Source organism: Dipodomys ordii, unplaced genomic scaffold (assembly GCF_000151885.1).
Source record: "Dipodomys ordii isolate 6190 unplaced genomic scaffold, Dord_2.0 Scaffold36, whole genome shotgun sequence".
Lineage (NCBI taxonomy): Eukaryota > Metazoa > Chordata > Mammalia > Rodentia > Heteromyidae > Dipodomys > Dipodomys ordii.
Genome location: NW_012267252.1, coordinates 6,894,950 through 6,965,054, shown reverse-complemented (window position 1 = coordinate 6,965,054; position 70,105 = coordinate 6,894,950). Strand labels below are relative to the sequence as shown.

General features: G+C 51.3%; 2 protein-coding genes across 5 annotated transcripts in view; one reads left to right on the top strand and one right to left on the bottom strand.

Moving 5' to 3' along the window:
- Nucleotides 1-16,435, top strand: part of Sh3pxd2a (SH3 and PX domains 2A) — a 190,681-nt gene extending 174,246 nt beyond the window's left edge. For all 3 annotated transcript variants that reach the window (XM_013017676.1, XM_013017675.1, XM_013017677.1), the window contains 5 exons: nucleotides 4,466-4,583; nucleotides 8,490-8,824; nucleotides 9,584-9,633; nucleotides 11,982-12,101; nucleotides 14,467-16,435. In XM_013017676.1, the coding sequence (XP_012873130.1) occupies nucleotides 4,466-4,583; nucleotides 8,490-8,824; nucleotides 9,584-9,633; nucleotides 11,982-12,101; nucleotides 14,467-16,422 (2,579 nt within the window). In that variant the 3' untranslated portion in view covers nucleotides 16,423-16,435. The remainder of the gene's footprint in view (nucleotides 1-4,465; nucleotides 4,584-8,489; nucleotides 8,825-9,583; nucleotides 9,634-11,981; nucleotides 12,102-14,466) is intronic.
- Nucleotides 16,436-25,892: 9,457 nt separating this feature from the next.
- On the bottom strand, nucleotides 25,893-63,081 carry Neurl1 (neuralized E3 ubiquitin protein ligase 1). 2 transcript variants are annotated; one of them, XM_013017879.1, is made up of 6 exons: nucleotides 62,991-63,081; nucleotides 45,739-45,980; nucleotides 45,100-45,421; nucleotides 30,579-31,283; nucleotides 27,193-27,339; nucleotides 25,893-26,756 (listed from the first exon to the last, which is right to left on the bottom strand). In XM_013017879.1, the coding sequence occupies exons 1-6, from the start codon at nucleotides 63,022-63,024 to the stop codon at nucleotides 26,524-26,526; spliced, it is 1,683 nt and encodes a 560-aa protein (XP_012873333.1). In that variant the 5' UTR covers nucleotides 63,025-63,081; the 3' UTR covers nucleotides 25,893-26,523. The 2 variants fall into 2 exon arrangements, with proteins under 2 accessions (XP_012873333.1, XP_012873334.1); XM_013017880.1 differs by lacking the exon at nucleotides 62,991-63,081 and adding an exon at nucleotides 58,849-58,927.
- Between the last annotated feature and the right edge of the window lie 7,024 nt (nucleotides 63,082-70,105).

The following is a 70,105-nucleotide window of genomic DNA, read 5'->3' as shown; positions in this document are numbered from 1 at the left end:
TGATGCGCCCACCGCTCCTCCCCCACAGCTGCCCCTTGTTTCTCACTAACACCTCCTCTGCGCTCTGCTGTCTGTCTGCTGTGGGCATTGCAGCTGGGAGTGGGAAGGGGCCTGGCTCCTGAGTCTCGGGGTGCTACCAGGGGTGGCTGTCTCTCTAGCTCGCTATTTTCCTGGGAATGGGGGTCATGAGACTTATGACATGATATGGGTCCCCCATCAAGGTGAGTTCTAAAGAGAAGGATCAGGGGGAGGAGGGAGTCTCTGGGTCTCTAAGAAAGGCTATACCTGTCCTAAGCATTGCAAAGTTAAGGCCCAAGGGTCAGTCAGTCCCTGCAAGACCCTCCACTCCCCTGCCCTTTATTGCCTCCTTCCACTGAGAAAGACTCACTGAGCCAAAGCCATCCTGCCAGCTTCTTGGGGGTTGAGTAGAAAGAGGACTAGCCTGCGTCCCTCCTTCAACCAGGAAAAGCTTGGAAGCCAGAGCCAGCCTGGCACCAGGGTACAGCCCCAGCCAGCGCTGAAGAAGATAAGGCCTCTGGGATTTCAGGAGGGACCCGATCAAGAGGATTCCAGGGAGGTACCTGGCCTGCCTGTGGGCTGATGAGGGAGCTGAGACATTTTCTGATTCACAGCATTTTGGCCTAGATCTTTCCCAAAGTCCAGGAATTTGGGAAATGAGGGAGAGCAGAATGGGTCTCTGGATGCAACCATGAGCATCTGCAGATTCCCCTACCCAGCCAGTGGGTGGCCAGTTTCTCTTACCCCATAATGTGAGCCTCTCACAGTGACAGCACAGCTGGAAGCAGCTCCTCGCCACTCCTCACCCCTGAGCGGGGAAGGGGCGCAGTGAGCGCTGGGCTTGCTGGGATTCAGGGGTGCCCCGGGACTCACACCCCCATCCTCCGTTGTTTCCCAGTGACACTGAGAGCATGTTTTAGTGTCTGTTCCAAGCTCAAGGCAACACAAGGTCTGAATCTTGGGTGGCCACAGCCCAGAGCTGGCGCGGAGTCAGCCTCCGGCTCAGCTCAGAGCTCGGAGCATGAGCAGCCCAATGTGGGCTTGAACCCTGGAGACTGAAGCAGGGCAGAGCTGGGCTGTAGAAACAACAGAGACTGAATGTAAAGCAGAAGCCAACCTAAAGCCAGGAGGGAGGGGACAGGTCTACTGGGAGGCTGTTAGGACAGGAGTTTGGCCTGCTGCACATACCATCACATTGCTGAGCCCAACACACGAGCACACGGATCCCCGCTGTGTGAGGTCCACACCTGGGCACCTCTGGCACACCACAGGTGTAATGGGAACTGCGGTACCAGTCTCCCCCCAGCTGTGTCTCCGCAGTCCTGTGCACACAGCCACTGACAGACACACGTCTGTAATTCCAGTTACGTCATCATACGTAGATAGCCCCCAAGTGTTACATACACAGTCACGGATGCCTTATATATGTAACAATGGCTCATTGTATATACTCGTCTGCAGCAGCACCCACAGTGTGTATACAAATAACCCTTCATACCACGTACACATAGGCTGTGTATTCAGATCCACAATTATACATGTAGACACAACTCAATACATAATTGTCCAGTCACTCATATTTAAGCAAATATAAGCACATACCTTATACTCTCTCTCCCCCCCCCCCAACTCTCTGTCAAAGACACCTAAGCAACACAATTTCCCAGCCTCAGTCCTATGGGCTATCTTAAATCAGGAGCCAAGAAAAACTTGCAGAGAGCTGGCTGGGAGACAGTGCGTGCTCTGGGAGCAGTAGAGCGGGTCACAGAGTAACTAGACCAGAGAAGGCAGTGCTTCCCCGGGCCTTCCCTCCCGAGCCCTCAGCCAGCCAAGCAAAGGCCTCTCCTCGTGGAGGGGAGTGTTTCAGGGAGTTGCGGGGGCCAGGAGGGGAGCCTCAGAGACTGCTGACAGAGGGGAAAGTGCTTGGAAAGAGGAGGCTTCTGTGGTTTGGAAACTGCAGGGTTTCCAGCCCCTGCCTCCAAAACCAGAACGGCCTGTCCATCTCTCCCAGTCTGCTGGCCACTTGGCCAGCCCTCCCCAGCCCAGGGATGCCACCATCACTGCATGGCAGATCATGGCTCCAGACTCTACACATCCCTAAAGGCCTGACTAGATTCTGAGCACACGGCAAGCCTCCTCTTACCTGTTTCCTAAGCAGTGTCTCTGACTCCTGCAGACTCTAGCCAACCATAGGAGGCCGTTTCCATCCTTCTGGGCGTTCCCTTGTGTGGCCACTCCCCTGGCAGTGAAGTTGGTGGCAGTAGAGGGCTTGTCTCTGCTTGTTCCGCAGCTCACCTGTGAGTTGGGAGGACTGAGACCCATGCATCCTCTAGGATACATGGCTGAGCCATCTAGGGCAGAAAACCACCTGCTCAAAGGGGCAAGAAGGAAGTGTTGGTTTGACTTCCTGGCCTCCCCTGAATTCTCCTGTGGAACCTCACAGTGGCCAAGGCAGAATGAGCTCCCATGGCACTGGGGGGGGGGGGAGACGTTGGAAATGCAGCCACTCAGCCCCCAGAACAGGGCCCTTAGTAGGATCAGCTCAGCTTTTACAGTCAGAATCAATATCTGTTCCCACTTCTGGGAGGTTAGGCAAAGCAAGAGCCGACTCAGTCTGCCAGATACTCTCTAAGAGGCTGCTATGGCAAGTGGTGGCTTTGCGAGGCTGCGCCCACGCTGGATGGTCAGGGCCCAGTTGTAGGCCGTGGGGCAGGGCGAGACTCCTGACCTCCCTCAAGAAAGGCTGTCCTTCTTCTCTGCAAAGGCAACCTTGCCTAGAAAAACTATCATGATGGCTTCCTGCTCAAACCACAGGGTTTTAAAAATAGCCCAACTGAACAAAGGCAAAATGTGGACCTCAGGCCTTGGATTCTCCAGGCTTGGCGCAGCCTCTCTGGCCACCTCCTGGGCCAGGATTTACCGTGGCCCACTGGAAAATGGAGCAGGACCAGAAGCAGGCAGGAGAACGTGGAACTTCTCCAGGGCCCAAGTCAGAATTGGCTAGGTAGCGTTCTCAGGCAGCCTTGGCAGCAGTCCTGGGCTGGGCCAGAGTGGAATCTGAAGGCCCTACAAGCAGAACCCTCTCTGGTGGATGCTGAGAAAGGCCAGCGTGGGAGAGATGCTTCCCGCCCAGCTTCCCGTGCTGAGGATGGGTGCATCCCGTGGCCCATCCATTTTGTCCCTACAGCATGGCAGGACAGCCCCTTGGGAGCTGATATCTCAGCCCAGCTCAGGGCTACACACAGGACCCCGATAATCCAGGGGAGGATGAACAGAGGACCCTCCACAGCAGGGATTTGGGGTGGCAGCCGTCTCCCTGCCCCCCTATACACAGCTGCCAAAGGCCCAAGCAGCCTGGGTCCAGCTGAGCAGTCCAGGGGTGGCTTTCACAGCTGGGAGTCCAGGAGCAGGGCCAGCTTCTTGCTATTTTGAGCTCCTAGAAAGCCTCTCGCTCAGTTCCCCGCTCAGCCCTGCCTGGCCCTGCCTTCCTCCTCGCTAATGGAGTACACAGCTTTTACTGCTGCGTGCCCACACGTCACAGCCTCAGGAGAGCCCCTCGGCTGGAGGTGACCGCAGAGTTCAGGGTGGCTCTCCTGGGAGTGTTCCTAGATCACTGGGTGTACCCCCTCTGTCTCAGCTTGTCCCAGCCTCCTCATGCCTGCGGTGAGCTCTTCCAGAAGTTTCCCAAGATACTTTTAGGTGACTGTGACCAAGAAGACCCAAAGTCACCCACAGAGGGTAGCAGCTCTGCAGGGGGCGGAGCTGCACTGTCACGTGCCTGGCGAGCCCCCGGAGGGCCCCCAGGCAGCAGGGCTGCTGGCAGCTCCACACTCACTTGGCCACAGCTCCTTTGCCTTAACAGACTACACAACCACTCTTGCATGGCTGTGTTCTCTGGGACACTAGAGAAAATTATGTGATGCTCCGTTAATGGTCAGGGATTTAGGGAAGGCCTCACCAAGAAGGTGCTGCTGGAAGCATCTGGAAGTCAAGAGGTTGAGGCAGGGACAGGGCTCAGAGAGCACATATGGGCACCAGATGGAAGCCTGGCATGTTTCAAGAAGGACTAGACTTTCAGGGGAAACCTGGCATTGGTCTCAACTTCATGCCCCATGAGAGGCAGGCTCCTCCCGGCCCTGCCTTCAGTTCAGGGAGCTCCTGGGACCCCCAGCAGCATGGCTAGAAGAGTTGACGTTGTGCTGTCCAAAGCTTCACCAGCAGCCTGGATCCCTGCTGGCTTTGGCATACACTTGGGAGTGAGTGTCAGTAATCCAACCCCATGACCTTTCCACTGCCACCCAAGTCCTGGTCTTTCCCTTCTTTTCCCTATGATGCCAGAGCAGACCCAGGGCACCTTGAGCTAGGGCAGGCCCAGGCAGGAGGGGACGCCCTCCTGCACCCTAACCCTAAATAATCTTGCTTTCTTGCTTTCCCACCCACCTCACAGAGGAGAAGTACGTCACCGTGCAGCCCTACACCAGTCAGAGCAAGGATGAGATTGGTTTTGAGAAGGGCGTCACCGTGGAGGTGATCCAGAAGAACCTGGAGGGCTGGTGGTACATCAGGTAGGAGCCCACGTGCGGCTGCAGGATGCTTCTCTCCCAACCTCGCCCTCCCAGGCTCTGGGCAGCTTCCTGTGTGTGGAGCAGCCATGGTCCCGGGTAGAAGGAAGTTTCCCATGGCAGCCATGCCCCAGCTCTCTGTGGCTGAAAAGCAGAACCTGAGCCCCGGCCTGTGAGGCCCAGGAACCCCGCTCAGCTCAGCTCAGCCCGCAGACACTGGTGCAGCCCTTCCCACACAGCTGCCAAGTGTGCAACAACATCTGAATCTGGTTTTCTGCGTCCGGCCTTGGCTGTCTAGCCTGCTGCACAGCAAGGGTAGCCTGGGGTGTTGGTGTCCAGCAGGAAGCCTCTGCTGCCCACGACTCAGCACTCTGGCCCCAGACATGGGCCTTTGGCATGTGTGTTGTCCCTGGCAGCTGGGGCCATTACACTCTGCAGGGCTGGAGTGGAAGTGGGGCCCCTTCCTCCCAGGGCCCAATCACAGTTCCCAGCTGAGGAGCCCACCCGGGGTATGGGTAGGGAAGTAGAGTAAACCAACATGTGGCCATCACTCACTGTAGCCAAATAAGACCCAGCCTCGCTGCCCTGCAGGAGACCAGCTCCCAGGAAGAGCTGCTGGTTCCTTTGTAGCAGCTCAGCCAGGGAGACTTCTCTCTTTGTGGTCTCTGGGGGCAACCACCTGAGCCTACCAAACCTGACACTCCAGGATGAGGTGCAGGCCAGGGTGTCCACTCTGCTTGGTTCCCGGGTTGTAGGCAGTGTCACCGCTCATACAGCCACTGCCCAAAATGCAGTGGAACATCGTGTAAGAGGTCAGTCTCTGCTGAGAGTTGGGGTGAAGGTCACTGGACCTCACTGATAGCACCTCAGTCCCCCCATTGTCCTCACCCAGTGCCTGTGAGTCAGGAAGACCTGAGATGTCCCTGGTGAGATGAGCCTGTATGTCTGGACATGAGTTGTTCAAAGTCACTGCCCCAAGACTTTCACGTTCTCTAAGCAATGCAAACTAGAACTGGCCCCCAGGACCCACCAGCTATCAGCCTGGGCTAGAAAGGCCAGGATCCAAACATCTTGGCAGGCAGGCAGCCTAAGTCATCCACCTAGAAATGATCTGCAAGCTTGCTTTTTGTTTTCATTTCTTAAGTTTTTGTAAAATGACCAACAAAGTTACTCAGGACTACTTCCTAGTCAGCTATTGTCACCATAGCTTAGTCTTTTTAACTAGCAGGTGATTGAACAGAGAAAACCCCGATGAAACAGTTCCACCTTAAGAAGGCTGCCAGACGCTTTCACATATGCTGTTTCCCAGCTTTGCAGGCTCCATGTTGATCCTCGTTTTCTGTATTTCTTCTCTTCGCCCAGTTCTTTATGTATGCACACTCTCTGTTTTTCTGTCTCCTCTCTCTGTCTCTGTCTTCTCTCACCTTTTCCGATTTGCTTCCCTCTGGAGTTGATTCAGCTTCAGAGCTGGGTAGCAGCTGTGTGCGGTAGACCCAGACACACATAGCCACTCCTGGTGCCCTTACATTTCTCTACCTGGAACCTAGCTCTGTCCATGTAACTCGGAGCCTGGAGCCTAATTTAATCCATATCATGTGAAGGAACACAGAGGCTGTGAAAGGCACTTGCGCTATAAAAAGGTCTAACCATCATCCTGAGGACCTTCTCCCCACTTCTTCCACTTTACATGGACACCAGGAAGGGCCAGGCTCTGGACTAAGTGCTGCCACAGCTCGTTCTGGTGCTTGTTTTGCTATTCTGAGTCTTAGCTCTTGGGTATTTTGTTTTGTTAGTTACTTCTGTCCACTCTTGAAATTTTGTGTTTCTATGTGCACCCATGACTTCCAGAAGCCATCTGTGAATCTGCCTTCCAAGCCAAGATAGGAGAGCCTGGACAACCGGTGTGCACATTCCTGTGATATGAGTACAAGGGGCCAGCTCCTACCTGAGTTGCCCAGCAAAGCTCAACTCTGTGTAGATGAATGAACAGACTAGCTTTCCTGTTCCTTCTCTCCCACCATGTGCTCTCGAGATCAAGGTCACATCAGGCAGGGGGAAAGAGCCATTCCAAAGAGCCAGATGTTGCCCCCAGAAAGCAGATAGGGATATGGAAACAGACTTTGAGACACTGGCTACAATTGCTGGACAAAAAGCAAGCTCTTGCTGGGCACTGGTGGCTCACACCTATAATCCTAGCTACTCTGAGGATCGCAGCTCAAAGCCAGCCCCAGCAGGAAAATCCATGAGTCTCTTATCTCTAATTAATACCACCACCATCGCCCCCACCAGAAAGCAGTAGAGTGCTCACTTTCAGCTGAAGAGCTCAGCTCAGGGACAGCATCCCCACCCAGAGTTCAAGCCCCACAACCAACCAAAAAAAAAAGCAAGCTCTCAGTGGATGTAAGGAAACACTCAGCTCCAAGGGGAAGAAGAGGGGAAATTTTGGTGGGTTTTGTTTGTTTTGTATTTTGTCAGTTGTGGGGCTTGAATTCAGGGCCTGGGCATGCTCTATCATTTTGAGCCACAGCCCCCATTTCCAGTTTTCTGGTGGTTACATGGAGATGAGTCCACAGACTTTCCTGCCTGGGCTTGGCTTTGAACCACAATCTTCAGCTCTCAGCCTCCTGAGTAGATAGGATTACAGGCGTGAGCCACTGAGAATCTTGTTTTAAGAAGTCATTGAGGGCTAGGAAGGTGGCTCAGTGATAGAGTGTTTGCCTTGCATGTGTGAAGCCCTGGGTTCTATTCCTTAGCACCACATAAATAGAAAAGGCCAGAAGTGGCGCTGTGGCTCAGGGGTAGAGCACTATTCTTGAGCTGAAGAGCTGAGGAACAGCGCCTAGGCCCAGAGTTCAGGCCCCACAACTGACCAAAAAAAAAAAAAAAAGAAGTCATTTAATCACCACAAATGAAGTCAGTCCTATCATTTGCCTTCAGTGTTTTGTTTTTTTAATGTGTTTTGTTTTTTGTGTTGACCATTACCAGTGGTTTTAATTTGATCTAGTCATGTGCTTTTCTAGGCTTTTCATCTATGGTTTCTGTTTTTGGAGTCCCACTCAAGAAAGCCTTTTCAACCTCCAAAGTTATTATAAATATTCACAACTAATTTTTATTTTGCTAGATGGTTTAAGGCCAAGTCTTGCTTGGTTTTCCTTACTGGATAATCAGCTGTCTTTATACCACTGAATAATTTTTACCCTGCTGATTTAACAATGTTACCTTTAAGCCAGTTTGTGTGGATTTTCTGTATGAACTGGATCCATCTGCTGTCCCTACAGTGTTACTAGCCCATTCTCTAGTCGGTCAGCCTTCCTTACAGACATCTCCTTGTTGGTTTGGTCCTTCTGTATGCAGCTTAGCAACTCTTAATGTTATCCATGCATTGTGGAGAAGATGAGAGAGACAGAGACAGAGACAGACAAAGGAGGGAGGGAGGAAAAGGTTGAATAAGCTCCAAGGAAGGAACTATAGACTAGAATGCACTTTCCCTCTCTCCCATCCTATAGGACATGTATCTATATAACACCACATTCACCCCCTCTTCATTTCTTGTCTCTAGAACTACCTTGATGTGTTGTAAAGTGATCATGGTAAAGTTGACTTTTTGGGCAACCCCAAGTCTGAGAAATCTAATCTCAAGGTCTCATGTTTTTGCAGAGAAGGAAAGCCCATACCAAGAGAGATGAGGCTTGGTAAAAGTAGCCAGCGGGAAGGCAGTGGTGTCTGAATGTCTTTCCCATCAAACCTCAGCTTTGATTCTCTCTGGAGCAGTGGGCTTGCCACATTTCTAGCAGAGCATGGTAGAGAAGGCTGGGCTAGGTCTGGCCAGATGAGTAGCAGGGTTTTGGAGTGGAGGATGAAATCCAGGCATCAGCCCTCTAATGATGGTGTGGCCTATTCTTTCCACAGATACCTAGGCAAAGAGGGCTGGGCACCAGCATCCTACCTAAAGAAGGCCAAAGATGACCTACCTACCCGGAAGAAGAATCTGGCAGGCCCAGTGGAGATCATCGGCAACATCATGGAGATCAGCAATCTACTGAATAAGAAGACGTCTGGGGACAAAGAGGCTCCGTCCGAAGGGGAAGGCTCCGAGGCACCTATCACCAAGAAGGAAATCAGCCTGCCCATCCTCTGCAACGCCTCTAACGGCAGCGCCCTGGGTATCCCCGAGAGGACTGTGTCCAAGCTGGCCCAGGGCTCCCCAGCAGTGGCAAGAATCGCCCCACAGAGGGCCCAGATCAGTAAGCCACACCTCCGTTTCTGGCTTTTCACTGGCTAACTGGAAATAAGAGTTTCCTGGATTGGTCTGCCTGAGCTGGCATTGAAACTCAGTCTCAGCCTCCTGAGCAGCTAAGATTATCGGCATGAGCCACTGGCACCCGGCTGCCAGCCTTTGTTGTAATCTGGAAGAAAGTTGCTTTTCAGTTTAGCTCTGAGCTCTCTTGGGCAATCATTGGTGACATTTTTATTGGCCACCCTCTGTTGCTTGGCTGTTTGTTCATTTCTAAGGACTTGGTGATGAGCATGAAATAGACATTGTTACTATTCCTGTGATGAATCTACGTGCCCTTAACCGGGCATGATGATGCAAATCTGTAATACCAGCTCATCAGGAGGCAGAGATAGGAGGGTGGAAAGTTCCAGGTCAGCCCAGGCAAAAGATAGCAGAAACTCCCAAAAACAAATACAACTGGGCAAGATCACTCAAGATCCTAGCTACTTGGGAGGCGAAGAGATTGCAGTTCAAGGCCAGCCTTGCCCTCTCCCCCCAATAACAAAAAAGGCTTGGTTCCTACCTTGGCAAACAGAAGGCCCCAAGTTCAAATCCCAGTATAACCAAAAAAAGATGAAAGGGCTAGAGTTCTGGCTGAACTAATGAGCATTTATGTGATGCATGTGGGACAAAAACATAGAGTTGGGGGCACACCCGGGAAAAGCAGCTATAGGCACTGTTGCCATTGCCTGGCTGACAGACCTCTTGTCTCATCTCTCCTACCCAGGCTCCCCAAACCTCAGGACGAGACCTCCACCACGCCGAGAATCCAGCCTGGTAAGGGTCAAACTTTCTCCCTTTTGGTCCTCCTCTGGGTGGCTCTGTAGCTGTACGGACAGATGCGCTGGCTGTCTTACAGCAGAGCTGGTTGGCCCAGAGGTTTTCCAGAGCCCTGCTGGGATTTCCAGCTTTGCAGGGTTGGGGGCAGGGAGGGAGGCCTGCAGATCCCAGGCTTTCTGGGGCCTGGCTGGACAGTTTATAATCGGAAACACACTGCACTCCAAAGCTAAATAAATCCACCCAGCCACTGCACTGGCAGACGTAAACATTTAGACTGGCCAGCAAGAGCATCCCGCCAGGGCATTGCCAGGGGCAGGAAATGGGGCTGCTGACCATATTGGTCCAGAAGCCTGTAAGCTTTGCCTTGCTTTTGGAATGCTGATGGATGTGGGAGACACCAGAGCCTGGGAGAACAATGGGGAGACCGACAAGCAGCCTCCAGGGATGGAGCACACTGCAGGGACTGGCTCCCACTAAAACTTAGAGACTGCTGACATGATGCAGTCTCTGGCTTTTGTGGGCAGGGCATTGTCAGGACTAGCATCTCGCAGACAGACCATTGCAGCAGCTAGGGTTGGGGGGGCAGCTGCCCTGACGGCAAGCAGAGAGTCCCGAACCTCTTACCAGGGGCAGTGGGAGGCAGTGGAAAAATGGGAGCTTCAACCTGTCATATAGGGTTCATATTCCTTAAGAGCAGAGAGACCCTGAGCAAGTCACCTGCTCCCTAGAGTCCTTTCCTTACTCATAAGAGAGGGACAGTAGGCGCCATCACCTAGGGGCTCTTGCAAAGAGAAGATGGGCTGACATATGCAGGATTCCACTGGATTCCAGCTGGATTCTACTTCCTGTGTGTACTCCAGACCACTGGGCAGCATTGCCTGTCGTGCTGGACCCAATGGCACACAGAAGCCGCCTTATGTCAGCGGCACAGTGCTATGATCAGTGGCATCTGCCTTCCATCTGCCTTCAAACATGAGGGGTTTGAATATTGGGTCTTCTCTGGCTACATGGCCTTCCTCTCTCTCTCTCTCTCTCTCTTTCTCTTTTTCTCTTCCCCCTCTCTCCCTCTTCTCCTTCAGCTGAACAATTACATTTTCTCTCTTTCTCCAAGCCCTGGCTCATCATTTTTAGGCAGACTCGATTTGGGCAAGCACAGGGTCATTCCTTCCACACCATACAAAGGCCTGCTGAGACTAGGCTGCTGTTTCTGGTTAGACCTCGCCGAACCCCACCTGCCCAGAGTGCCAGCCTTATCCTTTCAATCCATTCACACACACAGCTGCAGAGTAAGGCATAGCCAGGGAAAATTGACAGACTCACACCAAAGCCCCAAGACAGCTCATTTGACAGGCAGGATGAGGGCCATTGGGGGAAGAATGGGGATTTCAGAATGTCGGACTCAGGCTTCTGTTTCTTGAGCTCTGCCCGTGTCCTTTCCTGGGTCAGAAACCATATGCCTTATCTCAGTATATTCTTTTTTTTAACATTTTTAAAAATTATTACTATCTTTAAGTAGTTATACAAAGAAGTTCCCATTCTACAAAACAGTATATGAATACAAGGTGTCTCTCAGTATATTCTTAACGATCCTGTTCTTAGCTCCATTTTATAGATTTGGCAACTGAGTAGTCAAGGGCCTCACCCAGGGTCACATAGCTAGTGAATTTGCAAAGACACAAATCCAGCAGTCCTTGGGGTCTTTCTGCCACACCACACCACAGCTCCTCCTCATTTTTCAGTTGCTTTATCATAACCTCATTATGTGAGGAAGGAACTAACTAAGAACTCCGTAGCCAGAGTAGAGGCAGGTGGAAGCTAGAAGGAAGCTCAGCTCTACCAGGGCAGGTGTTCTATTTGGTTTACTATTGAATGCTGATGCCTTTGAGAACAGAGTCTGGCGCCCAGTAGACACACAGCAAATGCTATTCATTTCAGCCCATGGCCCAACGGTAGACTCTCTGTGTTGTGTGCCAGAGTATAAGAGGCAGTTAAAAGTTTCATTGTGTTCTACTTGCATGAAGAAATGGGGAGCACTGGGTTTTATTCGGGGCCTGCCTGATCATTAAGACTATCAGGATGACCCAATATTTCTCACCTTATGCCCACAGTCTCCCCATAGTACCACTTTACCCCCCAAAAACAATGGGCTGCCTTGCCCAGCCTCTGCTGCCCACCTGCAGCCCCTAACATGTGGGAGATAGACCCCTGTCAAGCCAGCTGGTGTCCTGCTGTCCAGCTGGTGTCAGCAGCCACACACATCTCCGGGGGCCGGAATGGTACCATTCCTTGGCCTTGTTCCATCCTGATAAGCTGGGTTTTGCCACTGTATTCTCTCTCCACCTCAGGGGTTCCAGCTGCCGAAGCCACCAGAGCCCCCTTCTGTTGAGGTGGAGTACTACACCATTGCCGAATTCCAGTCCTGCATTTCTGATGGGATCAGCTTTCGTGGTGGACAGAAGGCAGAGGTAAGCCTCAGGCCGAGATACAAAGGGTATTACTATACTAATCTCGGTCAGGGACCTGCATTTCTTACCTTATGCTCTACAGGTCAGGCAGGACTTCCATGCTGCACTCAGTTTGGGACACGTAGTGGAATTTCCTAAAGTGTATGTAGGGGCTGGGAATAAAACGCCTGGAAACAATGCCACTGTGGGCATTGAGCTTAGAGGACAGTGGGTGAAACAAAATCCCACCCAGTTCATTTTGGTGGCAGTGTCCACAAGGGGGCAGCCTAAGCTGGATCACCGGGGTCCCTAGAGGGCAAGTGTCCTCACTCACAATTGCCACATGGGCCAGGACACCACCCACCCAACAACCAGAAGTGCCAGTGTTGGAAGTGTCAGAGCTAGTAGGGACCCCGGGCTGGCCAATGCACATCACAGGATCTTTGGCTTCGGTTGTGATTTACCTTCCCCACCATGCTCTGTGTATTTCTACAAAAAAGGTGGGGGATAAACAGACCCCAAGGGACCCCTCCCAAATGACATATCATTCACGCAGCTCTTCCTGGACCCCCAGTAGATACTGGGATCCAGACAGAACCAAGGCTTACATGTATTGTTATTCCCTATACATGCGTGCCTATGATGGTCAACTTCTAAGCTAGGTACCATGAGAGGTTAACAACAACTAGTAAAGTAGAACAATTAGAACAACATACCATGACAAACGTTATTTAAAAGTTATGAACTGTTTATTTCTAGAAGCTTGAATTGTTTATTTATAGAGGCTTCCAGTTGATATATATATATATATATATATATATATATATATATATTATGTATGTATGTATATCCTGCAATTGACCTTGAGTGACTTAAGCCACTGAAGCAAACTTTGGGAGGAGGTGACTGTATTTTGTGTCTCTTGGTACTGAGCATGGTAAAACAGGAGACAGAGAAGAAAGGTGGCTGGATTATCTTGAATGACGCTGTAATTGTGGCATTACATCCACAGAATACTCACTGAGACTCAAATCATTCTCCCCACAGAACTTAGGTTTCTGTGAAGCAGGTGGGAGTTCATAGTGTTGAAGACCTGAGATGGGCACAGGAAAGGTGGAATATAGGAACAGGAAGAAGAAAATATGGGAGCTATAGAGGCCTGGTCTCAAGAACAGTGTGTGTGTGTGTGTGTGTGTGTGTGCGCGTGTGTGCGTGCGTGCGTGCGTGCGTGCGTGCGCGCGCGCGTACGTGTATACTGGTACTGGGGCTTGAACTCAATTTCTCATTTGGCTTTTTCATTCAAGGTTGGCTCTCTACCACTTGAGCCACATCTCCCCTTCTGGCTTTTTGCTGATTAATGAGAGGTAGAATCTCACAGATTTTCTTTCTGTCTGGGCTGGTTCTGAATGGTAGCATCAGATCCCAGCCTCCTGAGTAGTCAGGATTACAGGAATGAGCCACTTGTACCCAGCTAAGAGCAGCTTCCTTTGCCAATCTCCTGTCCTTCTTTCCCCTTGTCCTCAGTGCCAAAGTTTTATTTTATTTTTTATTTTTTTGCTGATCCTGGGGCTTGAACTCAGGGCCTGGGCTCTGTCCCTGAGCCTGTCTGTGCTCAAGGCTGGTGCTCTAGCTCTTGAGCCATAGCGCCACTTCCGGCTTTTTCTGTTTATATAGTACTAAGGAATCAAACCCAGGGCTTCATGCATGCTAGCAAGCCCTCTACCACTGAGCCACCTTCCTAGCCCCAATGCCAAAGTTTTAAAGCTTCTGCTCCTTAGAGCAGACCTCTTCCTCAAAGAATGTCTCCAAATCCTAAATTATCTTCCCTTGATGTTCCTTAGTCCAAATCAACCCCTACTCAACCAGTCACCATACGTTACCACCTTGGATTAGTTTATACTAGCCTAGGAAACACTATACTGAAGGCCTGTCTTCTGACAGGAAACCATTCAACCCAAAGAACTCTCTTCAGCTAATGAAATTTCTTTCACTGGGATTCCATAGGCAGGGGCTGTCATCTGCCTTTCCCATTTTCAGGAACCTTTGTGGGGGACCCTGGGGGAGGGCAGGGGCGATGGAATGGCGGTTCCACATATATCTAGACCTTGGTGAGTTGGATTTCATAGGATATGGGAACAGTGCCATAACTTGGGGAGGGTTGGGCACGGCAGAGGAGACCGGCTTGCCTGGCATGTTGACACAGACTAGAAGCAGAGGAGAGGTGCCAGGAGAGTGGGAGCAAGCAAGAAATGCTACTGGGTCTTGAGCTACGTTCTCAAGGGCTCAGTTTGTTGTTCTGTAAGATGGAGATGGATGTGGCTTATAGCCAACGTAGGAAGCTGTAGCCCAGGACAACCCTCTGGATGGTCTGCTCTCTTCCCCCCAGGTGATTGACAAGAACTCCGGTGGCTGGTGGTATGTGCAGATCGGTGAGAAGGAGGGCTGGGCCCCTGCGTCCTACATCGATAAGCGCAAGAAGCCCAACCTGAACCGCCGCACCAGCACTCTCACCCGGCCCAAGGTGCCGCCGCCCGCACCCCCCAGCAAGCCCAAAGAGGTGGACGAGGGCTGCGCAGGGGCCGGGGACAGCCAGGCCTCCCCGCTGAAGCTCAGGTATGAGGAGCCCGAGTATGACATCCCTGCTTTTGGCTTTGACTCGGAGCCGGAGCTGAGTGAGGAACCTGCAGAAGATAGAGGTGCGGGGGACAGGCGGCCTTCCCAGCCTCGCAGGCCCTCCCCAGCCTCTTCCCTGCAGCGAGCCTGCTTCAGGGTGGGTGGGTCTTCTGAGGACGTGGCCCTGGAGGAGGAGACCATCTACGAGAACGAGGGCTTCCGGCCATGCGCAGAAGACGCCCTGTCAGCCAGAGGCTCCTCCGGAGACAGCGACTCCCCTGGGGGCTCCTCACTGTCCCTTGCCAGGAAAAACTCCCCCAAGTCCGGCTCCAACTCCCCCAAGTCGTCATCACTTCTAAAACTCAAGGTAGAGAAGAATGCCCAGGCAGAGCTGGGGAAAAACCACTCCTCAGCCTCCTCCTCCTCCATCACCATCAACACCACCTGCTCCTCTTCCTCCTCCTCCTCCTCCTCCTCCCTGTCCAAGAACAGTGGTGACCTGAAGCCCCGCTCCGCCTCGGATGCGAGCATCCGCGGTACCCCCAAGATCGGGGCCAAGAAAGAGGCGGAGGTGAGGGCTGGGCCCACCCCCTGTGCCCGCACCAAGCCCTCCATCCGGCCCAAGCCGCTGCTCAACCGTGCCGAGTCCCAGAGCCAAGAGAAGATGGACATCAGCACTTTAAGGCGTCAGCTGAGACCCACGGGCCAGCTCCGGGGGGGCCTGAAGGGCTCCAAGAGTGAGGATTCAGAGCTGCCCCCCCAGACGGCGTCTGAGGGGCCCAGGAGAGGCTCGGCCGATGTGATCCCGCTCCCGGCCCCCACGCCCCCCGGCCCCCCGAGGAAGGAGTGGGAAGGGCAGGCAGCGGCCTACGTGACGTGCAGCGCGTACCAGAAGGTCCAGGACTCGGAGATCAGCTTCCCGGCCGGTGCCGAGGTCCAGGTGCTGGAGAAGCTGGAGAGCGGGTGGTGGTACGTGAAGTTTGGGGAGCTGGAGGGCTGGGCCCCTTCCCACTATCTGATGCCCGACGAGAGCCAGCAGCCCAGCCCTTCCGGCAAAGAGCAGGCGGAGCCGGCAAAGAGCAAGCAGAGCCAGGGCAAGTCCGACAGCCTGGAAAGCGCCGAGAAGCGGGTGCAGGCGCTGAACACGGTGAACCAGAGCAAGAGGGCCACGCCGCCCATCCCCTCCAAGCCCCCCGGCGGCTTCGGCAAGACAGGCACCGCCGCCGTGAAGATGCGGAACGGGGTGCGGCAGGTGGCCGTCCGGCCCCAGTCTGTGTTCGTGTCCCCGCCACCCAAGGACAACAACCTGTCCTGTGCCCTCCGGAGGAACGAGTCGCTCACCGCCAGCGACGGCCGCGGTGTCCGCCGCAACTCCTCGTTCAGCACGGCGCGCTCCGCCGCCGCCGAGGCCAGGGGCCGCCTGGCCGAGCGCGCTGCCAGCCAGGGCTCCGACTCCCCGCTGCTGTCCGCGCAGCGCAACTGCATCCCCGTGTCCCCCGTGCGCCCCAAGCCCATCGAGAAGTCCCAGTTCATCCACAATAACCTCAAGGACATGTACGTCTCCATCGCAGACTACGAGGGCGACGAGGAGACGGCAGGCTTCCAGGAAGGGGTATCCATGGAGGTGCTGGAGAGGAACCCCAACGGCTGGTGGTACTGCCAGATCCTGGATGAGGTGAAGCCCTTCAAAGGCTGGGTACCCTCCAACTACCTGGAGAAGAAGAACTGACTGGGAGCGTGGCGTCCTTCCAGCCACCACCAAACCAATAGTGGCACACATACACACATACACTCGGGGAGGGACAAAATGGGAGGTGGGGAGGGAGGGAGGACAGCATTGAGCCCTGCAGCATCGGCACCCTCAAAGGTGCCCCCAGCGGCTCCTCACCTGGAAGGGAGGCAACGCTGGAAGAAGGCGTTAGGAGGGGAGTCCTAGGCCTGGAACCCACCGTACACCTTGGTGTAGCCTTCACAGGTAGACTGCATGGTCATTTGAGACGAGGCCACGCAGGGAGCCCCAATCACGCCTTTGCTCCAAATCTGGAATATCACGTCATGGGGGAGGAAGGGTCTGCAGTGTTCTGACCCCTACTTGGCTGTTGTAGTGACTGGCTTCATGCCACTGCAGCTAGCCCTTGATTCTCATTAATAGATGTTAGTGATTGAGCTGGCTTCCGGAGACCACCATAGCCTTCCACGGGTGGACACATCACCCACCCCTGGCACTGAGGCTGGGCAGCGTCTCTGTGAGCTCAGTCCCTCCCTGAGCCAGGCCACTTCCATGTGTGTTGGAGGAAAAGTAATTCCCAGGTGCCAAGTGCCACCGTTCACCACCACCATCGCTACCCTGGCCTTGAGAACAAGGGTGCCTGCCTTCCTGGGGCAGCCGGGGGGTGGGGGGGAGGGGGTTCATCATTTGCACATGACTGCCCGGTATTTCCAGCAGTGGTGAGTGGTCCCTTGGCATATTTGGGGACAGGTTTATTGGTTTGGGGGTTCTTTATTTTCGTTCGGGAGACTGAGGTGGTCAGTCTCACATGGGAAAGGGGGGGGGGGGGGGCTTTTCTGTTGTAGTCTATGGAAGGCTATTTTGTTTGGGTCTGGGTTTCATATTCTTGCCCTTCCATAAACCGAGTCGTTTTTGTTTGGTGTCCACTGTTTGGACAGTGTCCAAGCCCGGTGCTTGCCAAAGGCTTCGGGGGCTGGGGATGACCAGGCCCCAGGCTTGGCAAAACATTTTAACTGTCTGGTTCCTGCCCAACATTGATGAGGTTAAAGAACCCTCCCCAAGAGGGAGGGAAGGTGTTGTAAGCAGCCAGACCTTAGAGAGGCCACTCCCGGGCTGCGGGGTGACCCTCCGCTCTCTGTATGTTCACCCCCACTGTACGGGGCTGAAAGCAAGCCTTAGGTAGGACCTGCCGAAAGCAGTTACGGCCCCACCCAGGGCCAGACTGGAGCAGATACCACCATCAGCCCTCTGAACCTACTGGCAATGCCACAGGTGCCTGAGAAGATGGAGGGCCTGTGGTGCAGAAACAGCCTGGTCTTCTCCAGGGGCTGTGCCCCAGTGAAGAGAGAAGCGAGAACACCAAGTCCCCTGCCACCCTCTGTCAACCTCAGGCTGTGTTGCCCATGGTTGGCATTTCAGAGGGGACCCTCCAGAAAGAAGGCCTTCAGCCTCCTCAAGGACTCAACTTTTGCTGGGAGTGGATTTCCGCACGTGCCTTTAATTTCAGACAGAGCAGGCCTCACAGCGGCCAGCTGACCAACCAAGCTGCCAGAACCGCTGGACTAAGGCGTCTGCTTTCCACCAAGGAGGACAGGCCTCCTCCTTCCCACGCAGGTCAGCCAGGACCCAGTGTCTTGGTGCCATCCACCCCCCACCCCTGTCCTTTACCATACACCAGTGCCTGGCAGCTATGGCAAACTGCACGTGTTCTTTGTCAAAGGGCCATGGTGAGATTGTTTGGTTTCTTTTCGTTGTTGTTTATGCATTTGACTTAGAAATTGAAATTAGTTATTTTCTTCTGCTGGACAGTATTAAATAGAGCAGGATATTGTGTTAATCTGCTAGATTGCAGTACTAATGGTAGTGTAGTGTCTTCATATTAATATTATTTGTACTTATTTGAACAATAATGATAAAGAAGTGGTTCATTATTTTTAATTAATGCACTTTAAATACGGTGGAATGCAAAGAAACCCAGAGAACCGAGTGCATTACTTAAAGATGCAGTATATACTTTTCTCATTTTTAAACAGCACATATTTATTAAAAGATGAAAAAAGTAATTTATGATTATTTAAAATAAAATTTAAAAGTAGAGGGACTGTTGGGTGAAAGGACCTTCCAGGGGGAGGGCTACGGCCCCACACCTCAGATGCCTGTGCTGAGTCAGTTCAGTCACCAGAGTCCAGCTGGCCAGGAGGGAGAGCAGCATGGCTGCCAAGCATAGAGCATCTCAATTGGACTGGACCACAGTGCTCCCCAGAGCCTGCCTAGCCCGCCCTTCCCCATCTTCCGTACTGCCCGCTATGGATCTCTGCCACCCACATTCTCCTGCTCCCTCCCCTCCCCCCCAAAAAAAAACACCCTGATCTCTAGGGCTCTGAAGCCATCATGTCATTAAAGGGCAAGATTGGTAGGGACCTAGGAAGTGAACACTTCCCATGTCTTCCTGTTACTTTAACCCAAGAATGGGAAATGACTTTCCCTAAATCACCCAGCTAGTTAATGGCAGGTTTCCCTCCACATTGATCCTGTGTTCCTCCCCAGCCCTGTTACAGATTATTGTGTGGCCATCATGTTTACATTGTGACCTCCAGCCCCAAGGATGGTTGGGAGTTGCTCAGGCATCCAGGAAAAGTGGGAGATGCTGCCACCTGCTGGCAGCATGTGGAATTGAGCAGTGTTTGCACTGCACCTTGCCCCCCTCCATCAAACCCCTGATTCACAGCACAGCACAAACCCCTGCAAACCCAAAGAATATTAATACTTGAAGAAGGGTGCATGCCAGTCCTCAGGCACAGCCAGGGGTGCCAGGCCTGTGCCCCTGGACTCCTAGCCCTGCCCAGGCAGGAGGGCCTTTTCCCTAGAGCTACTGAGCTGTTTTGTGATGTTGGAGCACACTGCCAGCAGAGCAGAAGGTGCTGCCAGCACAGCGGAGGACGGGAGGCCTGGGCTCTGACTCACCTGGAGGAAAACCAGATCAGACTAAAAGGCAAAAATGAAATCTCAGCAGCATCCAAACCTAGTTTTCCATTCGTTGTGATTGAAAATGTGAAATATTGTATTGCTGTATACTGCAACTTTAATCCTAATGAGCCCTTCTGAGGTCATTATTGCGGTTTATATAATGCCGGAAGATGCATCATTTGGTGCTTTGTTTTTCTTTCAGCTTAAAGTCCTTTTTCTTTTATGATAAGGGGGAAAAGCTCTCCCACTTACACTCTGTCATAGCCAACCTGGCTCCTCCATGTTCTTTTGTCTAGGATATGGGATCTGGGGTGGGGCAGCACGAGGGACCTGGAAGGTTCCCTCCTCCCTGTGGCTGTGGCCAGGTCCTGTTTGCTGGGACCTTGGCAGAATCCATCCATCCCCAGCCTGGCCCCAAAGGTTCCTCTTTGTGTGGGTCTTTCTCTTGATTCTCCATTGGACGAAGGCATTATATAGAATCACTATAATCAGTTTCAGATGTTAGAGCGGCATATTTTACTGGCATTTGTATCCATTGCTTTCCTCAGCAAGGAATGTTACTTTTTATCATCTAAGGAAAAAAAGACAAGGGAATTTCGGCCAAGCATTATTTTTTCTATTACTAGTACTTGCAGAGTAGACGTAGAATTATTTAAGTTTAGACCTTGGTTTGGTAGTTTTTGTTTTTAAGGGGCAAAGAAAAATGAACCAACCCCTGCTTTTCCTATTTTTATATTTAACTGATAATATTATTTCCTTAAGGTTACTCACTTCCCCTGCTCCCTCCAAATACTTTGCATTCTCAATGGAAAATGAAAACAGTCTGAGACAGGAAAGTGCAATATGACCAAGAGAGATGCCAGGGCTCACTGACCCCACGGCCCAGTCTGCAGGAGGCATGAGGGGGCTGCTGGAAGGAATTGGACTGGGGGAACACCCAGGTGGGTTTCCTTGGCAAGAATGGAAGGGCTCTAGAGGGCAGCCTCTTTTTCTGTTGGGTCTTGTCCACCCAGAAGAAAGGGATTCAAGGAAGTAACATGGGCCTTTGACCTCCCAGGCCCAGTCCCCAGAGCAGAGCAGGGACATCCAGGAACTGCTCCAGGTTTTCGTTTTTGTTTTTTTGCAAGCCAGCTGCTCAGAGACACCTGTCCTAAAAGTGACTCCCAGCAGCCCTCCCTCACCCCAGGCTCCTGATGTTTGGGCTATGAGCCTTTTTAATATGTGTCTGAGTTCTTTGGAGAACAATGGAAGCTCAGTTTGGTTAGTGGGCAAGAACCCTAGATGTAACTAAACCATTGGGAGGGTGCCGGTGCCTTAGGCCTTGTACACCCAGTGAAATGCAAGTCCCACAACCCTGCAGCAGGGCCTGACGGCTGAGCCTTGGCCACCGTTCATCTCAATGACATCACTGTGAGGAGTAGGCCCCACTTCAACCCAGGCAGGCCTCAGGAGTCCTGGGACAAACCCAGGAGCCCTGTGCCCAGCTGTCTGCAGACGGAAGCCCTCGTGACAGGTACCAAGCCAGCCTCCTTCCGTAGGGCCAGTGCAAGTGGCAGGGCAGAAGGCCCCTCTGGCCCCAGCCCCTGGAGCTCTGCCTCCCACAGCAGTGAGCACGCCCATGCCTGGCTCAACCCCTCCACCTTCAGTACTGTAAGCTTGCTGCTCCAACCCTCATTTGCTGAATTTCTGTATGGATATGGATGTCTGTGCTGGAGTGGGGCTGTGCCTGCGTGGGTCTTTCTTGGAATAGAAACATCCACATGTCCAGACACTGAGAATCTCTACGCAGAGCTCTCTGGAAAGAGAACAACAGTCCACATTGCTAAAGAATAAGATTCCCTCACTTTTTTGAGGGCTGTGTGTTGAGAAAATGTGTGTGTGCCTGTGTGCTTGTGTGCGTGTGTGCTGGTAATTTCCCACTTGAATTATATAACATGGGGTTAGAGAAGAAAATCCTGGGCAAGCTGTCTCCATTGAACAGTCTTTGGCCTTGGGCAGGTCCCAAGGGACTCAGCTCTGGCAGCAAGTTTATGTGTGCCATTCACACACACAATCCCGGCTGGAGAGTGCAATGTGTTTTCCCCCACTTTGATAATTATTGTATTATTTAGTTGGAAACGTCACACTGGCATTAACAGATCTAGCAGAAGCAGCCTAAGGCCTTAATTCCTGGGTCCAAAAAGCAGCCATGGAAGAGAGATGACGAAGTCAGGACACCCACCTGGCAGGCCTCCTCCCAGCCGGCCTCCTGCATCAGAAGCCACGTGACCTGAGAGCTGCCGGCCCCTGGGCTCTTGTTTCTGAGGGAAGGTCAGGCTGAGCAGGGTGAGAACCGGCTGGAGGTGGGTTCTACAGGAGCTACATGTGCATTTATGGCAGCACCTACTGTCTCTACCACAGGCCTGGCCGCACACCTCATGGTAGTATGAAGGCATCCTAGGGACTGAGTTTTCTCCAGCTAAATCTGTTTGGAATGGTGTCTTCTTCTGAGGTTCTGAAGGTCTATCATCAAAGCAAGTGAGAGGACAGGGTCAGTGACCTATAACCTCAGCCCCACTAGTTGTAACTTCCCTCCTGCTTTGTCCTGGGTGCATGCTGGCATATGGACTGGTGGAAGGCGCTACCTTCCAGAGCCTTGGTGCCAGCCTGCCTATGACGCTGGGGTTCACATGAAATTCCCCTCTCCCAATCCTATCTTTCAAGTCTCAAATTTGCACTTGACCTTGACAATCAGCATCCTTTCCTATCCCCTTCCCAGAACATAGTGGCCTTAGAGGGTAGTGGTTCTCTGTGCTGAAGGTCCTTGCCTTGCTCAGCCCCATCCTGGCCAGTGGTTTGCACGTTAAGAGGTTTGTGTGAGAGAATTCTTTTAGAGGAAGATGGATTGAGCAAGTTGGAGGTGGGTGAGAGGCATGTTGACGACGTGTGTGTGTGCATGTCATGTATGTACGCATGTGGTTAGGGCTTGCCTTCCCTTCATGGGAGGACATGGATGAAAAGGATGTCTTCCATGCAGAAAGGGTGTGGGAAGGCTGAAAGATAGGAGTTGTGCTTTGTCTTTATTGAAGGAACAAGCCAATGCTGAATGTGTCAGGAAGGAGAGCAAGTGCACAGGGGTTTTTATGACTTAACAACCACAAGTCCAGCCAGAGCTGGAGACAGGGAAATCCTTCCTATTTGACCATGGAAGCTAGTCAAACAGTTTTTCACTGGGCCACAAATTGAGTCCCAGCAAATGGTCAGCAGGTGGAGAAGAGGTGTTGCACCTAAACAATTGTTCATTTTAGAGGCCATTTCCAGAAAACAACATTCATCTCCAAAGTTCATCACAGATTTTTCCCACTACCCTTTGTCCAATCCAAAGCTAGATTGTGGGGTTATACAAATCAGAAACCAGTGACCATAAAGGGCCATGCAATAGGGGCCCACCATCCCCAAACTGGAACTCAAGATTCAGACTTCCTCAGGCCTATCCGAGGTGAAGAGAACCTGTCAGCCTCCCACTAATGGATTATCTCAAGGTTCTCTGATCCTCCATTGTTCCATTTGCTGAGCCTGCCTGCCTGCTAAGAATTAGGCCAGAACTGCACACCCAACCAGGATTATGCTCTTCTAATTGTTAGTGGTTTCTCACCAAGGCACACAGCTCAGTTTATGTCAGAGAAGGATAAATGGCCACCTTGAATTGGCAACTTACTCCACGCAAGATATTTTCTGTGAATGCAGGACACGGGGTAGGGAATGGGTGTCTGCCAGCTTCTGAGGTGTGCAGGAAAATGGCTGAGGAGCAAGATGGATAAGCGGGGTCTCTGAAGCATGGGTATTGGCTTGTATGGCTAGAGGTGAGCTGGTAGATATGGCTGGGGCTCTGGAACTTTGAGTTCTTCCTGCTGTCCATCCCCTACCCAGCTCCTAGTAGGACCCTAGGAGCCCACTCCAAGTCCTTTCTCCAGGTTTTTTCCTCTTTCCCCTTGGCAGAAAAACTGGAGGAAAAAAATGAATTCAATACAGTGCAGTCCACGTGAGTGCTGAAATATTTCCAGGATCAATGGTGGTGCTAAACTATCTCCAGGTTTCTGGTATTTATAATAGTTTTCTTAAAGTCTCATCACACCTTGGGAAACGGACCCGACCCCTTGGCCTGCCATCTGGCAGGTGTCCTTTATCACTTTCACGGGACTGTTGGTCTGCAGAAATGCTCTGCCTTGGCATGCTTCTAGACTGTAAGATTTGGGTTGTTTTGTATTTTGTTTATGTTTACATGCATCTTGTATTTCCCTGAAAACTAAATAAAGGTGTTTTTTTTTGTCTTTTTAAATCACTTAATTCTTGACATCAGATTCCATCTCAGTACATGGGGGCCACAGTCCCCATTGTGTTCCTCCAACCCTCCTTAGCTTGGGGAGGATTTCATGAGAGTGGCCAAGATGGCTCCCATCTCCAGCATGTTTGACCCTAACCTGCTTGTACTAGACTCTGTAAGCAGGCAACACTGGTCCTGCTATGGGGGGGTTAAGGCCAGCCCAAACTGGGCAGCCAGACCATCCTCCCAAGAAGGTAGGAAGGCAGGCATCCCATGTACCCACACGGCCCAGCCAGATGACTGATGCCAACATTATGTCTAGACGTTGGCCTGTTTCCCCACTTTGCCAGCCATCAAAAAGTACTTAGCACGTCTAACTGCTCTGCACAGGTTCTCAGTTCAGAGACCTCCATTTTTTCCCCAGCTATATCCACCAGTGGGAACACAGCTGAACTCCAGTCCCTGGTGACCAGAATGAAGACCTGTAATATTCCCCCTCCAACCTCTAGGTGTCGCGTTCCACCGCACAAGCCTCTTCATGGCCTCCTACTGCTCCCATGCCATCACACCCTTTTCCCAGACACAGGGGCCTGTGAACACTGGAATTTCCGGACTGCCTGGCTTTCCAGCCTCTGCTCTAGACCCCAGGCCATGCACAAAACCCCCACACCAGGGAGCCTTCCCTACCTGATTGTTTCAGCTCACCTTGGGAGCTCAGAGGCCTGCCCAGGGCCACACCTAAGGACAAATGACCCATACATACACACGGACCTCCCTCCAGCCCTCCAGCTGGTATGACATCACCTTTATTCACAATCACAGCAACCCGAGTTCACAAAGCTGGTGGTGGCTGCCCCACCGCTAAAAGGATGGACAATGGCTTGTTTTCCTCCATCTCCTGCTGGCAGGCAGCCTCTGCATCTCACACTGTTCTTTGCCTTGCGGGCGGACCCCCAAATGGAATGGGCCATTCACTGGCTAGGTCTCCCAGGGCCATGGAGAGTTGACTTCCCACAGCCCCTCAGGCCTTTGCCAGAGCTGGGTTCCTGTTCCCTGGGCTTCTGCACCACACCACTCTCAGCAGCCTCCCCCAAGGGCCAAAAAGTCTGCCGAACTACCCCTTTTTATAGGAAGCAGGGGTCAGAAGGTGACCACCAGACCAGGGCCATATGACTAGTCAGTAGTCAGGACTAGAACCCCAGGCCCAGCCTGTCACAGAAGAAACCACCCCTGAGGATGCAAAACAGCTATCTGGGGGTACAGGGGCTGGGATGCTGGCGAGTCAAGGCCAAGATTCCACACTAGCTTGGGCTAGGGTGGGAAGGCAGAGGGGACTCACTGAATGGTGTCAGGGGCGCCACTTCCCCCTCTCCTTTCTGCAGACCCCAGAGGTGCTGTTAGAAGGCCTCACCTTCCAGCATTACTGGGGCAGCACCTTTCCTAAGAGCAGTGGGGAACTGGGGCCCCTATGACAAAGGCCCTTAGCCATTCCCCAGCCCACATGGGCTCCCTCTCTCAGCCTTCCCAGGACCCTTGAAGCCCCCCTGGTGGGGGGGAGAGGGGGAGGGGAGACAACTTCCTGGTCATCTGAGACCCCTTTTGCAACCCAGCTCCCAGGAGCACTGTGGGGCTCCCACTGGGCCACCAAGCCCAGGGGAGCCCTCTGGAGGCTCATTTGCCTCTCTGCACGACCGACTCCAGGAGAACTCCAGCCTGGCCCCTTTGGGGGAAGTTCCAACTCAGACAGGTGGCCGTGGGCTTTGTGGCGGGGGCATGGGATGGATTCTGAGTGATGATTCTGCTGCCACGTACTTGGTACCTCACATACATGGCAGCTTTTCTAAGAGCCCCAGATCAAGGGTTACCCACAAATAAAAACCGAGAACCAAATAAATAAATAAATAAACATAAGGAGAAGAGCTACTCCCAGCCCAGGGAATCCCCTCCCACTGGGACCCTGGCTCCTTCTGGGCACATGATGGCTAATGAGGCCACTGCCCAGTTTCAGGCCCAGGTGGGCACTGAGATGTGGGAACAGAGGCCCGAGGTGGGTGGCTGCAGACTGTTCTTAAGAGACCCTACCAGCAGACAGACTCACCCCCGCCCATACCAAAGGGCATCTCTGGGCAACAGCACCCAGCGAGATGCTTGTGGCAGAAGGCTATACCCAGCAGGGGTCGTGGCCATGGCAGCTGAGCCTAAGCCCTCTGCAACCTGGGTGGGAGGAAAGATACATGGCACAGAGGCTGCGGATACCTGGGGGAGAGGAGTCCACTGCCAGGCCCAATACACAGAAAAGCAAAGACAGAGGCGAGCACAGGTGTGGAGTGAGATGCCCCTCAGGAGCTGCTCGCCCAGGGCCTGTTGAACAGGTTGTGTGCTGCTCAGTGGCAGCAGGCTGAAGGAGCAAACAGATGCAATATCCAGTCCCTACTCCCCCAGCCAAGCTGCGGACCCTCATTTGGGAATGCCCAGAAGAAGACAGGCATTTTCTAATTCTTGCCAAAGTGCCCATATGGGCCACAAGAACCTCCTGAGAGGGGAGGGGCTGCAACAGGCTGAGACCCCAGTTTAGCCCCTCAGCATGCAGGGAAGAGCTGGCTGCAGAAAAGAGAAGATGGGGCGTGGCCTCTCCCGGTGATGTGCTTCCGCCCTCCCTCCTTCCAGGCCCCTTTCTCAGCCCAAACCTTCAGGGCCTTCGTTTCCCATGATGAATAGAAAAGGAGCAGCAGTTCCCAACAGAAGAAAAGAGGCCTAAGAGCCTAGCCCTCAGCTGGCATGGGCCTGAAGTCTGCAGAGATGGATGCAGAGGGTGGGGCTCCACCATGGGGCTAGGAGCTTCGGTAGGTCTTGATGATGTCTTTGATGGGGCGGCGGCAGATGGGACAGCAGGCGTGCAGAGCCTTCTTGAGACGCAGGCCGCAGGCGTAGCAGAGGCACATGTGACCACATGTGTAGATGACTGTGTCCACCGTGTGTTCGTAGCAAATGGTGCACTCAGAGCTCCACTGGCTGGAACTCAGTGGAGAATCAGGCAGGCTCACTGGGGAATTGGGGACTGTCCCTGAGGGGAAAGGAGCATCAGTCAGGAGGTCCTGGCCCAGAGCTCTGGCAGCGTGCTCAGCTCCAGACCACAGCTAGGTGATGGGAGGCAGGGATGGGGAAGAAAAGGGGCCTCACGCCTTCTAAGGCAAGATGCCCCGAGCTACTTTTGGTCACTCCATGTGCGCTGAAAACTCCTCTGGAGAAAGCTTCCCAGCTAGGGAACAGAAGGGACCTGCCCGATGTCTCTACCCAACAAGGCTTGACTGAGCCAGGTTCTAGCTCCTCTGTTCTAGTCTACAGGGAAAGGAGAAGGAGGGAGGAAGGAAAGGAAAGAGTGGGAGAAGGAAAGAGGGAGAGGGAACGGGAGGGGTGGGAGGGAGGGAGGACAAGAAGGACCTGAGAAGAGAAGGAAGGCTGAGAGGAAGAGAAGAAGGAAGGCAGGCCAGCGGACTCACCACCAGTAGAGCTACTCAGAGGTCCAGAGCTGCATGTGCTGAGCAGCGGGTCTGAGAGGCGGCTGCCCAGGGCACTGGGTGAGGTTGGTGTGGAGGCAGGGGAGCAGGGGAGCGATGGGACACCCCGCTCAGCCAGGATGGTGGAGCCTGCAGAAGGGGGAAGACCACACTTACCACCAGCCAATGGATAACGTCAAGGCTCCACTCCCACAGTGGGCTCCCAGGCCTGACCACAGGATAGCCGTGGGCAAAGTCCCCATCTCCCTCCTGCTGTCTGAGCCCCATGTTCTTCGCCACAGTCCCCAGGCTTCACCCACTGACTCTTCGGAAAAGCATACGCCTCCTCCCCCAGGTTGTGGTCCCGTGTCCTTTCCTTCATCCCTCATTCCTCTCTCCCCAGTTCCCTCCTGCTCTTTCCTTCTATAAATTCTAAGGCCCACTGTGCACACTTAAGGCTGGGGACAGAGCTCTTGCCATCAAAAGACCTGGTTGTCCAGGGAAACGCCACTTCCAGGGAGCCTCAACACCCTCCACACACACACACAAAAAAAAAATCCACGTGCACCAACCACCTACGCACCTAGCATGGACTCAGGATTGAACAACTACAGAGCCTGGGATATTCTGGGTTCTTTGCCCAGGAATCCAGTGCTGCTTCTCCAGTTGAGCCACAAATGTTCAAAGAAAAGGAAAGGTCACTGGCTCCTCTATCTGCCCTAATAGAACACTTTGAGGGTGCTGAGTAAGATATTTCATTATTATAACATATTATTTCTAGGCATAACCAGTGGATGCTCATAAGGTTTCTCTTACTGTGTTAATATTTTTTGTTTGGTTTTGGCTTTGGTTTGGTCATGGCCTGGGCGTTGTCCCTCAGCTCTTCAGCTCAAGGTTAGTGCTCTACCACTTGAGCCACAGCTCCCCTTCCCGTTTTATGAGTAGTTTATTGGAGATAGAGTCTCACAGCCTTTCCTGCAGGGGCTGGCTTTGAACCACGATCCTCAGATCTCAGCCTCCTGAATAGCTAGGATTACAAGCCGGCGCCTGGCTTGTGTTAATATTTTTAAAGTTGATCTTTTTTTGGGGGGAGGGGTCCGGTCGTGGGACCTGAACTCTGGGCCTGGGCACTGTCCCTCAGCTCTTCAGCTCAAGGCTAGCGCTCTACCACTTGAGCCACAGAGCCATTTCTGGCTTTTTTTTTTTTGCTTATGTGGTGCTGGGGAATCGAACCCACGGCCTCATGCATGCAAGGCCAGCCTTCTACCACTGAGCCACCTTCCCAGCCCCAAAAACATGCCTCCTATTTATTCTCCTTGCCTTTTTGCACAGGCTAGCATTGTCAGAGCCGTGTCTATAAGGCATCCTTATTATATTTCTGTCTTTAGTGACAGTATTTCTAATATTCCACCAGTAAATATGAATTGGCAGTGGGGTTTGTGACACATATGAGCGAGGGAAATAGCCTTCCATTCTTAGTTTACCGAGGCCTTCCACAAAGCTAACCACTGCTCTATAAAGTAAATGAGGACCCTTCACACATCACCACTGATTAGTTTTTCCTTTAGAATCAGTCAGGATCCTCCAAATACCAGCTTTCTAGCTCAAATACCCAATCCTCCAAACCACTCAGGAACACTGTACTTTAACAGATGTTGAATTCTGGATGGTTCTTCTTCCATATCCACTTGACCCACTTATCACTTGAGACAGAAAAGTCTTGATTTTTCTCTCTCTTAATTCTCCTTTGCTCCAGTCTTATAAACCTCTTTGGATGACAGAAGCTTGCTGGAAAGCTCCTTATCTATTATTAGATGCTGCTGACGCAGGAGAGTACCTTATCCCTGTGTCATTTCCTTTCTCTGAGGATCTGAGCAGTGTCTCTCACTGAGCACAGCCAATTATCTTTCACCTGAGCTTTATTTTTCCCCTTAATCCAATTTCATTTTATTCCATCTTGAATTCTCAGGCCAGTCTAGCTCATCTGCCTTTCTGCTTGATTTCACTGAACCTAATTTCATTCCTTCGTGTTTTATTTTCCCTGGATTCTACCTTCTTAGCACCGCAGCCTCATTGCTTTTCATTGCTTTTCTCTCTTTCACTCTACTTTCATTTGGTCTCTCTAAAGACTACAAGCATTTAGTTATGTAAACACACATGACCTACAAGGAAGAGCACATTGGTGCACATTTACCTGCTCTATCAAACCTCCTGGGCTGAGGCTGGGGGTCGTGAGGCTGAGGGCACTCCAGCTTGGCATATTCTGTGGTGTGTGTGTGTGTGTGTGTGTGTGCATATTCTGTGGTGTGTGTGTGTGTGTGTATGTGTGTGTGTGTTTGTTGCCCAGAATCTCTGGAGGGAGACTCAAGAATATGAAGTTTACTAGGTCTTCCCAGTGAGGTTAATGAATATAGTTCAGTCTAACAGGGCTGGTTAGTAGACCAGGGCTGCAGATTATAAACACCTGCCCTCTGGAGTAATATGGATGCCAGGGAATGCTTCGTGCAAAGGAAAAAAGATTTCTGAACAAATTAGCTCGGAAAACTGTAGACCTCAACCACTCTATTTAAAGATTCACACTGCAGCTGAGCACTGGTGGCTTACACCTGTAATCTTACAAAGGAGGCTGAGAGCTGAGGATTTCCATTTGAAGCCAGCTCAAGTAGACAACAGCACCACATATTAAAGGCTCTGAGAAATCTTGCAATAGAGAATCCTCCCACTGCTCTATTCAAATCAATGTTTCCCTAACGTTTTAGCCACATGGCCCCTTTTTCAAAACAACAACAACAAAACTATGAACATTCCACACAACAATCTGGGAAGTATGGTTACACTTCCAATCCATTAAAACTCTGTGTCCCCCTAAAAAAAAGATCTAAAATTCTGCAATCCCATTTCTCTCAAGGTTGCCTGCTCAGAGATTCCTCTTCCCACCTCACCTCACACCCCACCGGGCAGACAGAAACCCCTGACATACCAACCTGTGTTCACAAGCATCCTTAGGGCCACTGGCCCTGAATTCCCATTAACTGCTGGGTGACATGGTCCAAAAAGAAACGTACTCTTCACCTGACTTATGAAACTCTAACTCCTCTGTACTTCATCTTTATAATAACAATAAAAAATTGTTTAAAAAAGTTAAGTGCTGGTGGAAACCATTTCCCCATTTTTTTAGGCGCCCTGGGGTGTGGGGACCTGGGCCCTGAGGTGTGTCTGGGAGTGTGTGTTGAGCAGGCTTTGAACTCCGTTCTTGTGACATTTGAGGACCCTCGGCCTGGACGATGGGGTCTCCCCCAGAACTCGCCTTGGGTATTTGTAGGGGATCTGGGAAGTCCCCGCTCCCCAATCCCACACACACACCCGGAGGGCCTCAGCCCAGCACTCACCGAGGATGCGGACCTGCGTGATGGAGCCATGCAGGCCGAAGAACATCCAGAGTGGCTGCGAGACATCCACGCACAGCTGCATGCCCGCGGCTGCGCCGTTGTGACTCAGGTGCAGCTCGCCGTCGGCATTGACCACCAGGCCCAGGATGTCGCCGCTGTGCAAGGGCCCGGGCACGCGGCACACGGCCCAGAACTCCTTGCGGTCCACCAGGGCTTCGGGGCTGAAGGGCAGGTCGGCGGGCCGCAGCGTGCCGGGGTCGCACGTGGTGACGCCGAAGGAGAGCGCGCCGGGCCGCGCGCCGCCCCCGCCGCTCGCGCGCGTGACCTTAATGAAGATGGTCTCGGCCGCGCGCACGGGCCGGCTGGTGAAGACGAGCGCGCGCTCGTCGCGCCCGTGCTCCAGGCGCGCTACCGTCTGCTCGTCCAGGATGCGGACGTGCGCGCCCGCGCGCAGCGCGTGGAAACGCAGGTCGCCGTCGAGCTGCGCGGGCAGCGCGCGGCTGTGCTGAGAGTTGAGCGAGTTCTGCGGGATCGGGCAGGCCGAGGCCGGCGCGCTCCCGTCGCCGTCGCCCTCGCCGACGGGCACGTTGAGGTCGCACAGGCTCACGGAGAGGCGCGCGTCGTCCGCCTCGCGGCGCAGCGAGGGCCGCCGCAGCGCTGTGAAGGAGCGCGGCCGCAGGCAGTCGGGGGGCACCAGCTCGCTGTCTGCGGCGGGGAGGGCGGGACGGGACGGGGGGGGGGGACAGCCGTCAGGTCACGGATACCGTCAAGGTCAAAGGTCACTGCCAAGGTCACCGCCGCGAACCCACGCCTGCGCCCCGACTCAGCTGCGTTTCAAGTAGGCGCCACTGACACACTTAGCAAATGCTTAACGGCATAAAACAAAAACTGCAGTGACACGAGGGCAGCAAGGTTTAAATAACGGCATGGGGCCAAGGCCATCTCCTGGCTTCTGAATGCTAACAGCAGGCCGGACTTTGTACCAGGTGCACTTATTGTCTGCAGCAAGAGTGCAAGTGTGTGTGTGTGTGTGTGTGTAGGTGTGTGCGCGCACGCGCGTGCGCGTCCTACCTGGACCCTATCCCTTAGCTTTTCCGCTCAAGGCTGGTGCTCTAGTACTTGAGCCACACCTCCACTTCCAGTTTGTTTGGGTTTTTTTCCTGGTTAATTTTAGATAGAAGTCTCTCATATGTGTCTGCCTGATCTTCAGAATTCAGCCTCCTGAGTGGCTAGGATTACAGGCACAAGCCACCAACGCCTGGCTTTCTTTTTTCTCTTTACTTCCTTTTTTTTTTTTTTTTTAGGCAATAGGCCCTAGGTTGATTCCTAGCACTTCCTAGGAGGTAAATTTTTTTCTTAAATTTCAATCTCCCAAGGGGTGACGTTGTCCAAAAAGAAACGTACTCTTTATCTGACTTATATGACTGTAAACTCATTGTACATCACTTTTATAATAACAAAAAAAAAAGTTATGCTGGGCACATCTGTAATCCTAAGTACTCAGGAGGCTATGATCTGAAGATCACTGTTTGAAGCCAGCCCAGGCAGGAAAGTCTGTGAAACTCTTATTTCCAGTTAATCACAGAAAAAAAAAAACAGAAGTGGAGCTGTGGCTCAAGTAGTAGAGTGCTAGCCTTTAACAAAAAGGAGCTCAGGGACAGAGCCCAAGCCCAGAGTTCAAGCCCCAGGACCAGCAGGAAAAAAAATGTTTTAATTAAAACACACACACACACAAATACACACACACACTCAAACTCGGGGGATCTTCCATCTTTAATCCAGCACCTAGAACAATGCCACATTCATAGACAAACCTTCTGTTCCATCTTAACTCTGTAAGGCCAGAGGGAACCCCCACTCTCCTCTCAATCCCCTTGTGTAAACTGTCACATCTAATCCGGACAGTTATCTTTTGAGTTTACCATTGCCACATAAGGACACTGAGCTGAGGGAAGTTCAGGAAATTCATCCAAGAGCTCTTTTACTGGGACTCTGATTCTTCCTCTTCAATCAGACAAGTAATTCAAACTGTATTTTATAGGAAATACAGCTCAACAGAAAGAAAGAACTGGCTGGCTGCTCACCTCCCAGAGGTGATATATTTAGATTATGAATTTGTGGATGTGGTTATGTAGTAGGCTTGTGTGCATGTGTGTCTGTAGGCCTCACGCTCACATTGGGCTTTTTGTTCATAGAGGAGGGTGCTCTATTACTTGAACCATGCCTCCACTTCTGTTTTTTTGCTGGTTAACTGGAGGTAAGAGTCTCTTGGTTTTTGGCTAGATTGCAAGAGTAATCTTCAGATGTCAGCCTCCAGAGTAGCAAGGATTATAGGTGTGAACAACTAACACCAGGCTTTAGTTTTGTTTTATAAAGTTTTAGCTGGTTACTTTTTTAATGTAAACATTGAGTTATGCTATAGAAGTACCAATAGTCCTTTTATGGGTAATAAGCCACTATTTTTGTTGTTGTTGTTGTTGGTTATAGGGCTTGAACTCTGGGCCTGGGCGTTGTCCCTGAGCTCTTCAGCGTAAGGCTAGCGCTCTACCACTTGAGCCACAACACCACTTCCGGTTTTCTGGTGGCTTATTTTTTTTAAAAAAAAAAGGAGGAGGCAACAATGCTGGATAGGAAATGTACTCATAACCTTACTCATGTAACTATAACCCCTCTGTGTACAGTATTTTTACAAACAGTATTTTTTTTGGGGGGGTCCAGTCGTGGGCCTGAACTCTGGGCCTGGGCGCTGTCCCTCAGCTCTTCACTTCAAGGCTAGCGCTCTACCACTTGAGCCACAGCGCCAGTTCCGGCTTTTTTCTTTTTGCTTATGTGGTGCTGAGGAATCAAACCCAGGGCCTCATGCATGCAAGGCAAGGGCTCTACCACTGAGCCACCTTCCCAGCCCCATACAAACAGTATTTTTACAATAAAAAGTGTTATTAAAAATTTTTATTGTGAAAATACCGTACAGAGGAGTTACAATTACATGGGCAAGATAATGAGTACATTTGTCATGAAGCATTGTTGCCTCCTCCTTTATTTCCCCTTCTTATCCCTTCCCCCTACCATCCCCCCCCATTAAAATTTTTTTTAACAAAAGAGTCTTAACAGACTTTCCTGCCTGAGCTAACTTTGAACCATGATCCTTGGATCTCAGCCTCCTGAGTAGTTAGGATTACAGGTATGAGCCACTAGCACCCAGCTTGGTAATAAGCCACTTTTAAAATGTGGTAACTTTAACCTGTCTCCCAGAAAATGCACATTCTCACCAAATTCTCTGGGTAATTCTGGGTATCAGTGAACTGCACAAAGCCTTCCATGGGTGTGGACTCCAGGCTGAGAATCAGAATCCCTCTACACAGAATTGCCTTTCACTGACTGGATTCTGAACACCTCTTCCCCTTGCCAAGAGTGGCTTCCCTTCTGCTATCCAGCTCGGTGGAGGACCTTCATGATGAAAGTAACTTGCAGCGTCATAAATGTCTCTGCATTTCATCCTGAAAACAGCCCATAGAGGCAGTTCCATCTTATGGGTAACACTCAGGGGAGCTGTGCCAGCACCCAAGCACTGTAGATCCAAGATTGGGGAAGGTCTCCTCAGCCCCCAATGTCACCCTCTCCACTTCCAGACTGTCCTTTGGCAAAATCCATGTCCCCATTTGGTCTGGCATCACACCATGACCCAAATTGAGCCCAGTTCCTTCCCAGGACCCTTCTGTAAGTCTCCCTGTGCCTTATGCTAGAATTGGACTCCAGCTGAAGTGTAGGAGCGGTCTCTACAGCCTCCCAATTCTCAGCCCCACTCCCTGTCCCTTCCAAAAACTGTGTTGTCTGGGCCTAATGAGGTTTGGGTGCTGGCCCCTCCCCCAAGTTTCCTGCTGCTCTAGAAACCTCCTGGGGCCTGGCTGGTTGGGGCTTCCCAGAATTGCATTGGCAAGGAGGAGGGAGCCAACCGGAAAACGTGATTATTCCAGGGAATTGACTCTGACAGCAGTGGTGCAGAGCGGCTGGGGGCTGCGTGGAGGCAGAGGCGAGGGGCTTGCACTGAGAGGAAACACGGACAGCAACGCTAGAGAGTCCAAAAGACCTCGGGCTGACCTGCTCCCTGCTCCCTAACCCCTTGGGGATTCCAGTCACGGCCCCCTGGGAACTCCTAGGAGCTAGAAAAGTCAAGGAAGGGAGAGGAAGGGCAAGGAAGGGATCAATCACTCAGAGACGCCCAGCTAGGGCATAGGGGAGCATAAGTATAGATGCCCCGTCCTCAGGAGTCAGTTCAGAGTTCTGGAACAGGGAAGGCCATGATGGGGTAGCACCAGTGAAACTAGGGGACACGGACTCCCTGGAAGGAAGTCAGTAAACAAGAAGGGCCTGGTTCTCTGAATGAAACTGGAGGTGAGCTCGCCCCTTAAGGAGCCTTCTGTAGAAGAAGGCTCCTGAATATGTTCATTTCAGGTGTCACTGTGGCTTAGACAATCTGATTCACTGCTGAGCAAATCTGTTTTCAAGAAAGCTTCTCAGGAAGCAGAGGTAGGAGGATTTTTACCTGCCCCAGCAAAAGCATAAGACCCTATCTGAAAAGTAAACTAAAAGCAAAAGAACTGGCTCCAGTGAGGTCCTAAATTTAATCCCATTGTCACCAAGAAAAGTGAAGGCTTCACATAATGCATCTGAGGTCATCATCCTGGGATTCAAATCCTGCCATTTCCTTACGACAAGATTCTATGACCTTAGACTGACTGGTAGCTTCACTTCTTAACTTCCTTCCTTTAGCAGTGAGAGCTACTGAGTTACAGAAACTCTACATTCTGACTCTCACCTTAGAAGGGGTGCTGGGCAACCTTGCATGTAATCATCATCAGGTTAATATGTGCTGTCATTGTTAGTATTATTTACATGCCATGGGGTTCGGAAGAAAGTGCATGAGCTTTGGGGTGAGTCATGCCTGGCTTTGAATGTCCTGTCTAGAATGTCTGCTGTAAACAGCTTCCTTTCAGCATCATATGGTTCACCTAGAGGCAGTGGTGCCTGTTCTAACAGTGTGACAGAGGTAGGGGAGCAGAAGAGCCCTTGGAACCCAGAAGGTCCCTGATAGCTTCAGATATAAGCATTTTCTTAGGCTGTTTGTTAACCAATGTCAAGTCTACCTGTACTTAGCCCATCAACGTTTTGAACTCCATCAGTCATGGTAAGCACCCAGGAAATATTCTTTTTTTTTTCTTTTTGGGCAGTCTTGGGGCCTAAACTCAGGACCTGGGCACTGTCCCTGAGCTTCTTTTGCTCAAGGCTAGCACTCTACCACTTGAGCTAGTTCCACTTCCAGCTTTTTCTGTTTATGTGGTACTGAGGAATCAAACCAGGGCTTCATGTATGCTAGGCAAGCATTCTACCACGAAGCCACATTCCCAGCTCCCCAGGAAATAGTCTTACATCTGTAATCTTAGCTACTCAGGAGGCTGAGATCAGAGGATCACAGTTGAGGCCAGCCCAGGCAAAAAGTGAGACCTCATCTCAACCAATAAAAAGCTGATGTGATGGCTCAAACCTGCTATCCCAGCTGTGTGAGAGGTATAAATAGAAGAATTGAGGTCTAGGTTAGCCCAAGCAAAAAGTAGGACCTTATTTGAAAAATAATGAAAACAAAAAGGCTAAGGGTATGGTAGGGTGCTTACCTGGCAAGTACAAGGCCCTGAGTTCAAACCCTAGTACTGCTGAGAGAGGGAGGGGAGGGAGAGAAAGAGAGAGAGATACCCACCCTGAAGAAGCTAAAAATAATGCAGATTAGAGGATTGAGAGAAGAGGCTGGGAAATTAGCCTCTTGCTTGAAATACTGCAGGAGCAGGGAGCTGAGAGGACCTGGAAACAGCTAAACATGGCAAGAGGTCCCAGTATCAGTGCCTAGCCCCAAACATCTTCTAACCTTTCCCCTCTACCTCTAGGGCAGGAGCAGCTGCAGACAGCCAGCGGGCTCCAAAATAACTGTCCCATCAGTGGGCTAGCTGCGCAAGGCCTGGAATACATGAAACTCGAGAGTCAGAGCACCCTCCACATAGCAGACAAATGGCCAAGATCCTCAGTAGGAGCCAGCGCCAACCCAGGGTCAGGGTCACGTCCAGCCCCAGTCTGAGGAGAACACCTTGGGACAGCTCAGGACCGCACCCTGGGCTGCAGCCTGGTAAACAAGGGGGAGGGGAAGCTTGAAACCACAAGCCACAGGGCAGTGCTAGGTTTAGAAACCAAGTTATGCAATCAGTGTTGGGGCATGCTGCCCATCTGGAAGCTGGGGAGGGGGGCAGGGGGTACAAGGGCTGTGAGAGGAGCTGCATGTATGTCAAGTCACCAACTCCTGCTGATCCTGGGGCCTGGCTGTAGCTCCACAGGTACCCTGGGCCAGAGCAGAAATAACCAGACCTAGAGAAGTCTGGACCTGGGTCCTGGGTCACCAGCTGGAAGAGCCCGGGCTCAGAGGCATGAAGATATCTGAATATGATTTCATTACAAGTCTTTACATCTTGGATTGAGCAGGATCTCAGGGTGCCCAGGGAGCGATGGAGTTAGGAAATCATGTACTCTGCCAAGTTCTTGCTAGAAAGGCCACTATCCTCTCTACCCCTGAAGAAACACAGTAATTAGAAACAGTCCTCCTTGGAGCTGGGTATGGTGGTGAATACCTGCAATCCCAGCACTGAGGAGACAGAGGAGGATCAAGAATTTGAGGCCAACCTAAGCTACATGCAAGACCCTGCCTAAAATAAGGAAGAGAGAAAAAACAAAAACAGTCAGGCACTGGTGATTCATGCCTGTAATCGTAGTTATTTCAAAGGCTAAGATCTGAGGATGGAGGTTCGAAATCAGCCCTGGCAGAAAAGCCCATGAGATTCCTCTTTCCAACCAACTAACAAAAAGCTGGAAGCAGATATGTGGCACACATGGTAGAGCACCAGATGGAATGAAAAAAGCCAAGTAACCCCTAGGCCCTGAGTTCAAGCTCATGACTGACAAAAAAAAATAAAGTGAGAGCACAAGGTACTGGGTTCAAGCCCCAAGATCTGCAAGGAAAATAATAATAATAAGTACTGGTAGTAATAACCTCTGTTGTGTGAATCCTCTGAATCTCTCCTACAGCTAAGTGTTCCTTTTAGAACAAAGCTCTCCACCTGGGGTTGAGGTCTGGGCAACCTCCTAGAAGAAACCAGACTGGACCTGAAGGACTGACCAGACGGCATGAAGGCGGATCACTGTTGGCAAGTGCCAGGAGGCCCAGGCCCTGCCACACACGGCCAGTGAGAGACACAGTGCCTTGGCACTGGTGCCGGGGCCTCCTTTGAGACAGGGTGGCCATCAGCGCTGTCTTGTTTGTTTGGATTCGCACATCCGGAGGGCAGCATGGGGTCACCTTTGCTGGGGTCGGTCTGCAGCCGCAGGCTGCCTGGCCACTGTCTCAGCCCCTGTTTGGAAGGCGCTGCCAGCCTTCCCAACTGTCTCCACAAACATCCTCCTGGCCTGGCATCTGACACGGGCAGCAGAAGGAGCCAGGGAGACGGGGCACAGCTGGCTTAGATGGACAAGGGGTTTCTCCACCCCTCTGGACAGCGCCCCCAAACCAAGACCCACCTCCATCTCTTTCTTTAAATCCAACCACAGGAAGGCTGGGAGATACAAATACAATTTCTGAGGGGTGGAAAGAATGGTCCACAATCGGTTGCAGTCTCAACTCTGATTTCTAGAATCTTCAAGCCAGAGGATCTTATAGATTCTCAAACTCTAGTGGTCCTGAACCATTAAAAAAAAAAATGTGTCAGTAACCAAGGCTTGAACTCAAGGCTAGCTCTACTTATGGTTGTTGCTCTACCACTTGAAACACACTTTCTTCTTCCATGTCTTTTTTGGAGGCACTGGACTCTTTTTGTCCAATGGAAGCGGAAGCTCTGGTTGAAGTGTGTGAGGTGAGCAGAGCCCTGTCCTTGAACTCTCAGCTGCCTTAGAGAACCCTGGGGCTCCAAAGAACCCAGCTGGAGAACCACAGACCTTGTTCCAAGAAAGAATTTAGTGGGTTTTTTTTTGGGGGGGTAGGAGAGACTAAATTAGGCCTTTATAACATAAAGATTAATGGACACTAATGTCTATGAGCCTCACAGACATCTGAACTATGTGAGACATGTACCCTTCTGTCCAAAGACACCGCTTTTTAGTGGTTGGAGATTAGAGTCTCACAGGGGTGTTTATTTGTCCCCCCCCCCCCTCACCTGGCTGGCTTCAAACCTTAATCCTCAAATCTCAGCCTGCTGAGTAGCTAAGAATACAAGCATGAGTTATTGGCACCTGATTTTTTTTTTGAATGAAAAGGAAAGAAAAAATATCAAAGAAAAAGAAACCATGACCTGCATCCTCAGCAGCCTCCCCATCTCAAGGGCTAGCACAGACTCCGTAAGCTAAAATTTGCCTCTTGGCTCCAGAAGCCAAGGCTGAGGGCAAATATTGGTTGAGCCAAGGAAGCCAAAGACCCACATAGCAGTGTGGTCCTCCACTGGGAATGGTGCACACGCTGTGAGCTAAGCTACTGCATACCCAGGCAGGAGTCCTGACCCAAGCAAGGCCTAATCTTCAGGGGTCAGGGGGCTCTCAGGAGAACCCGCCCAAGGCTACCTAAGGGTCTTGTTCCTCTCTGTCCTTGGTGAGCAGATGGGGTGTTTCACCCAGTCCTGGGGGGCTGTGGCCTGTGGGGATAAAGCAGCCCACTGGGCTCAGCCACTGACACCCTGGTGTGCCACCAGTGTCACTGGCCATATGACCAGATGGGCTGGGAGGTCTAGATTCCAGGCTGAGCAGCTGAGGGCCGGACAGGTCGCTCCCTATCCTGGGCCTTGTGCTCTCCTAATGTCCGTCAGTTCTTCACATTAACTAGCTAGACAGCTAGGCGCTGTGAGAACTTTTCACTCTGATTCTTCCCCTGAGATGTACACAAGTCCACATCCATCCATCCCTGGTCCCTCCACAAGTTGCCACTGCCTTTCTACTTCACCATTCCTCTCCAGGCCTGCTGCTCACGCCCATCTCTGCTCCTGGACATGGCCCTCAGAGGGCCTACAAATTCCCCTCAGGCACTCCAGGATTTTCACCTTCTTAGGCTCCTGATCTGAAATATCTCCTATAAGAAGTCCCCCTGGATTGCTCCCAGCCTACAATGCTACAGTTGTACTTTTGCAGAAATGGACTTAGATTTCCTCGTAGCAATGATAGGGCATGTCCCCTTGAAGCTGGGTCAGGGTTTTCTTTTTTCTTTTCTTTTTTTTTTTTTTTTGGGTCCAGTCGTGGGGCCTGAACTCTGGGCCTGGGCACTGTCCCTCAGCTCTTCAGCTCAAGGCTAGCGCTCTACCACTTGAGCCACAGCGCCACTTCCGGCTTTTTTCTTTTTGCTTATATGGTGCTGAGGAATCGAACCCAGGGCCTCATGCATGCAAAGCAAGCGCTCTACCACTGAGCCACCTTCCCAGCCCCTTCTTTTTTCTTCTTTCTTTCTTTCTTTCTTTTTTTTTTGATGGGTCATGGGTTTTGAACTCAGGGCCTGGGTGCTGTCCCTGAGCAAATTCTTTTGCTCAAGGCCAGTGCTCTACCACTTTGAGTCACAGCACCACTTCCAGTTTTCTGGTGTTTAATTGGAGATTAGTCTCATAAGCTTTCTTGCTGGGGCTGACTTTGAACCTTGATCATCAGATCTCAGCCTCCTGAATAGCTAGGAGTATAGGCTTGAGCCACAGGCACCCAGCTCAGGGTTTTCCATTCTCTTTCTCCCTGTCCCCTGCAAAGTGCCCAGGCTGGGCAGAGACACTTACATAGAAAGCAGTCTGTGAGTGGCAGTTTTTTGCCAAAATCATGTTTGTTCTTCCCAACTTTTTAATTTATTTTTTTGACACAGCTCTCACCTCACTCTGTAGTCCAGAGTGGGCTTGAATTCCTGATCTTCCTGCTTCTACCTCTCGAGAGCTGAGATTACAGGCATGCACCATCATCAAGTTAACATTACTGAAAGGATCAAGGAAACTTTGGGAAACTGGGAGAGGAGTTTATCTGTTCTAATATTAATCACCCCATAAAACACATGTTTATTTAGTTGTTGGCAGTCCCTCTTCCTGGAGGTAGGAAGCTGTTATTCTTGGAGATAGTAGTTAGGGCTTGGGCCAGGGATCCAGCAGGAGAGAGGGTAAGCAGCTGGGCTCCAGCCATGGGGAGGTGGTCACAGGCCTGGAGCTGGCCTCAAGACAGGGAAGAGGAGGTAACAGCTTCTGCCTTTACTTATGTATGACATAGCCCATCTGTCCATGGCCTGACTTGTGTGCACACCTACTGTGTATGTACACTGTATGCCAGGCATCCCAGGATACTGCTCAGCTGAGGACAGGCCTAGTCCAGGTCAAGTGCAGAGAGCATTAATTCCAGACAAAGGCAGAAGGGAACAGAGTCAGGCCTGGCAGGAAATCCCTAAAGGGCAGACATTGGCTTGATGCATAATCACCCCCAAGAAATACTGATCCATCTTTAGAGCCACTAGGTCAGAGAGCAACTTCTTTTACAGGAGAAAGAGCCACTGAGAAGGGAAAGAAGAGTCAGAGGGATCAGAGTTGAAAGGAGAGATAAGAGGACTACAAAACATTTACACAAGCCAGGCGTAATGGTCACACACCTGTACTCAGAACTCAGATTGTTGAGGTGGGAGGAGCTTAAGTTCAAGGCCAGCCTAGGTTCTGTGATGAGTTAAAGCCAGCCTGGACACAGAAAGAAGACCCTAGACAGAAAAGAGAAACAAAAGAAAAGAGGGAAGAAAGGAAGGAAGGAAAAAGGAAAAAAAGAAGGAAGGGAGAGGGGAAGGGTGTAGTGGTTTGCTGGGTAATTTGTGTAGGGAAGAGAGGAAAGAGGAGGCTAGGGAAAGAAATGGAGTTTGAGTCTATACAGGGTGGCAGGCAGGCATATCTCAAAACACAAAGACATTGCCCTAGAAGAATCGAATGGCCAGCCTATCTCAGAACTCTTGGGTAAAAAGCTCTGTGTGTGTGTATGTGTGTATCATTTTCACACACACATACACAAATCAATTTAAGAGGAACAAAATGAAGAGATATTTTAATCTGCCAATTGAATTTAAGGACCATAATCAGTGCTTGAAAATGCTAGGGATTATGGTGATTTATGGCCGGAACGGGAATCAGATGGAGCCTAGGCCTTATCGGATGCAGAATAGCCTGCTGGGAAATCCAAAAGTGAGCCAACCCATTTATAGTCAAAGAAGGGGAACAGGTCAGGCCAGGTTGGGCTGCCTGTGCTCTGGCTCCAGGGTGGGACCCTACAGATTATCCACCAGGCCCCCCTTGAAGATCAGAAGCCCCACCTCCCCTGGCATGTTCCCTTCAACCTCAACTGTCTAAGTCTGGAATGTGGAAGCCCAGCCCTAGTCTCCTCTCCCAAGTAACCTTCTTGACTCCACCCTCCCTCGCTGACCTGAGCCTCCGGACTTCCTGTCTTCTTTTATGTTCAAACCTGCTGGGGGCGAGGGGAGTAGGTGATGAGCTGCCTTGCTCTGGTCCCAGAACACTCAGTTCAGTCCCAGCTCGGTCACATCCCTACATGGGCAGGCCAGGCCTTCCACAGGCCTCAGTTTTCTCCCTGCCAAATGGGGATAAAAAATGCTCCCCTCCAGACCTGTTGCTTGGAGGTTAAATGAGCTAACTGGATGGAAAGCATCTCAGCAGATGGGAAGGATCTTATGACCGCAACACTTAGCAATTTACTGCCCTCTCTGGGCTGCGCTGTGGTTGTGTCCCAGTGTCTGTTTCGCCTCCCTCGCTGCCCAGTGAGCCTTGGGCTGTCTGGAGACAGGGCTGCTCCATCTCAGCCACCACCCGCCCACTCTTCTTCAGCTTCCCATTTGGCCACCGTCCCCTCTCCCCTCCTCTCTTGCCTCACACATAACCCTCAGCTTCGCCTACAGGCCAGGTTTAAGATTGTTCTGGAGGAGCCATGGGTGCATTGACTCAGCCAAAGTCTCAGACCTGAGATGAGCTTGAGGGCCTTGGGGTGCTGGAGAAGAGAATTCTGCCAGGAAGGCCAGAGTGGGGATGGTGAACAAGAGTTTGCTCTGCTTGGGGATTCCTCCCCTACCTTCCCCCCCCCACACACACACATACACATACACAAGGCTGGGACTTCGCCAAGAGCAGAGACAGGCTCTGTCTTCCACCTGTGGCAAAGCCTGGCACAGACACTTCCCAACTGAGGAGAGTGAGGCTAGACAGGAGTCCCCAAGTTGCAGCACAGGCTCAAGCTGTGGGGTAGCACTGCCTCTTAGTGTCTGGCCCTGAGGACTCCAGAGCAGCAGGAAAGGGTTCATGCCAATCTTGAGTTAAGCACCGCCTTCCTTAGGATAGGTGGGGATGATTGACAGCCGCTGGCCACCTGCAACCTTCAAAGAAGCCCAGAGGACAGCTAATATCACCCTATACATGGCCAAGGTTGATGGGACCAGGATCTAGCCTGGGTCTATCTCCACTGCACTGGCCAATGACCTCTTCAGGTAGAGGCACCCCCCCCCCACACACACACCAAGTACTGTCAGGTCAAGGAAGGGCTGGGCAGAGGCTGCCCTGACCGGCCTGGGCACCTCCACCAGGGACTGGCTCCAGGAACAGCCTGCTTCAGGCTCTCCACATGTCAGCATGAATGCAGAAACACTTTTATTGACTTGAAAAACAGAAAGTTCCCTGTTAGTTAATAAAAACAGCCTGGTGTTTGGGACTCAGCAAACAGAAAGAGTTCTAGAGATTAGTCCTTTCCTTCCTTCCTTTCATTCTTTTGTTTTCTTTTCTTCCTTCGTTTTTTACTGTCACTGAATTAAAAAAAAAACTTTTTTATATCAGTTCTAGGGCTTGAACTCAGAGCACCCACACTCTCAATTGATTTTATCACTCAAGGTTGGCACTCTACCACTTGAACCACACTCCAGTTCCAAAGTTCGCTGTTTTTACTCAAATAAAAGTGTTTTTTAAAAAAAAGAAAGAAAGAAAGAAAAGTTTTACTATTACTAAACTCTGAAATCAGAAGGGGGTCAGGACTCCAACACCTTGTGGAATTTTTCTCTGCCAGGGGAAGAAGACAAGTCTGGGAGACGAGGAGCAAATGTTGGGTTGGCTAGCATGGCACCCCGGATGGAGCTGGGCTGTGAAGCAAATGTTGGGTTGGCTAGCATGGCACCCCGGATGGAGCTGGGCTGTGCACTCCCTTCCTCATTTAATTTAATCTTCCCTTCCATGCATTTACAGATGGGAACACTGAGGCCTGGGTAGGATCTGCCTAGAGACAAAGCAAGGTTTGCCCACGGGCTGATCTGCATTCATAGTGCATGCGGTCACACACACACACACACGCATACACACACACACAGAGTACATGTGTGCCAAAATAGCAAGGTGGAAAGGATGAGAGACTGCAAGTTGGAGAATTGGCTCTAGTGCCACCTTAGGCAGCAAGTCATGGTGGAACACTAGGAAGTCAGATTCTCTGAGGCCTCTTCCAGCCTTGGCAGATGGGCTGTGGCCCCAGCAGGGCTCTAGGCCAGTGTGTGGTACTTCTCTACATGAGCCCAGGTTTACCCTCTCCCTCCCTCTGCAAGAACCTAACTCACACCAGGGGCCCTGGAGCATGGAGACCAGCCTGACCCTGCTAGTGCCTTCTGCTCTCAGCTTCCCTCTCTCTTTCACCCAACATCCCTGCAGAAAGCACAGGGGTGGAGTGCAGCCACTCTGCAGCTGCCCCACCCACTGCCCCAAGACTCAACCTCCCTCAACTTGTGTCTCTGTCATAATGGAGTTGGCATTCCAAAGTTGCTGAGAACTCTAAAGTCTTCCATGGGCTGTGTTACTGTGACGAGTCTGGGACAGGGGTCTGAGGCTACCATTTCTATTTTGTTTTGGTTTTCTTTTCTAGTCGTGCTGAGGTTTGAACTCAATGCCTCGAACAGGTGCTCTACCACTGAACCATGCCTCCAGTCCCTTTTAGATAGGTTCACACCTCTGCTCCAACACATACCTGGACTACCATCCGCCTATTTTAAGCTTCTCATTGTGGCTGAGATGAAGGGTGCAAACCACCACACCCAGTGGGCTTCTGAGACAGCCCCATGGATTTTTTCTGCTTGTAATTTGATCCTATATCAATCTCAGCCTGTCCTGCCACTTTGGATGACAGGTATGCATCACTGCACCTAGCTACTATGGTTGAGAAAGGGTCCTGTGGAATTTTCTGTCCAGACAAGCCTCAAACAGTGATTTTTACGTTCTTGGACATCCAAGTAGCTGGGATGGCAAGTGTAGGCCACCAGTGCCTGGCTAAAGGCGGCCACATCTGAATGTAAAGGTTGTAGCTTACTCTGAGGACTTGGGCTTTCTGCTAATAAGTAACAGGGGGCAGAGGCATCACACCTGGTGGAAATGAGCAGTGCCTGGCACCAAAAGGGAAACACGGGGGTGGTACTCACCTAGCAGCTGAACACCCCGCGTGAGGCCATAGACATCCACCAGCGCCCAGAGCGGGTCAGCTGTGCGGACCCCGTTGAAGAAGAGCATGGCAGCAGAGTCATTGATGCGGTAGAAGACGCGGCCCTTCTTGTCCACCCAGAAGGCTATGATGTTGCCCTCGTTGGCAAACTCCTCAGGCAGCGCCTTGGCCCAGAAGCCACTCTGGGACACCAGGTCTGGGCAGGCATACTTGGGCAGCGAGTCGGGGTGGATACGAGACGGGTCCTTGCTTGTGAAGCCCAGCCGCAGGGCTCCACTCCAGCAGCACTGCTTCTTGGTGATCTGGTGGCAAGGAGAGGCCTCAGTCCAGACATTTACCCTTGGTCAGACTGACCCTGCTATGCCTGACCCCCCCCCCCTTAGGAGACTCCTAGGCTGTGTCTGAAGCCAGTTCACCCCCCCCCATTCCACTCATCCTCTCCCCCAGGGGGTCTTCGCACAGGCTGCTGAGAGCCACTGGTCTTCAGGGCCTTCTTTGTGACACAGCTTAGGAAAGTGAGGGCGTGGGTGGGTGGGTGAAAAGGAAGGGGGGCAGGGTATTAAAGGCGGGAGTGGCTATGGGGGAGGTTGGGGTTGGGTGGGGGAATTTGGGGGCCCACCTTCAGCCTGACTTGCTCGTAGATGAGCACTGGGCGGTTACTGAAGGTGATGGCGTTGCAGAAGCTGGCCTGCCTCTTGACGGCCTTATGGCTGAGGTCCATGAGGATCTGGGAGCCCTTGGTGTGGGGGTGGAAGAGCAGCGGCGTAGCAGGGAGCCCCCCACCGGACAGCACCTGCGGGCAGTGCTTCTGCTTGTGGTGGCATCGGTGAGAGGTGACAGGGAAGGAGCCCCCGATGGAGTCTGCAAAGAAACGGCCACAGTGTCAGAGAAATTGACAGGATCAAGAGCCAGAGCTGGACCACCCCACCCCCCTTCTACCCACACCCCTCCTTGCCCAGGGAAGAGCTGTGGGCTGGGGCAGAAGCAGATGTTGCCCACTGTCCAATGTTGCCCAAATCACCACTTTTCCCATCATCCTTTCCTGCTACCATCCACACCCACCTCTCACCATCACCATCCTGATTCATCCATTCATCTTGTTCAACACATATTCATTTTGTATCTGCTGTGTACCAGGCTCTGTCCTGGGCACTGGAGACACCAATGTGGATCCTGTCCTCTGACAGCCAAGACCCAGAAGGGACACAGACGTGGAGGGAAATTACTGCACCAAATGGCCCAATGTGGCAAGCACCCAGAGGGCCTAGCAGCCGGCCTTCAGAGGAGGGGAAACAGCATCATGGAAGCTGGGCTACAGCAGCAACCGAGGAAGCGGCTGCAGGCCACTGCAGGCATGGCGCCGGTGCTGGGGGCATTGGGGATGGGCTTTCTTCCTCCTCCTCCTCCTCCTCTTCCTCCTTCTTCCTTTTTCTTCTGTGTGTGCATGTGCATGTGTGTGTCACTCCTGGGGATTGAACTCTGGGCCTTACGTTCTCACTTGGCTTTTTGAATCAAGATTGGTGCTCTACCACTTGAGCCATACCTACACTTCAGCTTCTGACATAGGGTTTTATGAATTTGTCTGTCTAGGCTGGCTTCAAATCTCAATCCCAGATCGCAGCCTCCAGAGCTAGGATTACTAGTATGAGCCACCTGCTCCCTGGCTTCTTTGTTATTAACATGCATTAGTTACACAGGGGAGACGGCATTGTGACATTCGCCCTCATAGATACAATGTATTCCATTCAATCTCACCCCTCCACCACTCTCCCTTCCCTAAAATAATTTCAACGGGCCTCTTTGTTCCGTTTTCATATATGCTAACCATCTCATTTGACTGTTTCATTCACCTTCTTTGTTAGCCCAACCCCCATAAAGCTTGTTTCTCTTTCTTAACCTCTTCTGATCAACAGCTTTCATTGAAGTTCTTCATGTTATTTTCCCATGGAGTTGCAATGTGTTTCAAGATTATTCACCCATGTGTGCTTTCTTTCCTACATAGACAACTGTTAAAACAGCCTAGAGAGCAGGGTCAGGATCCCTCATATAAACACTTGCAGGTTTCATCTAGAACACCGGGCATGGACAAGAAAGAAACAGAACTAGATTCTGAGTGACATCTACCACTCACTGCTGTGTGACTTTGAGAAAGACATTTCCCTCTCTGACACAGTTTGTGGACTCTGCACCAGCAGCAGCCACTAGCATTAGCATTCTTTGGCTCAAGGCTAGCATTATATGGGCTAGAGGCATGTACCGCTTCCTTCCCAGGACCTGTGCCTCATTAATCCCACAGGAAGTAGAGCTGACCCTTCCTAGTACTTTATTTCTTTTTTTAAAACTTATTTTACAGTATGGAGGATAGAACTCAGGGCCCTGCGCATGCTAGGGAAGTGCTTTGCTCAGTGAGCTGTATCCCTGGCCATTTTGCTTATATTTTATTTTTGAGACACAGTTTTGTGTGTGTGTGTGTGTTTGCTAGTCCTGGGGCTTAAACTCAGAGTCTGGGCACTGTCTCTGGGCTTCTTTTGCTCAAAGCTAGCATTCTACCACTTGAGCCACAGCGCCACTTCTGGCTTTTTCTATTTTTATGTAGTACTGAGGCTTTCAAGCATGCTAGGCAAGTACTCTACCACTAAGCCACATTCCCAGCCAAGACAGAGTCTTACAAACTTTGCTTGAGATGGCCTTGAACTCAAGATCCTTATGACTCTGTCTCTCAAGTGCTGGAATTACAGTTATGCACCACTATACCTGTCTACTTCCAACTTGTCATCTTAAGAAAAGAAAGACATGGAAGGAGAGGAAAGAAGGAGGTAAAGGGTTCAATATGTGACATTTTGGGGTATTTCAGGTTTTGTTCCCCCTGTGACGAGACGTTAATGCAGAGAGGCATGGTCAGCATCAGGCCTGCCCAGACTTTTCCACTGGCTATCAGGGAGGGAGAAAATACAGGCAGGAGGAAGAGCAAGGGAGAGAGAAACTGGGGAAGGCCAAGACCTCCCCTCAGGCTTTGGTTTACATTGCTCTGTATCTCTTTGTATTTTGTTTTGTTTTGTTTTTTTGTCTGTTGTGGGGTTTGAACTCTGGGCCTGGGCACTGTCCCTGAGCTCTTCAGCTCAAGGCTAGCACTCAACCACTTGAGCCAAGGCACCACTTCTGGTTTTCTGGTCATTAATTGGGATAAGAGTCTCATGGACATTCCTGCCCAGGCTGGCTTGGAACTGCAATCCTCAGATCTCAGCCTCCTGAGTAGCTAGGATTACAGGCATGAACCACTGGTGCCCAGCTAGCTCTTTGTATTTCTTTTCTTTTTCTTTCTTCCTTTCTTTTTTCCTTCCCTTCCTTCCTTCCTTCATTCTTTTCTCTCTCTCCCTTCCTTCCTTCCTTTCTCTCTCTCTCCCTTCCTTCTTTCCTTCATTCCTTCCTTCTTTTCTCCCTTCCTTTCTTTCTCCTCTCTCCTCTGTGTCTCTGTCTGTCTGTCTTTCCCTCTCTGTGTCTCTCTGTGTGTGTCTCTGTGTCTCTGTCTCTGTCTCTCTCCCCTCCCATCCCCCCCTCTCTCATTGCCAGTACTGGGGCTTGAACTCAGGGCTTCACACTCTAACTTGGCTTTTGCAGTCAAAGCTAGAACCACCTGAGCTGTGCCTTCGCTTCCAGCTTTCTTTTTTCCTAACTAATTGGAGCTGAGTCTCTCGGAGTTTCTCCAGAGCAGCTTCCTGTACGTCAGGCCCCAGAGGTGGGGGTGGCATGAGGACAGCTTGCCTTGCATGCTCCAAAGAGACAAGACGTTCTGGAACTGATGGATGGTGCGAAGGCTCTGAAAGCCATCAGGCTGTGAGCACTGGAATCACTCAGAAGAACTCTCTGACCCATGAGGAGAAGGGCAGGTCATCTCAAGAAAGGCTGGTCAGAGTGAAAGGCAGAGGTGGCACTGGCTACAAGTGCCTTGCTTGGAAAAGTTGCTCACTGGCCTCAGGCCAGGGTCAGACATGGCTTGAATCTTGGTTTCAAAATCTACCTGCTAACCAAAGGTGGCATTATACTTTACATTGTTTAGGGAGGCATCCATATATAGAAATGAATGCTGAAGGAAAATAAAATAACTGGCCCCTCTGTACAACGGAACAGCACTCAGCAGTGAAAAGCAATGAACTGCTGGCATGAGTAACAGTGATGCTGGGTAAAATCAGCCTACTTCACAGCAAAAGCCATTGTCTACAGAGCAACTGCAGGACTGTTACTATTACAATCCTTCCTCTTCCACCCTGTCCCATCTTGACCCAAGTCCAGAAAGTAAGCTGAGTAATGGCACTCACCTGCAATCCTAGCACTTGGGAGGCTGAGGCAAGAAGATTGAGTCTGTGGCTACCTTGGGGCCAAAGTTAGTGAGGCTCTAGCTCAAAAACAGAATACAAATAAAGGGCTGGCGCATGGCTCAAGTGGTAGAGCATTTGCCTCCAGGCAAGTGCCCAGGGTTCAATCCCCAACACCACCAAAACGGAAAAAAAAAGGCAGATAAATGGGTGCCTAGGGAGATGGGGAGAACGAGGAATGGATTTCTAGGGAGGCTGAGGCAACACGGAGGGTGATATGCGTATTATCCCCGTGTGGTGCAGGCTGTGTGGGGGTGTACACGTATTAGAACTTATCACACCATACAGGTTTTTAAAAAACAAACAGGCCTGGCAAAGTAGCTTAGTGGTAGAGTGCTTGCCTAGCATGCATGAAGCCCTGGATTCGATTCCTCAGTACCACATAAATAGAAAAAGCCAGAAGTGGAGCTGTGGTTCAAATGGTAGAGTGCTAGCCTTAAGCAAAAGGAGCTCAGGGACAGTGCCCAAGCCCCGAGTTCAAGCTCCAGGATTGGCAGGGGAAAAAAAGTCCCCATGAAACTCATCTCCCATTAACCACCAAAGAACCAAAAGTGGAGCTGTGGCTTGAAGTAGTAGAGCTCTAACCTTGAGCATAAAAGCTCAGGGACAGCATCCAGGCTCTGAGTTCAAGTCCTAGGACTGGCAAATAAATAAATAAAAATAAAAAAACAAACATTTTCGTGTAGGTAGTGAATGACAACTTTTAGCTCAAGAACGCAGGTGGTTTTGAACCCCCTGAACTGGGTTGCTGACTAGAGCAGCAACTCTCTCTTCAGACTCCATCCAGAGCCCCCGGACTCACTGTAGGGCCTCAGCGCCCATCCAGATGTTTCCTCTCCTTCCTGCCAGTCCCTGTTGGGGTCCTGAAAAGCCCTGGGCAAAAGTCTAGAAAAGACTGGCTCTAGGAAGGTTTGGTGAAAATACTCATGCTCTGGTGGAATGTTCCTCAGGACTTCTGTTCCACTGGGTGGTCCCAGGGTCATAGTCCCCTGCCATTTCCAGGGCTGGGGTGGGAGGGGGCAGGAGACAGCAAAGAATCCCCCTTGGCTGACAATAGAACAGATAGAGAAGGTGGTAGGGAAGCAACACGCACCCAGACATGTGGACCGGCCCAGGCAAAGAAGGTAACCCTGCTGTTCAAGGGAGCAGTGGGGAGGACTCGCTCCTCTCCCTCATCCCTGGACCCACATCTACATTGGTGCTGTGCACATACACATGCATTCTTAAACACATGATCTGCAAAATGATTTTTTCTGGGTGGGTCCGGTCATGGGGCCTGAAACTCTGGGCCTGGGCGCTGTCCCTCAGCTCTTCAGCTCAAGGCTAGCGCTCTACCACTTGAGCCACAGCGCCACTTCCAGCTTTTTTCTTTTTGCTTATGTGGTGCTGAGGAATCAAACCCAGGGCCTCAGGCATGCAAGGCAAGCACTCTACCACTGAGCCACCTTCCTAGCCCCATGATCTGCAAAATGAGCCACGTAAAATACAACATGCCTTTCACACATAGGTCATTCCCATCTAATGATAATGACAGCCATTTGCTGGATGCCACTGGTTCATGCCTGTCATTCTAGCTACTCAGGAGGCTGAGATCTGAGGATCATGATTCTGTGCCAGCCCAGATACATAAATCTGAGAGACTCTATCTCCAATAAACCAGCAAAAAGCTGGTGTGGCTCAAATGGCATACTACACCAGCCTTGAGTGAAAAAGCCAAACAAGAGTGAGAGTGGGACATCCTGAATTTAAGCACGTGTTTGTGCACATGCGCACTCACTCACACACACACACACACACACACACACACACACACACACACACAGCAGCCTTTTTTCAAGGACTTATAGGAGTTTCACATACACTTCAGAGGTAGAAAGATATTTTATTTATGACAGTCCTAATCATAAGCAAAGATAGAAATTAAGTTGCCTGCCCTCGGCCTCACAGCAAGTAGGAAGTAAATCTGGTAGCCAACTCCAGCACTCTGGCTCCAGGGCCTGTATCATTAGCCATTACACACTAATAACCAAGAAATCATGGGTTTGGTATGCTGAACATACTCCTACATGCACACTAAAATATAATCACAGCTTGTAAACATGAAAAAATAAATTCATCCATGCTCTTCTCCCCCTCCCCAGTAATCACATTACGTATGTGTATGTTTCCAAAACACAGACATCAAATGATGCTCCCAGCCCTCAGAGATGCTGTTGGGATGAAGGGCCAGGCAGCCCACATGGAGAAAACAGGTTGACAGTTCAGAGTCCAATGCCTCTGGTTCACTTCGGGGACTTTTTTCCCCAAGAGGAAGGAATGATGGGCTGTACATGATGTATACAGCTTTATTCATAATAACCCAACACTGAAACTGCTCTCATACATTTCAACTGATGAATGGATAAATTAAATGTGGCTTATCCCATGACTGCTGCTCTGTGGGAAAAATGAACAGATGACCAATGGAGCAACGGGAAGGATTACAGTGCATGTGAAGTGAAAAAAGCCAGACACAAAGGCCATTTCCTGCATGTTTCCATCTGGTGATTCTATCAGGAAAGGGCAAATCTGGAGAGGCAGACATCAGTAAGTGTCAGAGTATTAGGAGAATGGAAGAGAGTTGACCACATGAGAACCTGATGGAAGGAAGTTCTCACAGCAATAGAAATGTCTTTCCCTTCACGGTGGTAATGGGTTGCACAACTTACATGGTTATCCAAAAAGTGATACATTCTCAAAGGATGAACTGTATTGCATAGACATGATGCATCAATTAAAAAGCAGCAACAAGGCTGGGAATGTGGCGTAGTGATAGAGTGCTTGCCTAGCATGTGGGAAGTCCTGGGTTTGATTCCTCAGAACCACATAAACAGAAAATGCCAGAAGTAGAGCCATGGTTCAAATGGTAGAGTGCTAGCCTTGGGCAAAAGAGCTCAGGGACAGTGCCCAGACCCTGAATGGCAAAGCCTCAGGACTTACATAAATAAATAGCACCAACAAAACTGGGCACTTGTGGCTCACACCTGTATTCCTGACTACTTAGGAGGTTAGGATCTGAGGATCTTGGTTTGAAGCCAGCCTATGCAGAGAAATCCATGAGACTTATTTCCAGGAAATCCGAAAAAAGCTGGAAGCAAAGATGTAGCTCAAGAGGTCTGTGTTGCTTTGTATGTCCCTCCCCCACGGTATAACCCCTGTTTTCACTGTATTTGATGTTGGTATAATTTGTGGAGGTGAAGGGAAAAAAACAAATTGTTTAAATAGGGATACAGATGGACCCATTGCAACAATGAGATGTACAAGACGTTATGTCGAAAAACGAACTTTACAACTTTGGTGTAGGGGGGGCGGGTGGCAGGGAAGATGGGAAGGGATGGAAAGGGATGAGAAGGGGAAACAAAGGAGGAGGCAACAATGCTTGATAAGAAATGTACTCATTACCTTGCCCGTGTAATTGTAACCTCTCTGTATGGTATTTTCACAACAACAACAACAATAATAATAATAAAAGACGTAGAGCACCAGTCCTGAGTGAAAAAGCTAAGGGACAGCACCTAGACCCTTAGTTCAAGCCCCAGTACACACACACACACACACACACACACACACACACACACACACCATTAACTAGCAAGCCAGGCCTTCCTGAAGATGGAGGAAAGGGGCTAGGTTTTGCATTGTCTCAGAAGAGACACATCTGGCAAGCCAAGTTGGGGCTGTCATTGATCACCCATTATCCAGAAGCTTCTCATGGAGCTAGGTGCCGTTCGCTGTCTCCTGGGGATATAGAGGGATAGTACTTGGACAACCACAAAGCACCACCCTGAGTCTGAGGGAAGGGAAGTCTCCCGCCTTCTCCTTTCCTAGTAGTCTCCAGGGCCACTTGAAAGCCAGGGAGCCAGGCCAGCAGGGAGGAGCTACTCCAGCCCCTCTCTCTGAGCTCTAGCTGGCTATGTGATCAATAGCAGGGACCATCCCTCTGGGCTGCTGGGCATCTACTGCCCCTGAACCATGAACTCATGACATCTGGCAGGCACTAGCCGAGCTTCTAGCCCATGCTCCTACGCTTGAGAGACCAACATGAAGCTGCCAATCCTATCTTGAAAATCAACAGGTCTCCAGTCTCCTCTTGTTCACTCTACTATCACAGCTCTCGCTGGGGTCCTGAGGCCCTGGAGGCCCCATTTCTGTTTGGTCCGTCTCCTATCTCAACAGGCATGAACATGCATGAGCAGTGGGAGGACAGAAAGCAAAATAAGTAGTAATTTGAAGACAGGCCTTACACCAAAAGTCTAGAGGAGGTAGCTGGGGGTGAAAGTCCCTCTTGGCACTTCAATGGTATGTACTTTTTTCTTTTTTGAGGGTAGTACTGGGGATTGAACTCAGGACCTTGTGTTTGCTAGGCTAGTGCTCTACCACTTGAGCCACTCCACCAACCTAATGATGGTGCACTATGACTCCTTAAATGGTCCCCATTCTATGATTCGGAGAAGCTATGTACTTGAAGTCACACAGTAATTGTGGAACAGAACTGGGAATAAAACCCTGGTCTTAGCCAGGCATCCATGGCTCATACCTGTATTCCTAGCTACTCAGAAGGCTAAGATCTGAGGATTCCAGCTCAAAACCAGCCTAGGCTGGTAAGTTCATGAGAGTCTTATCTCCAATTAACCACCGAAAAGCCAGGTGCTATGGCTCAAAGTGATACAGTGCTAGCCTGACACCTGAAAGCTCAGGACATTGCCCAGGCCCTAAGTTCAAGCCCCAGGACTTGACACAACAAACAAACCAACAAACCTGGTCTTTCAATGCCATGTCTAGGGTCCTTTCCACTACGCAGTATCTAATATTGGATCAGTTTCCCACAAGTCCAAGATAGTAAGCCAAGGGGGGGACAGGCTATGTGGAAATGGTACTGGTGGCCGGGATGGGGGAGCATCCCCCGCAAAGGGCTTGGATGGTAGATGTGTGAACTGCTCAACTGCTCCCTGCTGGCAGCTGTCCCAGGGAGGACCCTTCATGACAGGTTTACAGGCTCCTCAGAACCTTGGTGGCCTCCAGGGAGATTGTGGCTGACACAGCAGAGACTCCTCCCTGCCCGGGTGTCCACAGCTCCCAGCTGGCCACATTCAGGCTGACCCCAAGCCAGCTCCAGATCATAGGCCTGCTCCTTGTGGGATCCAGGGACAGACACTAGTACCCATATAGCCACTGTCCAAGCCCTGCCTACAACCCTTGCCTTACCCAATGTCCCAGCCCAGCTGCCACAAGGAAAGACCCCTAGCCTAACCCTGTGCCACTCAGCAGGCAGAGTCTTGACTTTTCCCCCGTGCTACCCCCCCTACCCCCAGGTCAGAAGCTAAGCTACACACTGAGGTCACCAGCCAGAGTTCAGAGCCTGGATTTGAACCTGAGCCTGGTTGCCTCCAAATCCCAACAGCTCAGTCTTGAATGGGGAGACCTCTGGGAGCCTCATTTTCCTCATCTGTAAAATGGTGCTATGTCAGAACCTTTTTATTGGGGGTGCCAGGTCTAGGGCTTAAACTCAGGGCCTCATGCTCTTACTTTTGGCTTTTTGGCTCATGGCTGGCACTCTACCACTTGAGCCATGCTGCAGTTCCAGTTTTGTGCTGGTTAGTTGGAGATAAGAGTCTCATGGAGGGGCTGGGAAGGTGGCTCAGTGGTAGAGTGCTTGCCTTGCAGGCATGAGGCCCTGGGTTCGATTCCTCAGCACCACATAAGCAGAAAAAGCCGGAAGTGGTGCTATGGCTCAAGTGGTAGAGCACTAGCTTTGAGCTAAAGAGCTGAGGGACAGTGCCCATGCCCAGAATTCAGGCCCCACGACCAACAAAAAAAAAAGTCTCATGGATTTGTCTGCTCAGACTGGCTTCAAATCTCAGATCTCAGCCTCCTGTGTGAATTGCTGTTGTTGTTGTTTTGATGACATTTCCACATAAGTAAATAATGGATCCCATTTCCCATCAACATCACCCCATTCATCACTCTCACTTTTACCTCCACTCCCCTAAAACACTTTCAACAGGTTTCCTTGTTTTATTTACATACATGTAAATTAACTGCATGAGTATAGTCATCCTCATTCACACTCTTTGTAAACCCTCCCTCCTCTTGCTGCTACTCAACCCCCAAAGGAGCCCATTTTGCTTTACTGTTACTCGTGTGTGTGTGTGTGTGTGTGTGTGTGTGTGTGTGTGTGTGTGTGTGTGATCATAAGGTAAAATTTCTTTATGGGACTCTCATGAGGAGTAAATGAGATGGCATGTAAAAAAATTCAAGTAGTTGCTGTTCTTGTAATTATTATGAGCTCCATCACTTTGTACCTTCCTGACTCTATACCTTTGTTCGTGCCCTTTCCCTTACTCCATCCTCTTCTCTCCCTGCCCTGCCTGAGCCTCTGCAGTTCTTGTCTTTCAAGGCCCCACTAAGCCTATGCCTTCTTTTGAAGCCATGGCTGAGGACCATTGCTGGCCTCATCATTTTCATCTTGTAAAGGTTTGTCTTATATTGTGGACAGTCGGGGAAGAGCATGAGCATTGGAGGCAAGAGGGTTTGGGTTCAAACTCTGGCCAGTCCTCAGCTTGGCTCTGTGCATCGGGGCAAACTATTTTTCTGCGCTGGACCTGAAGGTTTTTTCTTCTGTCAGAGCTCATGATGACTGCCCTGCGCCTCTGCAGGCTGTAATGAGGACCTGATAACTTCATAGATGCTAAAGCAATTTTCCAAATTTTAACACCTGACTCCAATGTAACGTTTCTTGTTTATTTGTTTGTTTGGTTTTTTTTTGTCGGTCGTGGGGCTTGAATTGAACTCTGGGCTTGGGCGCTGTCCGAGTGCTCTACCACAGTGCCACTTCTGGTTTTCTGGTGGTTTATTGGAGATAGGAGTCTCAAGGACTTTCTTTCCCCAGCTGGCTTTGAACCCTGATCCTCAGATCTCAGCCTCCTGAGTAGCTAGGATTACAGGTGTGAGACACTGGTGCCCGGCTTAATAGATAAACAAAAGCAACAGCTATTACAGCAGGAAATCAGCTCATTCTAGCTGAACAGAAAGCCAGATGCCTCCATCTTGTTTTTATCACAGACACCCCAAACTCTGATTTCAGGGTGGGCTGATTTGGTTGAATTGTACACATTCATTGAACAGGGAAGACTCTGGAAGAATGGTGCAAAGGGCCCGTATAAAAGGGCACGCAAATGGAAATAACTGGGCCAACGTGGGCTCCCCTGGGTTCCTTGACTGTCCCTCTTGACTGCTCATATTTCCAGAAGTGGCTCAGCTGTATACCCTTCCATCTTCCCACTGTGTACCTGTCTTTTCTTCATGGTCCCTGCAAAACTTGATTCATCTCAGAAACCTCTCAGACTCTCAAACTAGGTTAGAGGCTCTGCCATAGACCTTTGGGAACCTATAGCTGCCCAGGCAGAGTATTCATCTCCATGCAGCCCTTGAGCCCTAGATCTGCTGCAGAATTAAACCCAAATGCCCTGAGACACTCACTGTGTACAACCCCTGCCTTTCTGTTCTGCATCCATAACAGTTCTGGGCTACTCCATTCTCACCGGAGTTGAAGAAGGGTCACCTGGACCTCTTTGTGTTCTGAAGAGCAGCTTCCTGGCTGGGAAAGACTGAAAGAGCATGGCTTCCTGCAGAAACCATCAGCTTCCTACTACTGTTTCCCACTGCCTAGCTCACAGCACACAGCTAGTACTCAGAAAAAGCTATTGAAGGAATTGCCAGTGCGTGATTCTTCCACCTACTGAACACTTGCTTTGTGCTTTGCCCTTTCTTTAGCCAATGGAAGCATTAGATCATGAGGGGAATAAAGGGAGATTCTTCTTACCCTGCCCAGCACCAAGATGTCATACCACACATGAGATTACAGCCTTTCGTGCTCAATAACCTTCAGTAGCTGCCCACTTCTCAGCAGGAGAAAAGGAGAATTGAAGTCTGTGAAGGTTGATTCTGAGATATTATTAGTCTCTGTACCAGATGTCCTTCATACCCAGCTATGTCTCCCCCTCAAAATTCCTTCAAAGTGGGTGTCTATGGGAAGCAATCTTTATTTACCTTTGTCCCAGTGGTCCATGTCTACTCCTGGTCTTCATGTCCCTGTGTGACACCTTCCTTCAGTGTGAACTGGTCCCAACTCTATTCACTTCTAGACTAAAAACACCTCAAGTAATGAATGGCCTGTAACTCCCAAGACTGGGTTGCACAAAGGTCTGTCCTTTCCATGGTTATTTTTTGGCTTCTCAGGCCTTTCCCCTCAACTGAGGTCAGCTGCCAAGTTGTGTATAGTTCAGTGAAAAAGTCTATGCATCAGATGATCCAGGACTGCCAGTAATTGTGAGTGAGCCTGGAGATGGTCCCCTCCAGGCAAACCTTCAGATGAAGTTGCAGCCCCAGCCAACAAGTGACCGCAGCTTCATGAAGGATGCTAAGCCAGAGGTACCTTGTTTGAACCATGCTAAGACTCCTGACCACAGAAACTTAAGATGATTAAATTTTGTTTCAAGTGGCTTGGGGTAATTTGTTATACAGCAATAGATAATTAATAGCCAGGCACTGGTGGCTCATACCTTAATCTTAACCACTCCGGAGTCTGAGATCTGAGGATCACAGTTTAAAGCTAACGCTCACAGGAAAGTCCATGAGACTCTGATCTCCAATGAACCATCAGCAAACCAGAAATGGCACTGTGGCTCAGCATGGTAGAGCACTAGCCTTGAGCAAGAGAGCTCGGAGCAGAACCCAGGCCCTGAGTTCAAGCCCCATGATGGAGAGAGAGAGAGAGAGAGAGAGAGAGAGAGAGAGAGAGAGAGAGAGAGTATAGCAGTAGTCTTATTTCAGAGATTAGGAAACAGAGGCTGAAAACTACTGTCTTAAAAAAGGTCATATAAGTGATAAATGGGGGAGATGAGCTCTTAGCCTAGACCTGCCATGCTGAATAGATTTCCCAGTAAGCCCAGCTAGGGAGCCAGTGTGCTCAGCCTCCTCTCCCCTGCCCTCCATTCTACCTGATCCAGTTTCTTCACGACCTGTCAACCCTTCACATACTCCTTTGTTGTAGATGGCCTCACATCAGGAGCTATGTTAGTATCCTGTAATCTCAGAGTACCCTGAGTACACGAGGCTCTGTGGCTGCTTAGAGGACTGAATGGACCTGATGACAAGACAGAGGAAGGACAGTGGCTGGGAATAGACACCTTCATGGCCGAGTTCATCTATAATCCAAGCCAATGCCCCCTCACCCACTCTGACTCACCACTCTGACATTCCCAATAGCCAGATGTGCATGCAGAGGTGGCCAGCCCTTCTCCTCCTGTCTCACTCACCTCAAGGTTTTAGACGGGGATTCCAGATGACTCCATTTGCAGTTCCTGTTCCTGTCCTCCAAGCACTCCCCCCAAATGCCCTTAAGTCAGTCCTGAGAGAGTGAGGGGCAGCATAGGACAGGTCAAGCCCTGCACCACTCAGAGAGCCACCATGCCCCCCCTTCCACAAAACCACACACACCGACGATCAGCTCCCCATTCCCTATGAGGAAAGGAGAAAGGAAGTCTGTGACAGTTGAGTCTCATTCCTTCTCTTTCCCTTCCCTCCCATTTTCTCTTCTCCCTTTTCTTTCCTTTCCTATCTCCCTCCCCTCTTTCTTTTTCTCCTTTCTCTCTCTTCACTCATTTTCTCCTTCCTTCCTTCCTTCTTCCCTTCATGTGTATATAACCCAGGTTGACTGCCTTCGTATCCAACCTTACCTCCTAATCTCTGCAAGCTGGGTATCCGTCACAGTCTGCGAGGACCTCTAACCTGGGCCACAGTGTCCCATCTGCCTCACGTAACCCCCTTCCTCCTCCATGTGGGCTAGATACAACTATTCACTTTTAGAGTGGTTGGTGAGTGTGCCTAATGACAGAAGTTACCCAGAGACCACCGTCCTGGGCCCCAGCCAGGGCTGAGGGTTTGGGGACAGCCAGGTGCCCTCTAGCAAGCACATGCAGACCTGCAGAAGCATTTTACAAAAGCCCACTCCACTAAGAGCATGCTATGTGTGTTGCCCACTGAACAGCTAGCTCAGCCCGTTTGATGGTTGCTCCAACTCTATGGTCAGGCTTATCCCCAGCATGCACCTGTAGATGCTGTGACTGACCGGTGAAGGCCTAGTCCCCTGGGCACCAGCCAGCAGGAGCTCAGCAGCACCCCCACTCTCACTGAGGCCTCTGCCTCACCTCCTCTTTCTCTACACGGGGCTGGGTCTCATCACCACGATGCCTGGCTGGGTCACCTAACCTCGGAGCCTTGACATCCTCTACACCTCCTTCAGCTCCAACATGGGTCTATGTGCCACACTCCTTCCTGCTTGTCACTGGTAAAGCCCTACTGTTACATACCGAGTGCCAGGCACTGAGCTGGGTGAAGCTGGATCAGCCTGCTAACCTAGCCTGAAGATCTAGGTAGGGTACAGCTATGCAGGAAAGGACACAGACATCTCAGGCTTTGGGAACTCCTTGTGGCCTAAGCCGCCAGGACTGCTTCTGAGAGACAGGTGACTCCAGGAGGCCATGGGACACCCCTCCCCCACTTCTGGTTGAGGATTGAGGAAGCTAAGAAGGAGAAGCGAGGGGTCACTCTGATAGGCACCAGTCACATGACTTCAGCCACATACTTCCCTGTCAAAGCTACAGTGTGTCCCCCTCTGTGACTGGGGGAACCAATCTCTCAGGTCCCTTAATCCTAGCACAATACTCCGATGGGTAAAGTCCAGAGATCCAACTGGAGGGGGCAAGTCTGTCTGGGTGCTTGTCTGTGGGTCGCCAATGCGTCATCCCCTCAGCCGAGGGGCCCTCAGCTTGGGAGGAAGCTCTGAAGGAAGATGGAGCTGAAAGGGAAGGAAGAGGAAGAAGAAAGCAAGCAGGGGAGGGGAGGGGGAGAAGAGGCTTTTCAGCAGTGTCACGGCTGCCTCCCCGTGTCCCCACCCTGCCAGCTTGCCCTGGAGTGGCCCATAGGAAGCAGTTCTGGAAACCTGCCTGATGAGAGAGATCAAGCATGTAACTGCTGACACCATTTTCCAAATGGAGATTCATTTCTCCAACCAGTCCCCGGCCAGGCTGATCCCAGAGGAGCCTGCACCACAGCCCCAGCACAACAGATCTCTCTCTCTCTCTCTCTCTCACACACACACACACACACACACACACACACACACGCTTGTTGTGGGCGTGGAGTATGCCACCAATGTGGCTGTTCACATGGAAACACAGGCAGGACAATACCCAATCCATTCAATATGCACACACACACACACACACACACACACACACACACACACACAGCACAGGTCCACAAGCAGAGACTCAAAACACAGCTACACCATCTGTAGATAGCAAAAATACAGAGACCCAAAACACAGCTCTCTGCCCAGAACTAGGTGATTCTCTCTCTTTTCCCCCCTTCCTCCCCCATCCCCCCCTTCCCTGGTCAGTCCCTGCCACCTTCCACCTTCCCCCACCAAACCTAGCCATTCAAAATCTTCCTGCGTGAAAGAAACCAAAAGCTGAAGACCACACAGTAAAAATGCAATTGAAAACCCACTTGACTGTGCTCTGGGGGTGTCCCTGAGAGCTCAAAGCCCCCCTAGAAAGCAGCCAGCACCTCTTAGAGTGGAAATGGAGCCAGCAGGGTGGCCCGTGTAGAGGCACAAGTATGCCCTCATGGGTATGGATGGTGAGGACATGGGAATGGGAGGTGAGCTGGGGTTGGGGGTGTGCAGGCTCACACCTCCCCATCTGCTCCTGTAGACAGCAAGCAGCTGAAGCAGCGACTGGGGCAGCTCAGGAAAGACGGGTAAGGAGGGCATTTGATTGACCTCCCCAATAGTGGTCCAGCTTGGATGCTCACCCAACTATCCTCTCATACCCAGTGAAATGGAAGCTGGGAGGGAAGGACCCGACTTTAGGCTCAGCATCCCTGTCCAAGCCCTCTCAACGTTCCCCGTGTTCTCTGCTCCAACACGGTCCTCACAGCATGAGGACATTATGAGGAGGCTGCTGTTGTTCACCCCATTGACAGATAAGAAAACCAAGATTCGGACCAGCCTCTGCCCTTATCACAACACACGTCTATTACTCTAAGCCCCACACTCTCAGGGCTAGAAGGCGGGTGGAGGAGCCAGAGCTGTCCCCCCAAACCTGCTCTGGAGGCCTTTCTGTCCTTCCCAGGCTGTGAGCTAGCCGGAGTCTGACTCCAGTGGAAAATGTCAGTCAGCTCCATGGCCTCTGCCAACAGGTCCCGTTGGGCCAGTGAGCCCTGAGAAGAGCTGCCACCCCACAGCCTGGCAGGCCAGGCCCAAGTCAACCCAACCCCAGGGTCAGGCCAAGGCCTCGGCCACTGGCCCTGTCCTGGCTGATGGGATTATGTGTCTTTCAAGGCCTCCCATCTGTCATCTGGCCCCTCTAGGCCCAAAACAAAATTCATTTCCTTTTAAGAGAGCCAATGACTTACTTTCCCCTACTTTTTTTTTTCTTTTTTAAATTAGAAATTTTTCTCCTAAATTATTCTCCTAAAGATGAGAGCTACCTGGGCCTCTCATGGGCCCCTCTGGTGTCCAGTACTCTCAACAGATGGAGGTCAGTCACTTCCTAATACCCTACCCAAGGAGGAGTTCTGGGGGAGTATGGTGGGACTCTCCATGGCTGGCACCGGCCAGCCCCTCCAGGAATCCAGTTTTTAGGCCTAAGGAAGGCTTCCTTCCTTAAGAAGGGTCTGAGGCCACATCTGCCATGCTGCTCTCAAGGCCACAGCCCAAAAGCCAGAGGGAAAATCAGCGTCCAAGCAGGCAGAAGCCCAGCAGATAGGGAGCCAAGCAGCCCCCTGCCTTCCGGTCCCCCCTCTCTGCCTGGCTGCTGAGTGGAGCCCAGGGCTCAAAGTTTGTTATCCTCCCCTGCAGAACACACACTCAGAGAAGCTCAGCAGGATACTGTGGGGCCATCCCTAGCACACCTGTGTGCTAAGGTACACAAGCACAGAGAGCTTCCACGCGCACACACTCACACAGGGTAACCACACATTTCTCCCCAGCTCCACCATGGATCACAGTGCCGGCTCCACAGCCCACATAGTTCCCTACTGTCCAACTGTGCTTTGCTTCAGTCCCCGGGAGAGGTGGATAGGGACACTGGGGATACCATATCCCACGGGGGGGGGGCAGGGGGGAGGGGCCTGCACACACCCTGGGAAGCAGACAAGGACACTCTGGAGGGAGACTCAGCCACCTGCCTTCCAGCTTTTCCAGACCTGGCTTCCTTCACTCCAGTGCTGACCACCCAAAGCCACCTTCCTGTCACAGCCTCAGAGCCCATGGAGTGAGGGGACAGGAGGAAGGACCCAGCCTCAGTCCCAGCACCCCCCACCCCAAGTCTCCCAGGTGGTTCCCCCATGCTGGAGGGGTGGGCAGACCCCCAGACATCAGTGGAGTCCTTACCATGGAGGTTGCTCCGGGTGATCTGTCCCCCCATCGCAGGCTGCAGGCGGCGCGGCCACCTCCGAGTGGCTGGCCTGGTCACCGAGCTGCCCCCGCCGCCAGCTCCTCTCCTCCTCCCCCTGGTCCTCCTCTTCAGCCCCCAGGCATGGCAGGGCCCCTCCTGTACCCCACCCCCTGCACGCCAGCCGGCCACACACACGCACGCACGCACACCCCCCTGGCCCTGCTCGCTGCCGCGCAGCTCCCACCCGCCGGAGCCTCCCCCACCCGCGCTGGTACAGGCGATGGGATCTGTCATGTTTATTTACATAAGGAGGAGGAGACTGGAGGCTTCCTGAAATAGCCGAGCTTCAGAAAGTGCTGGAGATGCCCCAGCAGAGCGTGTGCATACGCGTGCGTGCGCTCTCTCTCTCTCTCTCTCTTACACACACACACACACACACACACACACACACACTCTCACCTATCACTGAGGTCCCCATTCACTCTTCACAGTCCACTAGGCAGACCTGGGGCCAGACAAGGACAGGTAAGTGAGAAAGACAGACATTGCCCCTATTCTCAAAGGGTCCACCAGGGAAGCCAAGGGGTTTATGAACAAATAGCTAACTAACACCACTGCCATCCCTTCCAGGCTCTGTTCCAAGTACTGTGCGAGGATTAACTCCTTCCGTCCTTCCAGGCTGAATGGTGGACGAGGTCAGGATGACTGCTACATCAACAGGTGCCATTTGTATTACTGCCTTTGTGATGAGACAACCAAGGCAAAGAGAGGTCACTCTCCTAGAAAGTGACCGGACTGGGGTGCAGACCACATCCAGGCAGTAATCCCGGCACCAAACCGTTCCTTTAATCATGTTCAAATCTCCCCCACCCCACACCCCACACAGCAACAGAGACCTGCACTGCACAACAACCTCATGCCACATGGTGATGCCGACAGAAGCTCGCAAGCACCCGCCACGGTGCGCACTTAGCCACCTGCCTACCAGAAGTACTTATCACGTGTCTTCTCCCACAGACTGCAGATTCTGGAGACATCTTAAAGTGCAGAACTCAACATCCCACACTTTGGGGAGAGGAAAGGTACAGAGAGAGTAGTCCTGTGAAGTAAGGAAGACAGGCCTCTGCAGACCTAAGTAAGCGTGCTTGGAAGCCCAGATCATCATCAAAAGGGCAGTGCTAGACACAGGATGCTTACTGAGCACTGAGCACTTTGAGTGCTACCTGCCTGTTAATCTAGGTGGTTGGGGCTTCTAGCATACCCATTTTACTGAAAAGAAGGTGGAAGTTCTGAAAGACTAAGAAGGTTGCCTGAGGCTCCCCCGTAGAGTGGAGCAGAGCCAGGACTCCAGCCCAGGTCTATGGAATGTTCTTGCTGTCCACTGCAGCCCTCCACAGGACAAGGGCTTCTCTTAGGACAACAGCACAGCTCCTGGCTCCCAAGCTCTGCCTTGGCTCTCACGCTTAGGGATCTGCATTCCTCAGGAAAGGTCTGGGTGGAAGGTAGAGGGTTTGGGCCTAGAGAAGGAAATATGGAAAAGGCAGAGGCTGCCTCCTAGTCAATGGAACTCAGCAGCCTGGGCCATCCCCTCTGCCCCCCCCACACACACACATACACAGGATGAGGTCTGAGGGACGGGGAAAGAGGAGAGGGAAGTTAGTGGATATGCTGAGAGCCCCATATGCTGATTAGGGACAAGACAGTGGCTCCATTCTATGCAAAGCCCCCCTCCTTGGCAGAGGCTCCTGAAATCACAGCATGGGTACACTTAGACACCACAGATCTACCTTTAGGGGTGGGAGGCCTATGCATAGGACTAAGAGGATGCTGCATCACACATATAACAATAGCAATACAAGCAGTTCTAAGCATGTGGCACACATGGACTTGCTCAGTCCTCTTACGTGGGCTTATTTTATGCCCATTTTACAGATGAGAAAACCATGGCAAAAGCTACTTGGGAGGCCCCTCGATGCACCTGCCTTTTAAGATACCTGGCTGGGCCCAGTGCCTGGACACCAGCCCCCCTCCTGCCGCCTGCTCCTACTTAGAATGTCCCTTCTTGCCCACCCAGCACCAAGAATACCTCTTCCAAGAAGCTCTCTGAGGCTTCAGGTACACAGTGAGTCCCTGTTTTTGGAGTGTGCCTCTCCTCTGAGCCTCAGAGCACTGCCCCCTACTGGGGCCTTATTTCTGCTTGTCCTAGCTTCTCCTGGATGCATCTCAGCAACTAACTCCATCATTCTGTCCATGTTGTGGAGCACCTACTATGTACCAGATGCTAACCTGGTAAGAAGAGATGTGGATCCTGGCTCTTGTGGAGCTACAGTCCAAAAAGAAACATAGTAACAAACATATAATCCTAGAAAGGTACTCTAAATAGGGGTGGGGGGTGGGGACCTTGGGACAGGTGTCTCTGTAAAGCAATAGGGACAAGATCTGATGGCTAATGTCCATGTGTCATAAAGGTAGGTTGAGGGGAAAGTGTTTCAGTGTGTGAGCACAAGTGTTCAAAGGCCCTGGGACTGCCTAGCAGAGAAGCCAGGCAGGTTTTGCTAGAGCTTGTTCAGCAGGAAGGGTCTTGGGGAATCTGCTGTGGGCAGAAAAATGACCTTGTCACCTTGGAAGCCCTGGAGGACTAGGTGACAAGGTCATTTTTCCTGAGAACCATGGGGAACCCTAGACAGGTTTCAGCAGAGCGGCAACAACGAGAACAGCCATGCGTTTGGAAAAGGTCACTCTGCCATCTGGTGTGGGGCTTGTGTGGGAAGAGGGAGGAGGCAGCAGGGCAGGGAGCAGCATCTATATCCACCAGGGCTTGAGACCAGTACGAGGCTTGCCCTGGTCCTCTGAGACCTAACATCATGTGGGATTCATGAATGGAACCAAATTCCTGTCACTCTCTGCAAACAGGACTGTGGGACACACACAGCATGGTCACCCAGTATAGACAGGCTGAGCTGGAACTTAGGGAGCTGGGAGTACTTCAAGTGTGCAATGGCAAACATGAAATAGAGCTGGATATGGTGGTCTATGCCTGAAATGCCAGCATTCAGGAGGCTGGGATTGTGAGTTTGAGGCCAGCCTGGGATATACAGCAAGACCTTGTCTGAGCATTCCCAATACCACACACTGATGGGTTTTTCCAGTCAGCTTATCTGGATCCTGATACCCTCTCCTCAGTAGATGCAGTGATGGCCTATATCTGAGCTTGCTCCCCCTATATTGTCCCAAGACCAGTGCCTAGGGCCTCTGTGAGTGGGGGGGGGAAGTACTCCTTCTATAGAGCAGAAACTGAGAGGCATCTTGTCTCAGATTTACTCATTAGGACATTGCAAAAGATATCATTTGACTAGAAAATTCTATTATTAAAAGCAGGGAGAAAAACCTCAAATCTTCACCATTCATTCACTCAGCAAATACACACTATGTATTATCAGTTATGGACCAACTGGCAAGTAAGATCCAATGCTCACCCTTCAAAAGCCAATGGGCTGATGGACAGAAACAAAGTCAGGAAAGGGTTTTCATTTCTAGTGAAAGCTATTCTGGACCAAGGAATGAGGTTCTGTAGGCTCTGGCCAAATTACCCTGGAGCGTCATTCTGCACATTGTGAAGGCCGTGGAAGGGGACTGGCAAGTCTACAGGCAGATCTACAGAGGAGGAGATAAATGCTACCAATGTTTCAACAGTCACTACATACAAGGCCCGAGAGCTAAGTATTTTACAATCCTGATTTCACCTAATCGCGCAATATTCCTTCAGGAGTTACTACTCACCCCCCCCCCTTTCAGGCTACAAAAACTGAGGCTCAGAGAGTTTATCCTAAGGGAGAAAAAAATCTGCCTGACATTAAAACTCTTGATCTATCCAGAAAAGGACAAAGGTCAAGAAGCTCTCTTGCTTGGTGGGGAGGAGACAAGAGGATAGTGGACCTTCTCATAAGGAGTCAGAAGGTTTCCAGGTGGTAACAGAACCTAGTAGTTTTCCAGTGGGCAGAGGGTGACATTCCAGGGATGGAGCCAACATGAAGACAGAGGAGCCGAGTCAGGCATAAGCTAGACTTCCCATCTATACTAATCAGTGGCCCAGACAGACCCTGAAGACCCCATCTTAGCAAAGACAGATAGATGTATGGGGCGCTGGATGAAGAATTACTACCTCTAAGCCAGTGGGGCGTATCGATCTTGGGTGTTATCTGGCCTGATCGAATTGCCTGGATCCCTAGACTACAAAAGAAGCTCCCTTCTGCCCAGGGGAGCAGGAACTGCCCCCTGCACCCACCAAGAGAACCTCAGCACCCCCTTCACTGAGCCCAGCAAACTTTTAAAACCTTCCACCCCAGAGCTTTGCCTCCTCTGCCAGCCTCTGATCTGGCTCCTGACCTTGTTCTGCTAACCCCTCCTCCTCCTGTGCCTTCGTTTCCATGGTAGCCTATCCAGTCTAACTTTCCTCGCCAAGTCCTTTCTCATCCATGCTCCTCAAAGCCCTGCATCACCCTAAACCTGCCCTCTCAGATCTTCCAGTCAAAGGCAGAGTCAGCAACGGGAGACTCTCAGATCTCTTAGCGGGGGAGGCCCCCAGGCCCAGCCTCTATCTTCAAGTGAAACCCTGTGCCCATCATACAGATAGCAATAGAGGCCCCATAAACCATGTAGACCTTCCCAAGGTGGCACAGTGGAGGGAGGACTTGAACTCAGGGTTAAGACCTTCTGGTGCTATGTTTGGTATCTGGGCTACAGACCAGGGGGTATCAAGAGGTATAGAAGGCAAAGCTGGATAGGGAAGAGGCACTAGCTTTTCTTTTGTGAGGCAGGAGGAGGCCAGGAAGGGGAGGTGGCCCCACTGAGGGGGAGCTGGGAGGTGGCCTCTGGTAGCTATAGTGTTTTGTTTTGTTTTTTTCATCAAGAACAAGGGATAATTTGATGGCTCTGGTGAGTCACTTGATATCTGGGGCTTAAGGGTGACCGGACCAGGGCCATCCCCTCTCTATGCTGACATATTAGGCTTGCCCGGATACTAAAGAATGGTAAACAGAGACCTCATTTCTAAACTTCTTCCCGTGCCCCAAAGCAGAAGTAGGAGGCCACTGCCTAAGTCCACAAGAAAGCAGTAAAGAGGAGGACAAAAACAGCCAGACAGATGGAGCACAAGCTATAGGCTGCAGAGAAACTGGAGCCCCAGAGCCCAGAGGGCGTCCTCTGGGGCTGGGACAGGTGCCTCAGCAGGGACAGCTGCAGAACGACAGCCCTGGATGATGGGAACACAACAGGTGCAGCCGCGGGGGCGGAGACTGAAAGGGAATCTGAGCAAACAGCCTGGAGCCCGGCGGCCCCTCCCCGCCTCTTCTGACTCCTCCCTGCCCAGGCCTATTGCCAACAGCCCTTCCTGTGACCCTCTAAGACACAAACACACCTGCCCATGATTCCTGGTTCTGAACCTTAGGGCCAGCCTGGCTAGCCTGGGCTAGACAGAAGGGTCGCCATGCCAGGCAGAAATGAATCAAACAAGGAAACAGCAAGGTTCTGATTCCCAGGACAGTGTGTGCCAGATACAGCCCACACCCAGAGCCCACAGGGCCCTAGCTAGAAGCAACATTTGCCTCTGATCTTTGAGACCAACCAGGAAGGGTAGGTTTATCTACCCAGGCGGAGGCTGGGAACTCTGGTCTTGAGTTCATGGCAGCTGGCTCCACCGCCAGCCTCAGCCATCTCTCCTCTAACAGGGAGTAATGTGACAAGACTAAGTGGTAAGGCATGCTGCCTCTCTATTGTCCAGAGAAGTCAGGAAAGCAAGTTGAACCTGGAGGGGCCCAGCCTTGATGGAGAGGGACTTGGGCTACAGGTATGAGTACAGACTAAGACCGTAAACCAAGTGCTGGTGGCTCACACCTGTAATCTTGGCTACTCAGATCTGAGGATTGAGGTTCAAAGCCAGTCCAGGTAGGAAAGTTGGTGAGCCTCTTTTCTGCAACCAACAAACAAAATGCCACAAGTGGAGGTCAGCCTTGATAGAAAAAGCTAAGAGACAGCGCCCAGCCCCTAGTTCTCTCTCTCTCTCTCTCTCTCTCTCTCACACACACACACACACACCCCTGTTCTAAGAAGAACCACTCCCATGGTCATACAAGCACCATTTCTTCAGCCCCAAGCATCCTGCAGAAGGTGCTGTCCTAAGCTTTTCATGTGTCATTGACGTGTGCTGTATATGCAAATGCCAACTCAAGAGTGCTTGGCAACAGCTGGTTCTGCTAAGAAAGGAGATTAAGCTTTGTCCCCTGTCACCTGGTTAGCGTCCTGGTTTTAATCAGAGTGAAATGAATTTTAAACTAAGCTTGTCCCCATCCCAATTGCAAGTGATAAATTACCAAGGTCTGAATTCATAGGATTTGTTTGCTATGGTATAACCTTAGCGCAAAAGGCAAGGAAGGGCAGACAGGGAGGGAGGAGAGGCAGCCAGGATACCCAGAGTGACATAGGAGATAGGACATATGTGCTGCAAACAAGACATGAGCCCTGTGCATCAGACCATCAGATTTGGAAATGCACTCGACTGATCCCTGCTGGGCTTGCTGGATTATGAGAAAAGCTGGCAGCCAACAGGATAAAGCTCTCCTCTGCAGGCAGAGAGCCTTCCCCAATCCCTGTCGCTCATCCTGAACACATAGGCATGGGAGCGCGCGCACACACACACACACACACACACACACACACACACACACACTTCAGCCTCTGAAACTCAGACAAGGCTTCCAATGTCTACCTCTCCCAGTGCCATGGCTCCAACCAGCTGAAGCCACTGCACCTCCTGTAGCCACACCACATTCTCTTGTCCTCCGGCTCCCCCTGCTTCCCGCCCCTCTAAGATCTTGCTCTGAAACAATAGCAGAGCCCAGGGGTAGCCTGCTTGGCCTTCCATGCCTGCCTCTGCCTGCTGTCTACTTCTAGGACTCTCCCTCCAACCCAGGGCTCAGACACTGAGCATCAGCAAGTATCCCAGGGTGATGGCCTAGGACCCCACTTTGGGGCTGGGACACTCCCAGTAGGACCACTGGCAGGCAAATGCCCATGGTCTGATGGCATCAATATTACATGTAGTTAACACTTTGGT

Coding starts and splice junctions, on each gene's coding strand:
- Neurl1 (XM_013017879.1), bottom strand. CDS start 63,024: ATGGGGGGACAGATCACCCGGAGCAACCTCCATG. Junction 27,340..30,578: donor CACGCAGGTCCGCATCCTCG/GTGAGTGCTGGG, acceptor CCCCTTCTGCAG/GCTCCACCATCCTGGCTGAG. Junction 26,757..27,192: donor TCTGAGTAGCTCTACTGGTG/GTGAGTCCGCTG, acceptor CTTTCCCCTCAG/GGACAGTCCCCAATTCCCCA.